Source organism: Strongylocentrotus purpuratus, unplaced genomic scaffold, assembly GCF_000002235.5.
Source record: "Strongylocentrotus purpuratus isolate Spur 01 unplaced genomic scaffold, Spur_5.0 spur5_scaffold_18, whole genome shotgun sequence".
Classification (NCBI taxonomy): domain Eukaryota; kingdom Metazoa; phylum Echinodermata; class Echinoidea; order Camarodonta; family Strongylocentrotidae; genus Strongylocentrotus; species Strongylocentrotus purpuratus.
Window position 1 is genome coordinate 20,498,558 of NW_022145603.1, and position 72,089 is coordinate 20,570,646.

The 72,089-nt window shown below is 39.5% G+C and overlaps 3 protein-coding genes across 3 annotated transcripts; all 3 read right to left on the bottom strand.

Annotated features, from left to right (window-relative positions):
• Positions 1–702: 702 nt before the first annotated feature.
• Positions 703–8,756, bottom strand: LOC764328 (proton-coupled folate transporter). The gene is made up of 7 exons (XM_001200592.4): positions 8,614–8,756; positions 7,369–7,602; positions 5,122–5,874; positions 4,158–4,292; positions 2,610–2,693; positions 1,675–1,834; positions 703–805 (listed from the first exon to the last, which is right to left on the bottom strand). Exons 2-7 carry the CDS (start codon positions 7,595–7,597, stop codon positions 715–717), a joined length of 1,452 nt encoding a protein of 483 aa, XP_001200592.1. The 5' UTR covers positions 7,598–7,602; positions 8,614–8,756; the 3' UTR covers positions 703–714.
• A 6,469-nt stretch (positions 8,757–15,225) lies between these two features.
• LOC105438173 lies at positions 15,226–27,197 on the bottom strand. The gene is made up of 10 exons (XM_030989423.1): positions 27,173–27,197; positions 25,997–26,402; positions 24,804–24,851; positions 24,099–24,310; positions 22,534–22,623; positions 22,023–22,173; positions 21,618–21,800; positions 18,889–19,188; positions 17,780–17,985; positions 15,226–15,587 (listed from the first exon to the last, which is right to left on the bottom strand). Exons 2-10 carry the CDS (start codon positions 26,367–26,369, stop codon positions 15,435–15,437), a joined length of 1,716 nt encoding a protein of 571 aa, XP_030845283.1. The 5' UTR covers positions 26,370–26,402; positions 27,173–27,197; the 3' UTR covers positions 15,226–15,434.
• An 8,031-nt stretch (positions 27,198–35,228) lies between these two features.
• On the bottom strand, positions 35,229–57,177 carry LOC115918753. The gene is made up of 9 exons (XM_030989424.1): positions 56,781–57,177; positions 54,077–54,124; positions 46,823–47,034; positions 43,795–43,884; positions 43,338–43,488; positions 42,524–42,706; positions 40,675–40,971; positions 39,396–39,598; positions 35,229–36,176 (listed from the first exon to the last, which is right to left on the bottom strand). Exons 1-9 carry the CDS (start codon positions 57,151–57,153, stop codon positions 35,928–35,930), a joined length of 1,806 nt encoding a protein of 601 aa, XP_030845284.1. The 5' UTR covers positions 57,154–57,177; the 3' UTR covers positions 35,229–35,927.
• Between the last annotated feature and the right edge of the window lie 14,912 nt (positions 57,178–72,089).

Consider the following 72,089-nt stretch of genomic DNA (forward strand, 5'->3'; position numbering starts at 1 on the left):
ATCGATTCCACAACGTTTCTTTCACAATGCAATCGCATGACCATAACTGGTCTTTACCTTTAACAATTATTACTACCTCTGCAATTGTCAGGTTCCCATTTACAACTGGGTGAAGAGTGGCAAGTGGGATTAATGTCTTGCCACAGGAAGCTATTGACAGGCTGGGATTTGAACCCTCAACCTTAGAATTAAGATTGAAGTGAATGAACCACTGTGTCTTGATAACTGGCGAAGTGGAGGTGCTAGAGGTGTGGTCCTTTATTTGGGTAGTATTGCTCTTTAGGCCAGTCAATATCACAATTCATGAAAATGTCCTTTGGCAAGACATTCATCTACTTTTACCACTCTCCACCCAGGTGAAGTAAACGGGTACCAGGGAGGGAGAGATTCCTTGAAAGCTTTGACGACTTATCTTGGTGGCTAGGCTACAACTGCGGTAATGATACTTCATATTAAGCCAAGAAGAGTATATTTGTTAATAGGAACTATGCTCTATAAATGGGCAAATATAATAAATAATAGTACTTCGTCGTGCGTGTGCTTTGTGCGTTGTGCGTGTGTGTTGTGCTTGTGCGTTGTACTTGTGCGTTGTACTTGTGCGTTGTGCTTGTGCGTTGCGCTTGCTCTTTGTGCGTTGAACTTTTGGTTTGTGCTCCTGCTTTAGGAACCATCACTTGACCTTCCTCTATTCCTGAGTGATGATTTCTCTACCTGTTAATCTTCCACCAGTGGTTTCTGTTCTTCTGTCTCTCCTTGTATCTGCATCTTCAGTCCATCATACGGCCGGCTACACACATGTAGGATCCTGACAAGAAACAACAGAGGATTACAAATCAGAACCATGTTTCACAAAACTTGTTAGCAATAGAAAGTTGCGATAACTGTTACAGTCAAACCTGCTTTAGTGACCTTCTGTCTACAAAGACCACCTGTCTACAACAAGCACATTTTTTGTTTCCCTTGAAAATGGTTTCTCAATGAAACATGTACTGTCTACAAAGACCACTTTTTGTGTTTGCCTTGGGCGGTCGCTATAGACAGGTTTGACTGTATAAGCTACTGAAATAGTTGCGTTTGATTGGCTGAGAGCAAATTTGCCATAGAGCTTTGGCTTTTGTTAAACAGGGCCCAGGTTTATGACACTTGCTCCTGTGACAAATGCTATGCACCTCCTACACTAACCAAAATCTTTACTTTACCCAGTGTAAAAAGTAATGATTTCTCTTCTCAGGAGACATTGTAAGTTGTAGGGTTTGGCCTTTGTGACATGACGAGCAACTTTTTGAAAGCTAACAGTGATTATTAAGCATTTTATTGTTTTTTGCGGGGCTCTTTTCCTGTTCACCAGGGTCCCGTCTTATAAAGAGTTGTGATTGATCCCATTCTATCGCAAGTTTTCTTAATATACATGTATGACCCTTTGATATTTGACCTCATGACCCTAAAGTCTAATCAGTTCATTGGCTCTGCAAGATGCATACATGACCAAAAGTTTGGCAGGAATCCATCTATCGATTCTTGAGATAACGGGATCACGAGAACGAGACGTACAGACGACGGACGGACAACCCAAAAACAAAATCCCTCCAGCTACCTCGTAATGGAGGCATAAAAATGAAATGATTACATTTAACTGTACTTGCATCGTGGGATGGGATTTGCTTGAGTACTTACGCTGTTAAGAGGATGGGTAACGCATAGATAGCTGCTGCGAGGTAGAAGGTGAGCTCAGGGAAGTTGAGAAGAACTGCTTTGGCGTAGACTGCGTTTAACAGGATAGGCGAGAGCACTTTACCAACAGATGCTGCGATGGACAGCAGGGCAAAAGCAGTTCCTGTCATTATCCAAGAGAATAAATAAATAAACAAATAAATAAATAAATAAACAAATGAATAAATAAACAAATCAATACTTGCTACACTACTACTTGTAATCAGGGATGCCAGTTAGAATTGATCACAGGGCCTGAAAATCACAAAAAACCTAAACTATAGTCTGAAATTAACTTGCCAGGGCCTGAAAACTGGCATCCCTGTCTAATACTTGGGGTAACAGAGAACTTAAAGCCCCACTGCATTACTTACACCTATTTGCGCCCTCTGTACAGCCAACAATGCCTAATCGGGACCTGTTGATCCCCCCATGATCCCCTTTTTCTTATTTTAATTGAGAGCTGATTTGATGATATAACCACCTGCCAGTGACCTTGCAGGGAGGTCTAATCTCCCCTTGCCAAACTAGTGTAGACGGGCTTTAATGAACTTTAAATGACTAAGTATTTGATGATGGGAGGGTTGTAAAAAAACTTATTTGCAACAATTATATTTAGGGTGCATGCATGATTGGAACTTGTCATTAGGGCAAAAATGGAAATGTCGAATTTATGATACAGAGCAAATTGGTAAGGACCTAACCTGATATCTCACAGAGTTGGCCATAATTGATTGATCATAACTTCAAAAATTCATAACTTTCTTATTTTTAATCGGATTTCGCTCAAACTTCCACTAAACTGTTCTTCTCATTTTTCTGCTTCTATTATAACCAACTTAATATCTGGGTGGACTTCCCCTTTAGAGAGGCAAGTCAGAAAAGGGTAAGATTCTCACCTCGCTCATGACTAGATACCATGTTAGAAAGGAAGAACTCGATGATAGAATCAGGAAGAGTCCGCAGAGAGCCAGCCGCTACAGCTGAAAGTAAAATATGGAGTTTGTCTTTTACAATTTAGTTTGATTTAGAACATACCTGTAACCATGGTGATAATAAAAATGATAATGTGCCCAATTCTTCTTCTTCTTCTTCAAGATAATCTGCCTCCTTTAATACAGAAGATTCTTGCAGATGCGGTATATACTCGGCCTGATTGGGGTGTGGAGGTGCACCACTACACCGGGGTTTCCCCTACTCTTATACGAATAGTGAAATGGGTTCTTAACATGCAAGGATGGTGACTCTCCTCTACACTGGACCTCCATTTAACGTCCTATCCAAGGGACGGAGTGTTTTCCACTTAACATAGCCTGCGTCTATGAAACAAGGGGAGGGGCACGTAAACACACACCACAAGCTTCAGTCATCGGTATGGGTGGGATTTGAAACCGAGATCTTTGGTCCGACAGGCAGACGCTTTACCGACTGAGCCAACTTGCCTTCTCAATTACAGTCATTATACAAATAATTCTACTGCACTTTACTACAAAGTATCATATTACAACCTATCCTGTAGCTCAGATGCCACAATAAAGCGCTAAAGCATTCAAGGTATTTCTTCCTCTAGGTACCCATTTATTTCACCTGGGTGGAGAGTGGCAAATGTAGATTAATGTCTTGAATGAATTTTCTGACACCCACATAAAATCCATATTGATAAATGTTACAATATTGCTGACGAATTGATGTACCGGTAGTTGAGATACATGTATGGTTGGTTTGTGGATCAGAGTTCGATCAAATTTCAAAATGAAATTGTATTGTGCTAACGCAACCTTTTTTCGCAGAGCAAACTAACAAGGGTCGACTAATCTTATATTTCTGTTTTTTGGATGTTGTTATTCGTTTCATGTTTTGCCAGAATTCACATCCTATTTACATACATGTATGGCCTGCAAACTGGACTAGTTATAGAGGAATCAAGAAATCGTTTCAGAAATTCAAGTGCTCTGACATATGCTCCAGTGACATTTCATGCAGGGTTTATTTTATCAATTTGATTTCAGGTTAGGTAAAAGGTTTATGGTTAAGATTAGGGTTAGGGTGAGGGTAAGGCATAGCGTTTGAGCTAGGGTTGAAATTAGTAATACAGAGGGGTGTTTCACAAAAGCTAAGATCAACTTTAAGTTGGACTTAACTATGGCAGGCTGTTCATGCCACTGTTTGCTCTCACCATTTACTGGCATTGGTCTCTCAAGGGACGTTTAAATCGTGGTCACAAATCTACAGGGTTTACGGTTTTTGATAATTTATTATTGAAGGAAAAAATATTATCTAAAGATCATAATTGAGGGAATAATAGTGAGAGGAACTAGTGGCATGAACGGCCTGCCATAGTTAATTCCAACTTAAAGTCGATCTTAGTCTTTGTGAAACACCCCCTGTAAGTGTGGGATACTGTTGATAGAGCAATGGTTCTGTCACCCGCTGGAACTGAAACTTACCTACGTAGACCAGAACATTAGTTGTCTTGGCAATGGCAGAAACAATGAGTATGGCCACGCCCGAGAGGAACCCGACCTGCATGATGAGGTAGCCGGACAAACAGAAGAGTAGGGGCTTGATCATCACCATGGCAACTAGAATAAACAAAGGCAAAAGGAATGTTACTACCATAATCACAGCAAGGAAACGAGACAACAGAACAGATCGAGAAGAAAAAAGTGACATTACCATGAAAAGTATTGGTTGGTAACTTGGTATTTAGTTGGTTTGGAGTCTGTTTGGTGGTTCGCTGAGGATACAGAGGTACTTACAAAATACTTGGAGGAGTGTTCAAGAAGTTACTCAAAGAACATTCACAAACATCAACTTAAAAATGTGCAAGCTTTAGAAGGACAATTGCACATCCTTTTTAAAGGTAGTGATAGAATGGAACTGGGCCCTGTTTCATAAAACTCATTATCAATAACAAATCATGAATTTCTATGATAAACTTGCATCTTAGCCAATCAAATGCCATGATTTCAGTAGCTTTTAACAGTTTTTGTAACATGTTATGGATAACAAGTTTTATGAAACAGGGACCTGCATTGCAAACAGTATTGGCTTGGATTGATTCTTGAATTGTTTAATGTTTATCAAGCAGTGAATAGATTGTCTAAACACAAGAAAATCTTAATGAAATGACAAATACTTGCTGAAAAGCATAAAACACTGAAGATCAAAACTCTCATCCACACATCATGAGACTGTTTGTTACGCATGGAACAATACCAAGAGCTTGATTCCTGTATATTCTACATATATGTGATTATGACTCTGGTATTATATTTTCTACTCAAAATTGTGAAAGTTTTTTGTGAAAGTGAATTAGTTATTCATCCTTAAAAATTTGATTTTGAAAGAATATATATTTATCATTACCAAAAGCAATGAAATGATTTCCATTTTACACCTAGTACGTACCAAAAGCTGGAAATGCATTCACTATGACATTGTAGATCCCAACCATGGTAGGCGACCAACAAAACGGCTGACCAAGTCCATAAATGGTAATGACGGCATAGACGGCCTCGGTGATTACATTATAGATCATGAACATGGTCAGTAGAAGGGCCAACCTTGACCGTCTCCTGTCCTTTGACACCGATAAAAGCTGGACGAAGCTCCTCAGGAGTTTCTTGACCGTCCTGACCAGCTTGAAGGAGGTGCGTTTTACGACGGTCTCTATCAAAAGCCCCGGGATTAGGACGTACAGGAAGTTGAGAAAGGCGAATATCCATGCACAACCAAATGCGAGAGTGTAGCTGTCTGTCTTCTGCAAGATGAGGTCCACAAAGATTTGACTTCCACCGAATCCAATGTAGATCATGAATGAGATGATCGTGTACTTCGTGACCCGCGACTTGCCCGTGCTCGTATCGGCGATGTACGCGAAGGAAACGCTGATGGAGACGATGGAATCGCCGCTGAGTCCCAGGATGCATTCTGCTGCCACGGCGACGATGAGCGGAAGGTGGAGCCAGGCAAGGAGAAGGAAGACAGTTGAGGCAAGAAGATGGCCGAGTGCATTGATGATCAGGATGGGTTTTCTTCCAACGATGTCAGAGGCGGCGATGAGGATTGTTCCGGTGAAGATGGGGATGAAAACAGATGTTGATTTCATGTACATGACCCATAACGATGTCTCTGATTCTATCTGTCTTCCCGTAGCATCAGCTGCAAAGGAAGTTAAATAGAATGTAGAAATTTAGTCACTGTTCGGGTAAAATCAACTTGTAGATTATCAAATTCTCTTCTAAGGCACTGTAGGCACTTGGTTAATAAAGGATAATAAAGGAGTGGGTAATTTTTTTCATCTCTGGAATTTCCTCATATAAAAAATGTATAACTTTGTAGCTACAGTTAATTTAGATGACCTCTGACTCTGGAGCTTCTTAGGACATACATGTTTACATGGATATGTAATTGTGAACACTCTCCTTCCATCCCTTTCCTTTCCTCTCCTCTCCTCTCCTCCCCTACCCCTTGCCCTACCCCCTCCTGGCCTCCTCCCCAGGGAAAAAATTACTTTAAAAATTTGGGGGACTACATTTCGAGCTTGCTTGCATGAAAATTACACTCTTTAATTTGTTCTGCATTGAGCTCTATGCAAAATTTGGGGGCTCTTGTATTACTTTCGGGGGCTCTTTTGGGCATTTCGGGGGCTAATTCACCCTGAGCCCCCGTCTATTTTTTCCCTTCTCCTCCCTACCCCCTTCTAGTCCCCCACCTTCCCCTTCCCTGCTCAGTGTAATAAAGCAGCAACTAATCACATGTGATTTTGTGTAGAATATTTTTCCACTTTATATGCGTGTGTATGTTTGTATTTGTAGGGCTTGTATGTTTTTGTTTTCTTTTTCTGTTGTTATACAAGTTTTTTGGGGGGCAAAATAAGTTTACCTGGTATGTAATTTAAAGTCTTTATTATGTTCATCACATTTTGTTTAATGACCTTTTGGGGAGATATCTCAACAAACTCATTTATTTGGGTTATTATAACTTCCCTTTTTCCATTATTGTTTAAAGGTAATACAAAGTTTTGGGAAATTTTGAAAATTGGGTGGATGTCATTCTATACAATTTTGATTTATTTGGATGCCCCTTTGGATATATTATAAGCACTAGAAAATTTAGCCCCTAAAACACTTCTGCTTTCGAGATAAATTGAATATAAAAATTTACCCGTGCTCCCGGTAAATTTTGATGAATTTCAAAAAGCGCCTACAGCCCTACAAATGGTAGCTGCGACCATGAAAATCTCAGAATATGTAGTGGTGATATATAATTTCCAAACGGGAATAGCTAATCGGTCATTTTATTTGAGAAACATTGTTTTATAGCTTAATTAATATCTTGACCTTGAGAGGGAGCTATACAACATAAAGAGTAATATTATGTTATTTTCATCACTTTAGACTCGATTTCAACCGCGACAAACAATCGCTGAATATTGTAGGATCGCATATGCTTCCAATATGTTCATTTGAACCAAATTCATGACTTCATACCAAAACTTTGTAATACCTAAATATCTTAATGTAATTATGTATATTCTAGTGAAAATTTTTGCATGTTATTTACAGTATTATTTGCAAATGTAAGTGTTCTTGTAATGTGATTTTTTTATGGAAATGAGTAAACTTAATTGAATAATCTTATATCATTTCATACCCGACTTGTTAGCAGCAGAGCAGTTCCCCGCCTCTGGAAGAGTGTAATTATTATCGGCTGCCAGACGCTCCTCAACATACTGGGTGCGTAGGTTCACCAACACCCCCTGGACCGCTAGGATCAGGAAAATAACTGGTTCCACAGAGACGACTCTAGACCTGGATCTGGGCTGCTCCTCCTCCTCTGAAGATGTCATCGAGGTCGAAGGTTCTTCTGGTATGGTTTCCATGGTAACTATCAAGATCGGGTGTCAAACAGATTTTTCAAAGCGACTAGATTAAGTCAGGGGTGCCATTCACCAATTTTGTATAACTTCTTGGCTCTTCTTAAATCAATTCTTACAATAGATCTGGTAACAATTACAATATATGATACTGAAAGAACTTCGATTCAGTCATCAGTAGAGGCGCTGGTCCAAGAATAAGGATCGTCCGCATAAACAAGGATATCTTCGTAAACGCGGACAATTCGTGTACTTACATGTATGTCTGAAACCGCGAGTTTGTGATGCATAAAACCGATTCCGTGATGATCTCCATGATGCATTTATCACTTACGCAGCACAGAAACTTTCATGTTATTTAGATAAATCCTCGGGATGACGGACAACTCGTAAAAGTAGATGGTGAACTGTGGATATTTTATTACGCAGAATCCATTTTTTGCATTGCCAGCGCACAGATAAGTAACCCTAGTCTACTCTAATACACCTGCAGAGCGCCGAATGCAGACGATCCTTATTCTTGAGGATGCGATGGGTCCTTGCTTATCTTCGTTTATGCCGACGGACATTTTCTCGAACCAGCGCCCCCACGGGCCCCAGTAGATCTAGAATCTAGGCCTACTACTGACAAGTGCCTGGGGTCTTAATCTTAGTCTTATGAATCACAGGGAAAAAAGTGTGTTTTGTCCGCTCTGTACCCACAATTTTGTTAACACAAAACAGACCTGTGCAAGTTAAAATAAATAAATCATAATTTCAGGTGAAGTGACAAGATAGAATAAACCTCTACTAGTAGTCTAGATCTATATCTTATGAGGACAAATTAGATCTAGTCTAGATCTAGATAGAACTTTAGAAGTCTTGTCTTGATGTAGACTATAGATCTAGTCCTACGCATAATCGAACTTGTCGGACTAAACTGAAGTGAAGGGTTTTCAACTTTTTTGCTTAGTTAGAATAGTTAGATGTTTATGATTATGAAGGCTGAAGCAACAAAGTACAGAAGAAATCGTACTATTTACCTGTCAGTTTAACACCACCTCTCGATGTGCATAACTAACACATGAAGATACTGCTTGTACTTTCTCGGTGATATGTTTCATAGTCATGTGATTTGGTCAGCTTTTTTTGCGCTTGGCCTCCCAAAACTGTCAACAAAATATTACGTAAATACAAAGTGCGTTGACCTCAATTGTCCTAGGTAGGCTAAGTGCGCGGGATGCGTCTTATTTTTTCGTACCATGGCCGCGCACGGGATCGGAGGCTAGGCCGAAGATCAGAGCTCATAGATCAGGCGTAAATATTCATAAATGAATGACACACGCCGCAAGACTAAAAGAACAATAACAACAAAGCTATTTGGATTGGAGGGGAATGTCGTGGTCCTCTGGTCAGATTCGAGGTGCATCAAATCAATAATTTGTGTTGCCACTAGGCATGCTTTATAGAGTCGCACGATTTCCATCTTTTATAAAGAATTATATATATTTTTTTTTTTTGGTCTCGAAATTTGGAAATTTGACATTTTGCTCAGTTGGGGGGGGGGGGGGTAAGGTCACCTTTTTTAGGTCGGCCGTGGGCATAATTTTTTTTTTTTTTTTTTTTTTTACAAAAAAAAAAAAAAAAAAAATCAAAGGGGTTTAGGTTTTTTTAGGGGGGTTTACATACATAAAATTACGCGCCTGTTGAGATATCATTCGTTCGTCTTCTACGTCAACTTTCTCTGGATGGATTCCACGAACTATACACTGTTGGTCATAATGGTGGAATAATTATTTTTACCCCAATTTATGGAATAATTTTGACACTGATTTAGATCTAGATAAGAGTATACATTCTCAGATGGTGTTGAATAATAATTTGTGAGTGTTTGTTTTGCGTGACTGCTAAAGCATGTATATGCTACTATGCTAATCAACTAGGGGACCTAAGTCCTTAAGTCATAACTAACAGTAATAAGGATTAATGCCTCATAAAAGGGCACTAATATAGCACATCGACACGGTTTTGATCCTCTATGTGGTCATGCCTTAAACCATAATGCATGGCCCTACAGAGGATTTTTTCCTGTTAGGAACCGGGGGAAAATGCAATGAATTATTGATAATTTATTGCATTTTCTTTTCTTTTTTTGTGTATATGTGGGGGCGGCGACGTACCCTATAGCACCCGCTGCGTACAGTCATGATTCAGTGGCTAAGCAATGCCCTCGTTACTGTGAGGCCCCATAATAAAAAACTGAGTCGATCAGCTATATTAGTGCCCTTTTGTGAGGCATTAATCCTCATTACTGTCAGTTATGACTTAAAGGTACTATGTCCCATTTGCAAGCCAAAAAAAATGAAAAGGTTAAATTCCAACGGCATTTGAAAGATAATACTAATTTAGAACTTCCCTGAAAAAAGGGGGCTTGAAAATGTCTTTAAGTGGGAAAATAACGACTTTGAGATGTTGAATCGACTTAAGAGCTATAGAGCCAGTAAGTAATAGTCTGATTTTCAAACCATTGTACCGAATGGTCGTACGTTTTATGCTGCGCAAAGATTCAATCAGTTTAATTTTGGCCATTACAAGAAGTGGGTTAATGATGTAAACAAATGCTCATGTACCCTTACAGCTCATTTAATGTATGTTATCACCAAAGAAGAAAATAGCCAGTCAGTCACTCAATAGTGTCTGACAGTGAAGTCTAGCAAGTAAACGGGTTTTCTTGCATGGCCTATATGGTTGACGACGTGACTTTGTCATTTAAAAAAAACTACAACATGACAATGATAAAGCTTGGTTCACATGTAAGCTAGTATATCACATTTTTCATTCATGAATAGACATGCAATCAAACTGAGAAAAAAGAAAGAAAGAAGAAAATGGCCTCCTATAACTTAAAAGGAAGACCCGCGAGAAAAAGAAGAAGAAAAATCACAAGAAGAAAAAGAAGAAAAAGAAGAAAAAGAAGAAGACCACGAGTATTAAAAAGAGAAAAGGTTGAATAAAATAAGACAAGATAATGAATGATAATTATGTAGATGAAGAATAAAAGACCAACGGTGAAGGTTCGAGAGTATGAAGATGGGAGGGAAATGACGAGAGGGAGTCGTAGGTGGAAGAGCTACAGAGACACAGAGACATAATGATACATATATATATATATACATATATATAGATAGAGAGAGAGAGAGAGAGAGAAAGAGAAAGGGAGAGACAGAAAGAAAGATAGAAGGCAGAGAGAAAGAGGGACATATAGACAGAGACAATGAGACAGAGAGAGAAAGAGAGAGGTGAGAGAGAACCACAAAGATACGATATGGATGCCGTGGGAGATGTTAATAGACGTATCTCGAATAAAGATTTGAATCTTGAATAAAGTATACAGAAATAACCATTATAGGCCTAACATTCTGAATCTCTACCACCACCCTACCTCTACCATCACACTATCTCTACCACAACCCTGTCTTTACCGTCACCCCACCTCTACTACCACCCTATATCTAGAACCACCCAACCTCTACCACCACCCTAACTCTAACACCGACCTACCTCAACCGCCACCCTACCTCTACCACCACTCTGCCTCTACCCCCACCATGCCTCTACCACGACCCTACCTCTACAACCACCCCCACCTTTACCACCACCCTACCTCTACCATAACACTACCTCTACCCCACCCTACCTCTACCACCACCCTACCGCTACCTTCACCCTACCTCTACCACAACCCTACCTCTACCACCACCCCACCTCTACCACCACCCTGCCTCTACCACCACCCTACCTCTACCCCACCCTACTTCTACCACCACTCTACCTCTACCCCACCCTACCTCTACCATCACCCTACCTCTTCAACCACCCTACCTCTACAACCACCAAACATCTACCACCACCCTACATACCACCACCCTACATCTACCGCCACCCTACCTCTACGGCCACCCTACCTCTACCACCACCCTACCTCTACCGCCACCCTACCTCTACCACCACCCTAGCTCTATACCGCCACCCTACCTCTACCACCACCCTAGCTCTACCGCCACCCTACCTCTACCGCCACCCTACCTCTACCACCACTCTACCTCTACCGCCACCCTGCCTCTACCACCACCCTACCTCTACCACCACCCTAACTCTACCACCACCCTACCTCTACCACCACCCTGCCTCTACCACCACCCTGCCTCTACCACCACCCTGCCTCTACCACGACCCTACCTCTACAACCACCCTGCCTCTACCACCACCCTGCCTCTACCACCACCCTGCCTCTACCACCACCCTGCCTCTACAACCGCCCTGCCTCTACCACCACCCTGCCTCTATCACCACCCTGCCTCTACCACCACCCTGCCTCTACCACCACCCTGCCTCTACCACCACCCTGCCTCTACCACCACCCTACCTCTACCACCACCCTGCCTCTACCACCACCCTGCCTCTATCACCACCCTGCCTCTACCACCACCCTGCCTCTACGACCACCCAACCTCTATCACCACCCTACCTCTACCACCACCCTGCCTCTACAACCACCCAACCTCTATCACCACCCTACCTCTACCACCACCCTATCTTTACCACCACCATGCCTCTACCACCACTCTAACTCTACTACAACCCTGCCTCTACAACCACCCAACCTCTATCACCACCTTACCTCTACTATCACCCTACCTCTACCGCCATCCTCCCTCCACCCTACCTCCACCTTACCCCTACAATCAAACCTCTACCTCTACCATTCTACGTCTACCACTACCCTACCTCCACCCTACCACCACCCTACCTCTACCACCCTACCCCTACCACCACCATACCTCTACCACCACCCTTCCTCTACCACATCCCTACCTCTACCGCCACCCTAACTCTACCACCACACTACCTCTACAATCAAACATCTACCATCCTTCCTCGACCACATCCCTACCTCTACCGCCACCCTAACTCTATCACCACCCGACCTCTACAATCCAACCTCAAACTCTACCATCCTACCTTTACCACCACCCTACCACCACCCTACCTCTACCCTACCTCTACCCTACCCCTACCACCACCTTACTTCTACAATCCAACCTTTAACTCTACCATCCTTCCTTTACCACCACCCTACCACCACCCTACCTCTACACTACCTCTACCCTACCCCTACAACCACCTTACCTCTACAATCCAACCTCTACCTCTACCATCCAACCTCTACAACCACCCTACCTCCACCCTACCACTATCCTACCTCTACCACCACCCTACCTCCACCCTACCTCCACCCTACCCCTACAATCAAACCTCGACCTCTACCATTCTACCTCTATCACCACCCTACCTCCACCTTACCACCACCCTACCTCTACAACCACCCTACATCTACCACAACCCTACCTCCACCCTACCTCCACCCTACGCCTACCACCACCCTTCCTCTACCACCGCGCTTCCTCTACCGCATCCCTTCCTCTACCACCACCCTACCTCCACCATCCTACCTCTACCATCACCCTACCCTAAGTCAGTAGAGCAGTGGTCTTGTAATCCGGCAACCCGGGTTCGAAACCAAAACGATGCACTAGTGCCTTTTGTTAATCCAAATAGGCTGTATCTGAGGTTCGTTGGGGGGGGGGGGGGTCGTTTTATCCAGATACCCTAAAATAGGTATACTATATGTAGGTCTACACGGATACGGTTGTATAGCCTGTATCACAGATCCCTCTTTCGAGAAATTCTCTCCCACGGGCTTTATCTCTCTTTATATATATATCTTTCTCTTCTAACTCTGTCCCATCTCTCTCTCTCTTTCTCTCTCTCTCCCTCTCCCCTTTTCTCCTCCTCTCTCCATTTCTCTATTTCTCTTTAGTTTGTTGTGATATCAACATTTTCTGAATCTACATTTCGATCTCTTTCTAATTTGGCTTTTAATCTCTCTTTCTCTCTTTCAGTCTCTCTCTTTACCCCCTCTCTTCACATTCCCTTTTATCCCATGCAGACTTTATCTCTCTCTCTCTCTCAAACACACACACACACGCGCACACGCACGCACACACACGCACACACACACACACACACGCACATACATTATCTCTATTTCTAATGTTTTTCTTTTCTCTTAACTCAACCTTTTCGACCTTTAACATTATTTCCATCTTTTCTCATTTCAATTTTCTTGTGCTCCTCAGCGACAATCATAACGCCGTAACAAGAAATGCATTAAACTCGCGAGTTCCCGTCACCTTATGCATTTATTCTACTTAAACTCATTTTCCTCTCCAAGGAATACCCATAACCCCCGCCCCCCCCCCCCCCCCCCCACTCAGGGGTCGGAATGACCGCATGCGTGTTGCCAAAATATCCGGTAAAGGGGTGCTTTTCGTGTGACAAAGTCCGGCCCGAGAATTGTAAAAAAAGGGTTGTATTTGACTTTTCACCCGGAGATTTCTTTAAAAGGGGGTGTTTTTCCTTTTTTTCTCTCATCTCTTTGGACTCCTGAGAAGTTATTCAGAATTTAGGGGGGTACATTGAGCATTTTTCCTGATTTAGGGGGGTCTCCAAGGCAGGAAAAGCCCGCGAAAAGCCCGCGAAAGGGGGGTTCGGAAATGTTGGCAGTCCTGAGATAGGGGGTGCTTTCAAAAAGAGGGAACGAGCATATGCGTACCCTAAATATCACTGAGTGGGGGGGGGGCGGGCCATAACCACAGCCGTATTCACTGCTTATTGTGTCCCGAAACAGATTAAATTTTACCGACGAAAAGAGTACACCAATGAAAACAATATATCAGTGACTTTACAGTCTCCTGCATGGCCCCGTCTTCCAAATCGCAACTATGGGCAACGATGGTAGATTGCATATTTGCGATTGATTGGAGAACTTGCGATTGATATGGATCAATTGCATCTTTTTGTAAGACGGGGGCCCTGTTTTAAATGTCCATTGCATATTTGATTCGATTTTTTTTTAGGAATTTACATACAGCAATAACATAATATATTTTGTACAATGTGTTTACATAATTATAGAAGAAGATAAACTATTGGTTGGTAAAAGGGGTCAGATAATAGTAAACATACTAGTCGAGCCTAGCCCCTTAAACAGCCTGGTAATATTAAATGGATATGATATAGGCAAGTAAGATAATTATTTGGTAACCATTTTAATTAATTTGGCCGATTATGTTAAATATAAGAACTACGTTAAACATTTTAATAACAAACAGCAAAATGAAAGGTAGAACTTTTTAAACTGATTTGAACTATGAATGGATGTCATATTTAAATTCTAAAACAAAAGCAAAGATTAATGAAAAACAGGTAAAAGCTTTGACTGATATGCTGAAATAAGTTTTCAATGATATATGTTTTTGTGAACATTGTAGACACGTGAAATAAACATCCCTGAAAGGGTTAAATAGAAGAAGAACAAAATTAAACTACAGAATAAATCAGTGACTTCCCCGATTATTTGACTTGATTTGATTTTCTTTTCTTCTGCATTCATGTAAGTATACAGTTTTTCGATAACAATAATAATATAAAGTAAAATAAGTATTCTTCTGACAATGAATCATAAATAAGCAAATACATGTATATATAGATTGTTATTTTCAAAAAAAGAAATTATAAACTGTCATAAATACTAAATTTCCTCACACATTATAAAATATTTAAACTTATTTGCGGAAGAAGAACTGTCCTCGATTATTACCAAGTGAATAAAAGTGTTTCATAGCAAACATGACTAGAAATATTCATTTATTCATTACCATTTAGTAGAATGGGACCCTTTCCACAATCTCCCTCAATCTCTGGCCTTTGTACATATACATTCGGTAGTTTCTTCACCAACCTAATTCTGGTAGTAGCAGAAGTTGAGTTTGATGTTTTTACCGTTGCTGTAGACACCTTGGTAGGGGTGTACTGGAGCCATATGGTCATTGCATTTCCCAGAGTCTTCAGTGTCCCAATGAATCCAGTCCTTCGTAACCGTCATCCCGTCTACCTATACAAGATGAAAATTATGTAACATAAGATGGAAATAAAGACGTTCTTATGTAGTAATAATAACAATGATGATACTGATAATGAAAAGGATATTATATTTGATGATGAAGATGATGATGAAAATGATAATAATGATAATGATAATAATAATCATAATCATAATGATAATACTGATCATAATCATAATCATAAGAAGAAGAAGATGAAGAATAGCAACAAAAGAATTATTATAATCATAACAAATCAATATACCAGGCGTTGCAAATTAGTACACTTTCCCTTATGGAACAACCACAGTGTTGCCACACTATGTTCACATAGTCAACTACGTGTAAACTGTGTGGACATTATGTGTTCACTTTGTTGTCACAGTGTGGAATTTCAAACCATGTGGTTTACCACATACTATCCACATAAACTGACATACTTAACACAGAGTACCACATATCTAGCACAGTGGTTTATGTATTGAACTATGTGTTATCTTTGTAATCACAGTATTTTCACAGTGTGGGGTTTCAGATCATGTGGTTTTACCACATAGTCGTACATATTTTACACAGAGCGACACATATTTACCATAGTGTGGTATGTATTTTACTAGGTGCAAAATCTGTGTTCACAGTATTGTCACATTGTTGTGTTTCAGACCATGTTTGAAACACAATACCATATAGTCGTACACATTTAACACAGTGTGACACAAATTTACCACATTGTGGTATGTATCACTATGTTAAATCCGTGCTTACAGAATATTGTCAGTGTGAGATTTAAGCTCATGTGGTTTATCACAAAGTAAAATCCACATAGTCGTATATATTTATCACAGAGTAGTGCCAGATGTTTACAACAGTGTGTCATAAGATTAAACTCTGTGTTCATATTTTTTTCATAGTTTGGTTTCTCCTATCATTTTAAACTATGTTAAAATTATGTGTTCAAAGGGTAATTTCCACAGATTGATCTTCTTTATTTACTTAATCACACAATCTCATACAGCTATACCTGTACATGTCGTCGTATGGCGACCGGTAGCTCAAAATGAAATAACCGTTTAAATCTCCAGCTGGTTCCAGTTAACTTCAATTCGATTCAATTCATTTTATTTTCACATTTTGATAACAATCACGATAAAAAACATTTACAATACAAAGTCAATTCCAACAAATAACAGAACAGAAGTATCAAAATGTGGGGGACAAAGGCTTGTCCCCGAACTATATAAATAAATAAATGTATATTAAGTGGTACAACAGGAAGACAGGAAAAAAAGGGGGGGGGAGGGAGGCAAACGTACCGCTTTACAGACTCAGAGGGTGTTTGATTTAACAAGATTAGATTTATACATTCTTTTAAAACTAGATAAGGAAGGGCGATTCTTTATTTCGGACCCAAGACTATTCCACAATTTAGGACCACTAAACTTTATTGTGGTATGGGAAAATTCATACTTATATTTTGGAATTCGAATGTGGTTGGACTGTCTAATTAAACTGGTTTCCAGATGATTATAACGGGTCCATAAAATGAACATCAAGCGGATACCTGGTGCCACTGGATTTCATTTAACTGGAAACAGTCCTTCATGACCTGTTACACCAGTTGATAACTGGTCTATGGGCATATTTCCAATCACACCAGTAAGTTGATAACTGGTCTGTGGGCATATTTCCAGTTGCACCCGTTGATAACTGGTCTGTGGGCATGTTTCCAATTGAACCAGTTGATAACTAGTCTGTGGGCGTAGTTCCAGTTGCACCAGTTGATAACTTTTTGTATACAAATTATCTGAATTTAAAGAATATTTCTTAATTACTGATGATTTAGTTATATAAGCAATTCATTTCGAAAATACTGCAATATATAAATTGCCATTTATAAGAACATTTCACTACTTTGTATACATTACATTTAATTAAACATGAATTAGGAAATATTAACTGTGAACTGAATTATATTCGGTAAAATAAAATTATATGGTACATCACTGTGTTTGACCATGTGGTACACAGTGGGGCTCACTATGTGGTAATACGGTGATTGTTCCATAAGGAAATTACCACGCCGAAAACGGTGTTTTTGTATTTTATGAATTTTTGGTGGGATGGGGGGGGGGGGGGGCTTTCTGTAGCATTCAACGAGATACATATTTGTAGGAAATCTTTTTTAAATTTGTTCAAACCCCACCTGCTGGCAATTCTCGAACTGTGAGAAGAGGTAGAAGTTATCATCGGTGGGTAGGAAGATGCCCCGATCAGTCACACCATCGCTACGACAACAGAACTTATATTCGGTGTTATCACCATAGCTTCCAGCCGGGACGGTACCGCTTTTCGAGTTATAACTTTTGCCATGATCCTCATCGTCCCAGTAAATGTAACCTTCCGTGAAGGCTGAGGAAAAAGGCGGAGAAGAGTCAGATAAAGTTTAAAGGTCTAATATCATGAAAAGATAAGTCAAAGCAAAAGATGGTCACAACAAAAAAAGATCACACGAAAGAAACGTAAACAAAATGCAGATACAGATAAAATGTCAAAGGTGAAAGAGTGATTCTCTCAGAGGCCAGGTCCCGCCGTACGAGTTCTTTTTGTCCTTGTCCTCATCGTCTCAGTATTATGTAACATTCGGCTCAGACAATTATTCAGATAGAGGCGAAACGTCTGATAAATGAAGGCTTAAGCAAACATTGAGATAGAGGTAAAAGGTCGAAGGCGATAGAGTGGTTCTTTAGCATGGCACAGCCCCGCCGTAAGGTCAGATAAAGGTGAAAGGTCGGGAAAGGTGTAATGTCAGAGGAAGGTGAAAGGTCGGATCAAGTTGAGAGGTGAGATGTTGGTGAAAGGTCAGAAAAGATGAAAGGTCAGATAGAGGCAAAAGGACAGACAACAATGAAAGCCCAATAATGATAAAAAGATTGGATAAAGGGATAGACGAGTTCAAAAGTCAATCCTGAGAATGATACAAGGTTAATGGTGTAGTCTGCTCTATACACCAATATTAAACCGACTATTATGATAACGGATCCCGATCCAAAAGCAAATCGCGGCTTTCAGATGGGGTATATAGAATATTTGATTTCCACACTCCAGTAAATACCTTTCGGCAAATCCAACAGCCTACAAAACTGTACATAAATACACATCTGTATAATCATGTGAGGGTGTGTGCTTGGGTGGGCGTGTGTGTGATGTAAACGGACTCGTGCTTTTGTCGCCCGATTTAATTAGATGAACATCAAAGTCATATACCCACATCCTAATTTACTTTAAAATGGTAAAATATCAAACGTGAATTACCTGCAGGGCAATTGTCACCGTACTTGAAGATGCAGTAGCTCCCGGGCTGCCAGGTCCATTTTGATTGCTCGTCAACGCTCGATACGGTCTTGATACAGAAGTGCAGCGTTATGTGACTTGAATAAAGCTCGGTCATGTGAATATCATTGTTCCAGTCGTTGGCGCCGCCTTGCCTATCCTCTGTATCTTGGTATCTAGATCCCTCGGTCCAGGTGAACTGCGTGTTGGGACAACCATCGGTGGGTTTGGTAAGTCCGTACTTGCCATCGGGCCAGGTCAGGGGAATCATCACATCCGGGTCTGGAAAAAGAAAGAAGATTTTTAGAGCAAGCCAGAGATGCTTATCATGTTTATACACACAGAGTTTGGCAAAATTGGTTCAGTTCGACTAAATATGACGTATATTCTTTTGTTTTGCATTATCCCAACAACTCCTACTGACGCCTTGGTAGTCCATATACTTTGTTTAATCAAGAACTGTGTTGAAGGAAATCAAGGTAGCATCTTGTGATCATTTTTGTCTCAGTCCAACCGTTTAATTGACCCACCTGCGAGGAGTGAGACTCCTATCAGTTGATCGTCACGTGGGGGCACACAGAGGGTTTAAGTAAAGGTGTCGTAGTCGAGTTTGACTTGAAATGCAAAGGTCGTGGTTTCGATCCCCGACATGGCATTTATGTTCTTTGGCAAGGCATTATTCTACATTTGCCTGTCATACCAATTAGGAGAGAAATGGGGACATGATAGGACGACGAAAGTATTTGCCCTAACGGTGACCATATGGTCAGGCCCGTAGCCAGGATCGGTTGATTTTTGTTAGACCCCTCCCCAGGACGTCGATCAATTCGTCCCTATTTTCACGAAGTGACGGTAGTGAATGGTAATCCCATACAATTTGTGTGCGGAATTTCCTCATGCACTACCGTCACTTCGTGAAAACAGGAACAAATTACATGTATGTGCCCCCCCCCCCCCCCGAACATCAAACTCTGGCTACGGCCCTGCATATGGTAGGAATACTCCACAGGGAGACTCATATTGCTCAGGTTGTCTTATTTTCGCTCGCTGGACTATTAACGTAGCTAGTTCGACGGCATTACCAAACTAGAATGTTCCACTATGTTGCAGGGTGTATGCCATTGGGTGAACCGGGTGTGCGGAAATGGTGTATTGGGGAGGGGGAGTGAGAGTGTTTGTGTGTGTGGTAATTGTATGTGTGTGAACAATTAAAGACTAATAATGACAGATGGCTAATCATACTACAATAACGAGTAAACTGTCGATCTACATCACAGTCCATAGATAAATGTGCCTTGAACGTATATAGCAGACGGCAATCGCCGGATTAGACGACACTTGGTAGTGATTTTGTATGTGAGATTGCTTTGCTAAATATAAAATACAAGAACATTTTCCATATCTTTAAACTATCATTGATATCTGATAATTAAACAGTGAGTAAAATAAACCTACCAAACTACATAATACAATGAAATACCTGACTGAAAGTTGGGGAGTTTGATGGTGCACAATCGAATAGTCCATGGTGTGTCATGAATATTCATGTTTTTGCTTACCTCGGCAAAATGTTTGCCTATACCAAATAGAAAAATTACGGTCGGGGGTTGGCTGAAATGGACATAATGAACCGATCAGAACTGATCTATGATAATTCATGCTTGTTATCCTTCGTGTGCTTGAGCTATAACCTTGCAATCGCGTGGCAAATTGCGTCCAAAGTTCGACTTGTTTCACATGTGTTATATATAATATAGGCAATGGCAAGCTAGCGACCTATTTTGACCAAATTACGGTGGGTGAACTTTCAAAAGTCAATGGGACATGAGGGTTCCAATGAAAGAGCTAGTGTCAACGTACGTCGGGTGGATGTGCTTTTCGTTTAAACAAAAAATATTTTTTTAACGATTTTGGGGGTAAAAGTCCATAGGCTAACATGTTAGGCTGCTAGACTCTGACGATAGGGTGCATTGTCCAATGAGACTATTCGGAGCCATATGCGATACGGTGCACATTGTTCGTGAATGAATCCGATGACTGGTGTTATAATTTATGTAAAGCGCTTAGAGATGGTATTTCGTATTAAGCGCTATATAAATCCAGATTATTATTATCGTTAAGTGGCAATATTGATAATGAGTGTCTGTTAAAAAGCGCGTATCACCCAGCACTGGCACTCATGTCGCTTGCTCTAAGAATTTTTTTTATAAATCCGTTGAAGTCCCGGAGTTGTAATATTTGCAAATATGAAAAACCGTATACAGTCAAATCTTAATATTCTGGGCCACTTCTGCTACCTTAATATGTAAGATGTTGAAAAAATATTTGGCTACGATAAGAAATACACTTATGCTGAAACCGCTAGAAATTTTGTCATATCGGCAGTTTTAAGAATTAAATGTAAATCTTAAAATATTCCTATCAGCGATTATCTCCTGTAAAAATCTGCATTCCCCCTTTTTATCGAGGTTTTAAATGCCGGTAGGATGCGAACACCATTTAAGTTTGAGCATGTACGCGAACGTAAAACTAATCGATGGCACTGACAACTATTCATAACATTATGGGGCGGGGTAATAACACTCTAAGCGAGTTGGTTGGTTACGTTGATTTATGACGGTAGGCCTTTATCGGTATATATGAACTGTTATTAGTATTACAAATTCCGAGTACAAAATAAAAGAAGAAGAAAAAAGGAAAAATAAACCTACTCTTGCTGTCCTGTATCTCCTTCCACTCCGCATAGCCCTTCATAGCCGTCAAGACATTCTCCGCAGCCGCCGCCCTATCCCATGATGCCGTGCAGTGCCCAGAAGCGATGTATTCCTCCGTCCGGGTCCAGTAATCATCACCAAATATCTCATGCATGTCGATGAGTGTCAAGCTGATTGGCTCTGGAAAGATTTTATTTGATTAGATTAGATTAGATTTCATTTCATTTAATTAACAGTGCTTTAGTTTGGTTTGATAAGGTTAGATTATTTTCAATTTGAATCGATTTGATTTGAAAGTTTTGATTGAATTCGGCTTGATTAGCTTTGATATATTTTATTTGAATTGATTTAATTAGAATAATTTGGTTTAATTTGATTTGATTTGATATAATTTGATCTCACCATTGAGGCTAGCGCTTCCAACCCTGTAGGAGGAGTACAGGCTACCGAAACTGGAGCCACTCTGCATTCCGGCGTTGAAGGTATCCATATCAACCGAAAGCGAGGAACTGAAGCCTATATATGACCCTCCAGCGCTGACACTACCACCGACCTGTGATTATAAATATAATCATTACTGTCATTATATCATTATCATCCTGTTACTGTTACAATCATTATTATATTACTATTATTATTAATCGTAGTACTAGTAGTAGGAGTAGTCGGAGTAGCAGCAGTATCACTAGAAACAAACGCTCGCAAAGGGCATTTTGTATATAAAATTGCTTAGTGGAATCATATGAGCCGGGTGTTTCATCCAACAGAGGAAAAATTAAGTTGATAAATGAATAAATAAAAATAAAAATATATCTCTATGAAGATGACAGTAAATATAGATAAATAAATGAAAGGAAACAAAAAGACAAGAATACAAATACTCCTATTGTTTTCTCTTGCAATGTAGTCTTACATTTGTTGAAGCATACGAGACGAAGTCCGTCCTGTGCTCCTCATAGTTCTGACCCTCCCTGGTTCCTAGATCCACCTCGGTGACGACATGCTGTCTAAACAAAGAACACTCTAATTAGTTTCCCTCGAAACTAGGGTCTTGTATTAAACATTTATGGTAAACATAAATTTAATAGAACTAGCCACTGCTTACTGAAACATGAATGTAATATCAGCATTTGTAGTGTCATCCATTATGAGATTAAGGAGTTAGTTTCCACAATAGGCTAAACAAAAATCCTCATAATTTGTAAAACAAACTTCTGATTTCTTTTTTCGATTTTATTGATTTCAACTTTTGAAAATGTATAACTTTCTTCTTTCCACTGGAATTTGCTCGAAATTTTATTTATCTGTTTCTCTCATATAACTGCCTTCATTGCAACCAACTAAATATCAGGGACGAACTTCTACTATAATAAACTAAAGATCTTTAATTGCATTTTTAAGTAATTTATTATTAACAGTATATCTTTTCAAAATGAACAAATCTATGTTCATTATTTGGTATTATACGCCCTAGTGGAAAAAGACCCTTTTATTTAGCTGAAATAATTTAATAGCGGATACCCCAGAGGAACTGCAGACACGTGTAGACAAAGTCTACAAGGCAAGCTGTGACCTTGGTCTTAAGGTGAACGTAGCAAAGACATAACTTCAAGTTATTAGCAAAATGAAGTGCAACTTCAACATTGACATTGACATTGACATAGAGAGACAACAAAAGTGGGAGATTTTGTGTACCTGGGGGGGGGGGGGGGGGACAATAGCAGAAAACTTCTCAAGTTCAAGTGACATTAAGAATCGAATCAGGAAAGCAGGGGCAGCTTTCCAAAAACTAAATAACATCTGACATCAAAAAGCATTAGTTGCCACACGAAGATGCAACTGTATGAAACACTTATCCTCTCAATACTGCTTTGTGGTGCAGAATCCTGGACAGTAAGAAAAGCAACAGGCTTCAGGTGTTTGAAATGGCATGCCTCCGTCGCATACCTGGAACGACATGACTAGACAAAATCCGAAACAACTACATCAAGGAATCCCTCAAACTTGATCAAGATATTCTGGACAAAGTCTCCACTAAAATACTTAACATTTTGGTCACGTCCCAAGAATAAAACCCTGGCCACAAGATACCCCAAAATTCCTGTTGAAGGAAACGTCACAGGAAATCGACCCAGAGGCCGTCTGTCCCAAAAATGGCTTGACTGAATCTCAGAGGACTGCAAAGCAAGATTCATAACAAGGCTGACAGATGCATCAAGGCTGGCTGCAGACAGAAATACCTGGCATATCATTACCATATAGAAGCCATCATGAGGTCCCCTGCCTGCGTGGACAGCATAAGTTAATTAATTAAATGTAAAAGTGAGCTTTGAAAACGTGTAAAAGGGTAGTGCATTTCATCTTGTCACTGTTTTGCAAATGAAAATAATGCCGAACAGATGTGAAATTTAATTTCGGTCTTTTTAACCAAAATAATAGAAAAAAATGTTCATATTGAAAAGATATTCTGTTCCTTACAGTTCCCCAGGTATCGAGGAAAGTCATGTAGTCATCCTCAGTGTAAGCCGTTGGGAGATCGCATGCGGTTGAAACGAATCCGTCGTTGAGGGTGTATTCGTCATCACCTGCAAGCTCCGTCAAGTAACGAGCGTTTCCCATATTTGATACGGTTTGGTTCGCGTAGTAAATGTAACCCTCGCTGTCCGTTCGCGCTTCGATTTCTTGATAACCTGAAAAAAGTAATAATAATGATATAATTCTGATAATAATAATAATAATAAAAAAATAATAATAATAATAAGAAGAAGAAGAAGAAGAAGAAAAGGAAAAGGATAGTGATTTCTTTTTATAGTAGCGACTATAACGCTCATGTCTGGCGTGCGTTTATGCGTGCGTATGTGCGTTTTTAAAATAAATGTTATAACTGATTTCAGTCCAATTTTATTTTCGATCATAATTTATTAATTTTATATGTATGATGATTTAATTGTATTTTGAATAATTTTTGTATTGTTTTGATATTGAATGAAACCAAAATAAGCTAAAACGGGGGGGGGGGGGGGGTGGGGGGGGGAAGTGTGTGCGATTGTCTATATCTCTTCAATATTAATGCATGGGCTACGTTTTTGCTGATGACTCTTATTGTGTGCAGCATATAACACTTTTGCGATTTATTTTACATAATTCATTACAATCTACGAACATTTTCATAAAAACACTTACGGGAGCTTCCGGCGAATTCAACACTGGCAAACAAGTTGCTATATCCACCTGAAAAGAAATAAAGGATTTTAAAAATCATGTTTTTGGTACAAATACTGATGTATTAGGTCTATTGTTATTTTTACAAGTATCACTGAATGATCAAGTGATAAAAATACTTATTGTTTAAAGGTACGTTGTCCCATTTGCAGGACCAAAAATGAAAATGTTAAATTCCAACGGCATTTGACAGATAATACTAATTTAGAACTTCCCTCAGAACAAAAGGGCTTGAAAATAGTCTGATTTTTAGACTCTTGTTCCGAATGGTCGTCCGTTTTGTGCTGTGCTATGATTCAATCAGTTCAATATTCGCCATTACAAGAAGTGGGTTATCGATGCAAACAAATGCTCATATACCATTTACAGCTCATTTACGTATGATATTACAAAGTAAAAAAGGGAAGTCAGTCAGTCACTCGATAGTGTCTGACCAGTGAAGTCTAGAAAGTAAACGGGTTTCCTTGCTAATATTATTCATAATTCCTGCAAAGTTCTACAGAATTTGATGATGGCTGCAAAATCGATTCCACATCGTTTCTTTTACAATGCAATTGCATGGCCAGAACTCAACTTTATCTTTAAGCTTTGCCATAGAGTCTAACATCCTGATTTTTACTCTTAAACTGAACTATCAAATGGATCAATCTCTTTTTATCAATGCAAAACATATCGAAATCTTGAGTTTTGAAGACAGTTTGGAATAGAGAATGGGAATCTCACGGATTTCTCGAACCATGCGACAGAAACACATTGAGGATTCACAATTAAATAGAATTCAATTCATTTTCAATTCAATTTCGATTCTTTTTATTTCCAATTCTCGTAAAAAAAATACATTCAACAATACATTAGACATATAAGCAAATATATGAACAATCGCATTTGATTAATAAATCCTATATTATCACCCTTTTAAAGTGCAAAGAGACACGTTATTGTTTTACATTATGCTCTATAAAAGCATATTTCACGTTTTATTATTATTATTATCATTGTTATTATTATTTTCATTACACTGCTTTGTCTTGGTATATACATTTAATAAATATAGTATGTGATTTAAAAAAAATCATGTTCCTAGGCCTATAGAGAAAAAAAAATGAGGAAAATATATTATTGCTAGACTTTGAATCGAAATTGAAATTACTCACCACCAACATCCACCTGAGATGAAAGCTTCTCGGCATAACTGGAAGTCCCATGAAAGGTTGTCGCTGAAGATGAGGTATAGGCGCTGTCCCGAAGGACATAGTTCACCTCGTCCGGGATCTGGTACTTTCCATCGTTAGTGATCTTACCCTCTTCGTACGTCATGACGAAGACCTTCCGACCAACCAGGAGTCCGGGGTCGACGCCCCCGGTGGCCATGTCGCCCCCTTCGGGATTACCCTCTATGATGTTATACCCGCTACCCAGGAAAGTGACGCCGCTGGGTATCGGTAGCCCTGCAGAACACTGGCGCGCATCCTGAAGGAGTAGCATCACGAAAAGGATGACTGGGGTCAACTTTTTCCCGCCAAACATCTTGGCTCTTCTGCGAAAATTATCTTGAAATAGCTGACATGGAAGAGAAAACGAAAAGTTGACATCGAGCAAGGAATTTTGTTTTCCAATCAACAGGAAAAAATGTAAAAAGGGATGAAATTGGAAGTAAAACAACTAACTGATATCGAGCAAATATTTCGGTTTTTCAATTAATAGTAAAACATGAAACTATTTGAAATGTGAAATAGAGCAACAATTGACATCGATGGAGGATTACTGTTTTGTAATCAGTAGGAAAGAATGAGATTATTTGAAATGGGAAACAAAACTTCAAGTTGAAACCGAGAAAGGTTTTATGTTTTATAATCACAACTCAGTCCTAAAGAAAGAGTTAATAGTTGATAGGTTTGCGATTGAAAGGAAAGCAGCGATCAGTCCGGCTCAATTGCATTAAGACAGAGCCTCAGCTTTTTAAGAGTGGCGATTTATTCACATCGATTGAAAAATAAATTAAGAATGATGTTAATTACAGTAATGTACATAGAAATAGGCAATTCTAACAGGGGAGTTAATTGGATACAGATCACTGAAAAAAATTTAAACAATAAGTCTTGCGTTGATTTATTAACAGAGATAAAGATATACAGATCAAGCATAATCACTAACTCAAAAAGAATTACAGATGACTTGGAGGTATAGGCCTAAAACGTTTTTGAGATCCGTAGGTAAATATCTAAATCAAGAGCAAGCTCTTATGAAGTATTGAGGTATGATAACTTGAAAAATTAACAAATCATTGGTGAAAACAAACTGATGAATTTTTAAGGTTCTAGCCGACTTACCTCTGAACTTCCTTGCGTCGCAAAGGTGCGCCCAAAGACGAATTCTGTGAGGAAAGCAACCCGTATTTATATAGGACTCGGACCGCAAAATTCGTATAAGCTCGTCATCTTCATTAACCAATCATGAGCGCATATGCGTCGACCTTGAGCCCTGAGAAAACTCTGTTACGTAACAATATACAGTTAACACTTAACAAATACATTATTCATAACCTTACCAATTTTTAAAAAACTTTTTTAAGTGTGTAAAATGATGAGAGAGAAATGCATACTGATCTATATTTATCATATCGTGTTCTTTTAGATGTGCCCTAATTTTGTCTTCTACACACTCCTCCTTCAAATATAGGCCACCAAAACATTTGGAAAATGTTACTTGCCTCTCGGTATTGTTTGTTTGTTTTAGGCATTTATCGGAGGATTTATTTCAGTACGCTAGCATAAACACATGAAATATTTCCCCGTTTCTCCGCCAGAGGTTTGCGGTATCTTGCATCCCTCGCAACATGTTTGGCTGTTTCCCCCCTTTTAAATTCATGGATCTGACCAGACAATATCAATATTTTGTATGCTCGTTTGCACAAGTTATCACAGTCATAATTTTTTTTGTTCTCACCTTTACGAACCCACTGCACCATTCGTATAAGAGTAGGATGAAAACCCCAATGTTACGGTTCACTTGCACAACCCAATATGTTATACTGGTAGGAGAGACCTGTATCTTTCTTAATAATCAACTTTTCAAAAGATCAATGCATTTGCTATAACTGAACATGTTGTTAAACTGAGACCGAAGCTTTGCTTTTCATCATTTAAAGTTTGCCCATCATCAATTTAATATGCTTAAGGTTTCGCATTCGTTTTGTTTAGACGTTTTCGCTCCTGTGTATACTTAACCGTTTCATTCAGAGGAGACGCAATGACTCATTGGTAGACCAGTGGTCTCGTAACTTGGAGGTCCCAGGTTCGGAAGTTCTCTTTGGTAAGGCATTAATCCTCTTGGAGAGGACTTACAGCTGTCGCCCCCTGTTTTTCTTCTTCAAGCATTCACATGTTTTCTTAGCAGTCATCTAAAAACAAAGCATCATCCGAGGCGATCTTTTTAAAACATTTTAGGCTTAAGAAAATGTTTTTCGGAAAAGAGATATAATGGATTCTACTTTCTTTGCAGAGATTACTTAGCGAACAAGCGAAACGAGCGAGCCAATATTCTAACCGTTTTATTCGTGATGCATTTTCATTTATTCATTTCATTTAGTAAAAGCGTTACTTGTAATAAATATAAGCGATATGAGTCTGCCCCCGTATTTGCAGTTTTAAGAAATCACGATGGTCTGCAATCCCACATTACTATATTATTTCACCTTTCACGGCCATTACATGTATCCCTTGCTGGTACTAACATGACATGCCATTCTCAGCGACTCTTACGAGTGACACTCTGATAGGCCTTGCCTACTATCAGCTGCTACTCCATCCAATAATCTTTTTTCTTTTAAATATGAAATTGGAGGCGCCTTTCAATTGCAATTAACCTTAAATATCGCATCACACATACCCCTATATTATTTTCACTTTTTCATGGCCATAACATGTATGTCTTGTTAGTACTAACATGACCTGCCATTTTCAGCGACTCTTACGAGTGACACTTTGATAGGCCTTGCCTACTCCCAGCTGGCACTCCATCCTATATATCTTTTTCCTTTAAATATGAAATTGGAGGCGCCTGTCAATTGCAATTAACCTTAAATATTGCATCCCACATCCCTATATTATTTTCAATTTTTCATGGCCATTACATGCATGTCTTGTTGGTACTAACATGACATGCCATTCTCAGCGACTCTCACGAATGACACTCTGATAAACCTTGCCTACTCCCACACTATGACCATGACGGACAAAGAAAGCGGACAAAATATACAGTTTCTCAGGTGGACAAAGGAACACCCCTTCGCTCCTATTATGTAAAAAGATGAATATGCACGTGACACCTGTTCTACACATTTGTTCATAATAGCAGTGAAGGGATGTTCCTTTGTCTACCTGAGGAACTGTATATTTTGTCCGCTTTCTTTGTCAGTCATGTTCATAGTGCCAGCTGCTACTAAATCCAATGATCTTTTCCCCTTTAGATATGAAATAGGAGTCGACAGCAATTGCAATTAACCTTAAATAAAAATCATTGATTATTGTCCAGGCTCTCATCTTGAAACAGCTGAAATTTAGTGTGTGATATAAATATAAACAACATAATGAAACAATAAGGCTAAGGTTGTTATTAGCTAGAGGTACAGAGGATAAGTCTCCTGCCTGTGAACCACATGGTACGGGGTTCGAATCCGTGTCACGACACTGACGTCCTTTAAAAAGATATTAATCTAGAACTGCCACACTCCATCCAGCTGAGGTAAATGGGTATGCCTGGCAGGAATCAATTTCTAGAGCGCCGAACAGTAGTCATGATAAGCCAGGGGTAATATCAGTGGAGCGTGCCAGATTATTCACAATTTGAACGTGGAAGAAAAGCTAAATTTAGTCATTACCACTGAAATAGACTACACGCCGTATCTAAATGCTAACTTCCACTATGTGTATCATTTATTGTTGTTGAGCCAAGTTCATCCTGAATATCTTTCGAGACGGTATCACAATTCATTCCATCTTCCTGGTTTTCCTTTTAAAATATAAACCGGTAGTGTTAAAATTGCGGTTCAAGGGTTTTGGGTGCAAAATATCCATTCAATATTGTGTATATATTGCCTTGAGAGGTTTAGATGGCAATACTGCAACCTAAATTCGCGAAAAAGCAGAAATATATGCCCAAATGTTCAATGTTGAAGTGCATTTACGATATTTATCCAGGCCGGATCGATATGATAATTTACCAAATATATATCAATTGGTAGGCGGTTTCCCGGCAAAATTTGTATCATCACGTATTAGTAAAAACGTATGCTTTGATATGATTGGTAAGAAGAGCTTCCATTTTATTTTTTGAGAGGGGGCGTTCCAAAACTGGTCTATACCTTTAAACAGGCGCGTACGCAGAATTTTTTCAAGGGGGGGGGGGGGGGTTTAACATTTATAAATCGGGCCGAAAATTTCGCAACGACTCAGCCAGCCGCTGAGCCGCGGGGGGGGGGGGGGGGTAAGGTCACCTTTTTAGGTCAGCCATGGGAATATTTTTTTTTTTTTAAATAATTAAAAAAAAAAAAAAAAATCCAAGGGGGGGGGGGGAAGGGGGGGGGGGGGGGGTTAACCCCCAACCCCCCCCCCCTGTGTACGCGCCTGCCTTTAAGTTCTACTTGGACGAACAATGTAAGGACGCAATGATTGGAAGGCGAAAATATTACATTTTTAGTCATTGGTATATACCCTAGATTGTGGTCACATTAGGCGATTTAAAAAATATAGACATGTTTAGCGTCCCCGCCCGCTTCCTTTTTGGGGGCCGCCTCCTATTTTTTTTGAATTTTTTTTTTAAAGAAAAAAAACATGAAAGACACTGCTAAAATGTATTTCTGATTTAAAAAAAAAAAAAAAAATGTTGGCCCCCATCTTGAAAAAGAGCCCGAATGTCAGGGAAAATGTACCGAGCAACCATTTTGAGCGGCCATTTTGAAAGGAAAAAAAAAAAAGGGCCTCCTCCTTCCTATTTTTCGAAAAAACAGGATGCTAAACATTTTTATTTTATTTCGCCTTATCAGGGATGATTTCAATATCTGTTTCTCTCATTACATTGCCCAAGATACTGCTTAAGCATCAGACTGTGCAGCTGGGTGTGATGGTCTGAATATTCATTTGTGAACGAGCAAATAATTTTTTTTTTTAGGTTTTTGAGGGAAAAAAAAAATTCTGGTGTGGTTTTAAGCACAATCTGATCATAATAGACTGAAAAGACTTTTAATAAGAAACATAAATTATATCAACTTAATTGCGAGCGAGCGTAGCGATGGAGCTTGGCTGAAATTAAAGAAAAAATCGTCTCTTTTTCGTTTTAAATTAGGAGCATATGTTATGGTAAGAAGAAAAGGGGGCAATTATTCAATAGGAAATTGGTTGAGCTTTGTCTGACCAAGCAACAGCAGTGGTTCTTTTATTATGCCCTGTATTGCATAATATCAGAAGCTTTTTGAAACTATAGGCAATACTGCAATAGCGATCCGGATCACTCTTAGCCTTAATAGCGATTTTAATGCTAGTATTAATTCCAAATGCCTTAGTGAATCAGTTCCTAAAATCGATATTGCTCTTAGGAGTGATATTGAGCCTAGGAGCAATTTTATTCTATTTGGTATTAATTTAAGTCGTTCGTGAATCACCCCCCCCCCCCCCCATGATTAGCCACTGGCAGACAAGTGACGTGTACCGCCATCGCGTTCTCCATCTTTTTTTTATAAATAAGAAAGATCAAGAGGGGGGGGGGGGGGGGGGAGAGAGGGGGTTGCTCCTCCCCCAGAGGGGGGAATATGAGAGAGAAAGGGGAAGAAGTCAGTGGCGAATCTAGGTTTCTCTGGTGCCTTTGAATGGCAAAAATCGACCCCCCCCAAAAAAAAAAAAAAAAAAAAATTAATTGAGAAGAAAGAGAAGGCTGGGAAGAATAGTATACTATTAGAAGAATTGAAAGAAGGGGAATAAAAAGATCCTTTTCATTCACATTTTCAAGTTGGGTATAAATTAGCTACGTGTGAACAACCAGTGCAAATTTACTGTTTATACGTAAAGATGTGCTAGATGAGGTTTGTCCTGGGAGACGTACGGCCCCGTCTAATTACCCGGCCTTGGATCAAACTGGAAATATCCACCCTCCACCCCCTCCCCCGCACCCCTGTGCCCTAATCCATTTCCTATCGTTCATCTCAATCGGAGGACGAAATGTGGAGCCTGGGTTGAATATGCTGTACATGAGGTATCGTTGGGGGGGGGGGGTAGTTTTATTAAGATAGCTTAAAGTACACGTCTACTCCAGAAATAACTTATTTTCAATAAAAGTAGAACAACCAGATAAACCAATTAAAAAAGTTTGAGCAAAATCGGATAAGTTATAAGAAAGTTATGACATTTTGAAAAAGTGTGTAAAACTATAAAACAATGGGAATCACTACACAAATTGCCAATTTGGTTTTCAGTTTGTGCCGTCAGGTCCTCACTATATATCAATTGTTTTGTATAGTTTAATCCCATTAATTTCTCTTTTTATCCCCCAAAATTTGATTTCTCCATGCCTTTGCCCAGGTTATATGATTTGTATCATATTGCGTGCATGATATGGCACACAATCTTTTATGAACTTTGAAGAATTGATACTATTTTTTGAATATTGTATATTCATATTTATTGATTTTTATCTAAATAGTTTATAAAAAGTCGCATTGTTTCATGATTTAACTGAAGAAAAAAAACTCTTTATTAGTGCATCCACACAAAAACGTATTACTATCAATCTCATTTGGATGCTGGTGTAAAGAAATAAGATTCTTAGGAGGAAAATGGGAAATTTGAATTATCAATATAAAGAAAACAATTAGTGGATAGTGAGGACATGACGTCACAGACTCATAAGTGAATTTCCAATTTGTCGTGTGATTTTCAGTGTTCCATAGTTTTACGGACTTTTTCAAAAATTCATAACTTTCTTATTAGATATTCGATTTTGCTCAAACTTTTTTTGATTGCTTTGTCTGATTTTTCTGCTTCTATTGAAAGTAAGTTATTTTTGGAGTGGACTTGGCCTTTAAAATAGGTAGACTATACGGTATATAGGCCTACACGGATACGGTTGTACAGCCTGTATCAGATATTCCTCTTTCGAGTAAATTTCCACACCCCCGGGCTTTCTCTCTCTCTTTATCTCTCTCTCTTCCTCTTTCCCCCTTCTCTCTCTTTCTCTCCCTTTCTCAATATCTCTATTTCTCTATAGTTTGCTCTGATATCAACATTTTCTATATCTACATTTCCATCTCTTTCTAATTTGGCTTTTAATCTCTCTCTCTTTTAATCTCTCTCTCTCTACCTCTCTTCACATTCCCTTTCATCCCATGCAGACTCTCCCTCTCTCTCTCTCTCAAACACGCACATACACACACACCCACACACACACACTATCTCTATTTCTAATGATTTTTCTTTTCTCTTCACTCAACCTTTTCTACCTTTAACATTATTTCCATCTCTTTCTCATTTCAATTTTTCTTGTGCTCCTTACCGACAATCATAACGCCATATTAAACAAGAAATATTAAACTCGCGAGTTCCCGTCACCTTATGCATTTATTCTGCTTAAACTCATTTTCCCCAGCAAGGAATACCCATAACCACAGCCGTATTCACTGCTTATTGTGTCCCGAAACAGATTAAATTTTACCGAAGAAAAAAGTACACCAATGAAAACAATATATCAGTGACTTTACAGTCTCCTGCATGGCCCAGTCTTACAAAGAGTTGATATCAATCGCAACTATGGACATAAGAGATGGTAGATTGCATATTTGCGATTGATTGGAGAACTTGCGATTGATAGGGATCAATTGCATCTTTTTGTAAGATGGGGACCTGTTTTAAATGTCCATTGCATATTTGATTAGATTTTTTGTTTTTGGAATTGACATACAGCAATAACATAATACATTTCGCACAATGTGTTTACATAATTATAGAAGAAGAGAAACTATTGGTTGGTAAAACGGGCCATATAATGACAAACATGCTAGTTTAGCCTAACCCCTTTAACAGCCTAACCCCCTTAAACATTGCTTTGGAAATAATTTGTCGTAACCTCAATGTTCCAATATGCATGCATAAAAGAGTTGATCTCTGCTGACTGCTAAAACTGACCTGGGCCTCGTCTTATCAAAAGTTGAAATCAATCGTAACTACGTACATAAGAGACAGGAGACTGCAAACTTGCTATTGACTGAAGGACTTACGACTGATTTGCATCCCCATGGGTCTCAGTCATGTGATATACGGTAAGCGTGACCACAGGTATTCCAGACACCCCCTAATAATCGAGGATTTCTTCGGAAGCCAAAATACCACTATAAGGATTTCGCGTGGTTTTTTCACACCCTATAACGGGTATTTCACAAAAGTGTACTCTTAAACAGTATTATTAAATTGTAACCCCTTGAGCATTTTGTAGTGCGATAGGGATTACAATTTGGGTTTTTATTCCCAATTAATGTAAAACAAATCAAATTGCGCTTCTGATTTAAAATTCACAATGTAATTTTTTTTTTCAATAGAGAAGCAATAACATCAACTTGTACACTTCCAAATGGATTTAATGCACAGCCATCATAAGTCCTTTCTTTGAAAAAAAAAATTGCATTTCAAATTTGATCTTATTTATACAAATTACGTGTAGTGTTTACAAAAAGGGCACAATATGTACAATGAACAGTTACTATTCTACTATGAATAACAAAATATTAATGTATAATAAACGTCATTAATATCACCCAATATATGCAGCCAGAGTGGCAGAAACGTGACCATATTGTTGTTGCAGAGATTAAGGGGGATCTCGACCGTGCTGATGACGTCGTCGTAGACCATTGCATTTCAAGTTATTGGAACAGGTTGGGATTTTTTAAGTAAAACATATTTTTAGTCAAGGGCATTGGAATGATGTGGATTTTATGAGTCAAAAATATAAGTTTCCAGAACTGTTGTTCCCTTTCAAATTTTCAAAGATGAAGAAAGCCTTTCTAAAATTGTTGGTTGATCAATTACTTAATGGTTTGTTTCAAACACATATCAACAGGGGATGATATTGATATTTTAAATATATATGAACGCTACACAGTTCTACTTATTATATCTGCAGAAAAAAACAAGAAGAGTCTTCTGTATACAATGCTTGGCAGCAGCAATTAGTTGCCCTCCGATTTTAATTGGAATCCGGTAGTAATGTTTAAAGGCCCACTGCACTACTGGTAGCTACTTGCGCCCTCTATATTATAAACAATGCCTAATCGGTGACCATTGGTCCCCATGATCCTCTTTTTCTTATGTTAACTGAGAGCTGAGTTGATGAGATAACCACCTGTCCAGTGACCTTGCAGAACGGTCTAATCCCTCCTGTAAACTACGGCAGATAAGCTTTAAGTTCAATACTATACGAGATACCAGCATTACGCAATTAATTTTAAACTTTTGCATATGTATTTACCGTAAAAATATTACCTATATAAAAGGAAAACAAAACATGATTATGTATGCCAAGATTGCAATACAATTGAAACATCACGGCTGATGATGCTAGAGTGATGCTAAAGATATTTGTGTTTTGGAAAATTGTATCACGTTTGATATATCATTTGTTTGGATTAGATATCAACATAAATGAGAAGACTTTAGTAATTAGATATGAGATAGGCAATTTAGATGATTACTTGGTAAACATTTTGAATAATTTTGCCGAATATGTTATTTATAAGAACTAGAAAACAAACAGCAAAATGAATGGTAGAACTCTTTTAACAGATTTGAAGTATGAATGGATGTCACATCTAAATTCTAAAACAAAAACAAAGGTTAATGAAAAACAGGTAAAAGATTTGACTGATATGCTAAGATAATGTTTCAATATTATGCTAGTGTGAACAATGTATACATGTGAAATAAAGTTCACTGAAAGAATAAAAAAGAAGAACAAAAATTAAACTACTGAATGAATCAGTTACTGTCTCGGTCACTACCAAGTGAATAAAAGTGTATCAAAGCAAATATGACTAGAAATATTTATTTATTCATTACCATTTAGTAGAATACCGGCATGACCCTTTCCACAATCTCCCCCACTCTCTGGCCTTGTACATGAAAATTCGGTACTTCCTTTACCAGCCTGCTTTTGGTAGTAGCAGAAGTTGAGGTTGATGTTTCTACCGTTGCTGGAGACGCCTGGGTGGGGATGTACTGAAGACATACTGTCTTCGGTATCATAGTCGTCAGTGTCCCAATAAATCCATTCCTTTGTCACCGTCATCCCGTCCACCTATACAAGATAAAAATTATGTAACATAGGGTGGAAATAAAGACGTTTTTAAGCTATGGTCACAAATCAGAGCAGCGACCGACCGATTAGTAGCCTGCTCGGTCGCTGCTGGAATTTAGGCATCGCCCAACGATTTTTGGAGAAGTCGAGCAGGCTGTAGAGCCCCAGCGATGCCTGGGCGGTGCCCTGTCGATTTCCCGTACGTCGCCGGTCAATTTTAGGTAAAAACTGGGCGAAATCGGGGAGCTTTTCCGGTTGGCGATGATACCCGAGCGGTCTCCCACCGGCCACCGGCTAATTTTAAGGAAATTGCCCGGCAGCCGGGGCGCCAAAATACGCTCGGTGCCCGGGCGTTCGCCGCCCGAACAGCGACCTAATCGAGCGTTCGCTGTCGAGCGATTGAGGTCAAAAATCAAAGCCGCTAGGTCAAAGGCTGCTGACCGATTTTGAACTCGCCGCCCAGTGACCGACTGGCGAGCGGGCGGCGAACGCTCAACAGCCTTTGACCTAGCGGCTTCGATTTTTGACCTAAATCGCTCGACGCCGAATGCTCGATTAGGTCGGTGCCCGGACGGCGACCGCCCGGGCACCGAGCATACTTTGGGCGGCGAGTGAAAGTGAGCAGGCGCCGCCCGAATTTTAACTCCTAAAACATCAGCAGCGACCGAGCGATGCCCTAAAAACAAGCGGTGCCCGGGCGGCCGCCGTTCATTGCCTGGGCAAGGCTACTTTTAGGTGATGTGACCATAGCTACGTTCAGACGGACAAAAGTTACCCTAGGGTAAAGGTCGTGTTAAGAGCTAGTCGAGGTAATCATGGCGGCGTATATGGCGGACCAAGCATGCCACTATTCGTACAACTATACAACTATACGACTATACGTCTATCCAGCCGGCCAATCAGAACGCAGAAAACTGTACATATATACAACTATATCAGAGGCATATTTAGGGGGGGGGCACTGGGGAAATGTGCCCCCCCCCCCCCGGTAAAAAGAAGGGGGAAGGGGGAAAAGAAAAAGGGAGAAAATGAGAAAAAGAAGGGGGAAGAAAAAGGAGGGGAAAAAGAAAAAAGGGAGGGGAAAAAGAAAGAAAAGGGAAGAGAGAAAGAAGAAGAAAAGAGGGAGGAGAGAAAAGGGGAAGAAAAGGGGGAAAGAGAGAATTTTTGTGAGTTTAAAGGAGAAAGGAAAAAAATTAAAGAGAATTAAACAACGATAAAAGAGAGGTGCGAGAGCATGAGGAGTGCATTTCTTTTAAAAGAATAATGGGATAACAACCAGGGACGTTGCTAAAGGGGGGGGGGGGGGGTGGGGTGCGACACCCCCACCTGTCGGGATATTGTCGGTAAAATTGCGCTGCTGTTTTGGAAAATGAGAAAAGAGGGAGGGGAAAAATGAGAGGCAAAGGAAAAGAAAAGAAAATAAGAAAAGGAAAAGAAAGGGAAAAGAAAGGAAAGAGAAAAGAAGAGAAGAAAGAAAGAGAATAAAGAAAAAGAGGAAGGAGAGGAAAGGAAAGGAAAAGAAAAAAAAAGGAGAAAAGGAAAAAAGGAAAAAAGGAATAAAAAATGAAAACAAAAGAAAGGGGGATGAAAGAGAGGAGAGAGAGAGAGAGAGGGAGGGGGGGGTAAAAGTCTGAGAGAAGAGGGGTGGGAGTAAGAGAGAGAGGGAGATGTTGGATGGAGTCACCACGTCTAGGGGGCAAGAAAGTTACCCATAGATAATTTTGTTGCTGTGTCGGGTCCGCTGTGTCGGTATTCTTGCTCGATCCTCGTGTACTATATCAATGCAGAAGTTTGAAGTCGGTGGGATGTATTATGTCGGTCGGCCGGCAATGTTTTCCCCCTACGAACTGTGACGTTTTACTGGACAAAGAAACATTTTTGAAAATTCTGACAAGGATCAAGAGTCGGTACAACGAATCATCCCCTTTCTCTAATAATTCAATGAATCGTTAAAGCTTCCGCGCTTTGCGCGGGAGGGGGAAAACTGAATTCACACAAGGATTAAGAGTAATAATTAAATGAAACGTCAAACTCGGGAGGGGGAACTCAATTCAGACAAAGACTAAGAGTAAACAACGGTTCAACGAATCGTCTTTTTTTCTCTAATAATTTAATGAATCGTCAAAGCTTTCGCGCTTTGTGCGTGAGGGGGAAAACTGAATTCACACAAGGATTAAGAGTAATAATTAAATGAAACGTCAAACTCGGGAGGGGGAACTCAATTCAGACAAGGATTAAGAGTAGAGAACGGTACAACGACTCTTCTTCTCCTCTAATAATTTAATGAAACTTGAAAGCTTCGACGTGGTGACTCCACCCAACATCCCCCTCTTTCTCTTACTCCCGCCCCTCTACTCTCAGGCTCTCACCCGCCTCTCTCTCTCCTTTCTTTCAGCCCCGTTTCTTTTGTTTCCCTTTTCTCTTCTATTTTTCATTTTTTCATTTTCTTTTTTCCTTCTTTCTTTTCCTTTTTTTCTTCTTTCCCCCTTTTCCCCATCTCTTGTTCTTCTAGTTTTGTTTTGTTTTGTTTTGTTTTGTTTTTTGTTTTGTTTTGTTATGTTTTGTTTTGTTTTGTTTTGTTTTTGTTTTTTTTTGGGGGGGGGGGGGGGCTACACGCCTGGCAAGAGGGGCCCCATATTATGCACATTGCAATATTGCGTGCCCCCCCCCGCCACATTCACGGTAAAAAACACCTTCTTATAGTATCATCCCCCTTTCTTTCTTTTCCATTCTCATTATTCTCCTTTTCCCCCTTTCTCTCTTTCCCGCCTTTTCTCTCCCTTCTCTCTTTCCCTTTTTTACTTTCCCCCTCCTTTTTCTCTTCTTCCCTTTTCTCTCCTCCCTCTTTTCTTCTTTCTCTCTTACCTTTTCTTTCTTTTCCCCCTCCTTTTTCTTCCCCCTCCCTTTTCTCCTTTCCTCCTTTCCTCCTTTTTTAAGGGGGGGGGGGGCACATGTCCCCTGTTCCCCCTCAATCCACAACTGGTATAGTTGTATAGATACAGTTTCATAATCATAAGGAGAAGAAGATGAAGAAGAATAATGATAACAACAACAACATAAATATTACAATAACTACACAAAAATGTACCAGGCGTTGCACTTATTTACACTTTACTACGCCATGTTTTTGTTTGTATTTTTGTAGTTTGTATGTGTATTTGTAGCATTTAAAGAGAAATAGTGTTGTAGGACATCTTTTTGAATTTGTTCAAAACCCACCTGCTGGCAATTCTCGAACTGTGAGAATAGGTAAAAGTTATCATCGGTGGGTAGGAAGATGCTCCGGTCAGTCACACCATCGCTGCGACAACAGAAGTTATATCTGGTGTTACGATCGTAGACTCCATCCGGCACGGCCCCCCCGAACGAGTTCTGGTTGGAACTGTCCTCATCATCCCAGTAAATCCAACCTTCGGTGAAGGCTGGAGAAAGAGGTGGAGAAAAGTCAGATAAAGGTTAAAGGCTAGATCAAGTGCAAATGTCAGATGTAGGTGAAAGGTCAGGACAGAGTGATCCTAAGCCGGCAAGGTGCCACCGTAAGAGTTTTTGTATCCCTGTCCTCATCGTTCCAGTAAATACAACCTTCTGCGAAGGCCGATGAGACATGTGGTAAAAAGGTCTGATATCGGTGAAAAGTCGGATAAAATTGAGAGGTTAGAACAGGTGGAAGATCAGTATGAGCAAAAGGTCGGTCGAGACAATAGATGAGATAAAAGCGAAATGTCAGAAGACAATGAAAGCTAAACAATTATTCAGATAAAGGCAAAAAGGTCTGATAAATGAAAGCTTAAAGGCAAACATTCAGATAGAGGTAAAAGGTCGAAGGCGATAGAGTGGTTCTTTAGCAATGCATAGCCCCGCCGTAAGATGCTCTTTATCATCCCAGTAAAAAATAGCCTCCCGTGAAGTCTGGTGGAAAAGTTAAGGTCAGATAAAGGTGAAAAGTCGGGAAAGGTGTAATGTCAGAGGAAGGTGAAAGGTCGGATCAAGTTTTGAGGTGAGATGACGGTGAAAGGTCAGTAAAAGTGAAAGATCAGGTAGAGGCAAAAGGTCAGACAACAATGAAAGGTCAATAAAGACAAAAAGATCGGATAAAAGGGAAAACTCAAAGGTGCAAACTCCGAGAGACGAGTTAAAAATGTCAGAGAAAATAATGCAAAAAAGGTGATCATAATGAGATACAGGTTAATGGTGTAGTCTGTCCTATACACTATTAAACCGACTATGATGGATCTCGATGAAAAAGCAATTCGCGGCTTTCAGATGGGGGATATAGCAGATATGATTTCCACACTCCAGTAAACACCTTTCTGCAAATCCAACAACCTACACAAATACACATAAAAATAGTATTGTGAGGGTGTGTGCTTGGGTCGGCGCGTGTGTGTGACGTATACGGACTAGTGCTTTTATCGCCCGATTGAATTAGATGAACATCAAAGTCATAAACCGATAACGTAATTTACTTTAAAACTGTGAAAAATGAAACGTGAACTACCTGGAGGGCACTTGTCACCGTACTTGAAGATGCAGTAGCTCCCGGGCTGCCAGGTCCATTTCGATCGCTCATCAACGTTGGATACGGTCTTGATACAGAAGTTTAGCGTTAGGTAACTGGCAGAAAGCCTTATCATGTGAATAGGATCGCTCCAGGCGTTGCTGCTGTCACTATCCTCTGTATCTTGGTATCTCCATCCCTCATTCCAGGTGAACTCCGTGTTGGGACAACCATCGGTGGGTTTGGCAAGTCCGTACTTGCCATCGGGCCAGGTCAGGGGAATCATCACATTCTTGTCTGGAAGAAATGTAGAACCGATCGAATTCTCTAATATTCATTGAAATGGATTTTTAGAGCAAGCTAGAGATGCTTATCATGTTTATACACACAGAGTTTGGCTAAGTTAGTTTCAGTTGTACTGAATATGGCGTATACTCTTTTGTTTTGCATGGTCCCAACAACTCCCACTTGACGCCTTTGTATAGTCGATCCTTTGTTTTAACAAGAATTGTGTTCAAGGAAATCAAGGCAGCATCTTGTGATCATTTTTGTCTCAGGCCAACCGTTTAATTGACCCGCCTGTCCGGCCTGTCAAACAGAAGGTTTAAGTAGAGGTGTCATAGTCTATTGGTCTAAGCAGTTGATTTGAAATGCAAAGTTCGTGGGTTCGATCCTCGACACGGCATTTATGTTCTTTGGCAAGGCTTTAAAGTTACGATGACACATTTCCAGTCAAAAAATGAAAATGTTACATTTCAACGGCATGTGGAAGATAATACTAATCGAGAACTTCCCTAAAACGGGCTTGAAAATGGCTCTTAGTGGGAAAATAACGACTATTAGTTGTCTAATGCCTGGATTACATTTTTCCCGGGCGCCGTACGATAAATTAGTCTACGATTTTCCGTAGACATCGTAGGAGGCTACGGGCTACGATGTTTGTCTTTACGTTATCTACGAGCATCGTGCCATTTATTGGATTGGCCCTCGGGGGCAGGCCGGGGCAAATCCTTACAGAGACTGCTCGGAGATTGTACGGAAATCTTGCAATTTGAATGCAGTAGCCGTGCAGTCTCCGCAGCCTCCGCACGGACATCGTACGAAGCCCGTGTAGCTTCTGTGCAAAGGTTGCGCGGAGAAGGCGCGGTGACCGTAAAGCCGCCGTACCCTCATGTTCACCGAAAAATCGTACGTTTGCTGCACAATCAGAGCGAGGCTTCGGGCAATGCCCGTGCGGGGATCGTGCAATGCCGCCTACGACATGTCTACGGGCTACGGGCTTACGATTTTTCAAATTTGTATAACTTCTAACGAAACAAATTCACAGAGGTCGCAGGGCCGTGAATCCGTACGAATATCTCACTGCCGCCTCCTGCCTCCGCACGAAGGCCGCACGGAAAAGGGGATACGGGCAGGATACGGGCTCCGTAGACTAATCGCAGGCCAAATGTAATCCAGGCATTAGCAAACTTTAAAGCTCTTCATTTAAGACAAATAGAAGCACCCGAGTGGTAGGGTGTTACCGGAAATAACAAACAACAATAACAAGTCGACGCAACAAGGTGGCGCTATAGCTCAATAACTACCAGATCAATATACACATATGGTTTGGCCAACTTAGTTTCAGCTGTTTACAACACATTGTTTTGTTTTGTGTCTGCCCAACAAAGCAACAAAGTAGGCCTACTCGCCATATTGTGCCCAACTCGAACCGAGTTAACTAAACTCTCCTAATCGATGGCACTGACAACTATTCATAACAGTATGGGGCGGGGTAATAACACACTAATCCATTTGGTTGGTTACTTTGATTTAGTATTACAAATTTCGAGTGCAAAAAAAAACTTACTCATGCTGTCCTGTATCTTCTTCCACTCCGCATAGCCCTTCATAGCCGTCAAGACATTCTCCGCAGCCGCCGCCCTATCCCATGATGCCGTGCAGTGCTCAGAAGCGATGTAATCCTGCATCCGGGTCCAGTAATCATCACGAAATAACTCATGCATGTCGACGAGTGTCAAGCTGATTGGCTCTGGAAAGATTTGATTATTAGATTTGATATGATTTCATTTAATTAGTTGTGCTTTATTTAGGTTCGATAAGAAGATTTTGTTTAATTTGAAATAATTTTATATACATATTTTGATTTGGTTCGGCTTGGTTTGATTTGACTAGATGTGAGTTGGTTAGGTTTGATTTTTGTTTAATTTGAATTGAATTGATTTGTTTCGGCTTGGTTAGTTTTTATTTTATTTTATTTAGTTAAATGAGATTTCGTTTGAATGATAAGTTTTACATTAGATTAAATTAGATTGTATTTGTTTGAATAAAGTGATTTGATTGATTTGATTTGATTTAATATTTTGATTTTGATGTTCATCTAATCAATTGTTAATCATGTTAATTCATATATTAAGAATTATGTATACAAAAAATAAAAACATGCGTAATGAAAAACGAAAGGCCAACAGAAAAGAGGAAAATCAAAAAGAAATAAAGAAATAAAGGAGGAAAAAATAAAAGGTTTGCCTGAGAGAAGTAAGAAGATCATGGATAGCACATAAATGGCCTGTTAAAAATAATCCTCACAAAATATACAAAATAACATTAACATTGGTATATAATTTGAATAAAATCAATACATTTAAGATTCTATTTCTCACCATTGAGGCTAGCGCTTCCAACCCTGTAGGAGGAGAACAAGCTACCGAAACTGGAGCCACTCTGCATTCCGGCGTTGAAGGTATCCATATCAACCGAAAGCGAGGAGCTGAAGCCCAAATATGACCCTCCAGAGCTTACACTACTGCCGACCTGTAATCATGAAGATAACCATTATTGTCAGTATTTCATTATAACCCTGTTACTATTATATTATCATCATTATTATATCATTATTATTCATAATACTTGTCGTAGAATTAGTAGTAGTAACTGTATTAGTAGTTTCACTATGAACAAACGCCCACAAAGGACATATTTGTCTATAAACTCTATAAACCACTTTCTTAATTTTTTCTTACATGAGCCGGGTGTTTCATCCAACAGTGGAACAATCAAATCGATCAATCAATAAATATAAATATAAACATAAATATAGATATTAATGTTTTCTCTTACATTTGATGAAGCATACGAGACGAATTCCGTCCTTTGCTCCTCATAGTTATTCCCCTCCCTGGTTCCTAGATCCACCTCGGTGACGACATGCTGTCAAAACAAAGAATACTAAAATTAGTTTCCCTCGAAACTAGGGTCTTTTATTAAACATTTATGAAAAATATACGAGTATACGTGATATTTTCACACATTTTACAAAAGTAGCCACTGCTCACTGCACCATGAATGTAATATCAGCATTTGTAGAGTCATCCATTATTAGATTAAGGAGTTAGTTTTCACAACAGGCTAACAATTTCTCATAAATTTCAAAACAAACTTCCGATTTCTTTTTTCGATTTTATTAATTACAACTTATGAGAATTCATAAATTTCTTATTTTCATTGGATTATATATATATGCTTAAACTTCCATTTATCTGTTTCTCTTAATTAACTGCCTTCATTAATCTAAATTTGCCACTCTTCACCCAGGTGTTAAATTGTACCGGTAGGAGGGAATTCCTTGAGTGCTGTGAGCGCCGAGATCGGCAGCCAAGCAGAGCCGGGTAATATTCGGAGCGCTTTGAGCACCTTGCATGGCAGATATGTTATTGAAACCATGGACCTACTACAAATGGACACTGATCGGTACGATAATATATTCATGCACCTGACTCTGTCAAAAGTATCTTAATGACATTCCAAACATGCTTCCAAGCTCTGATCTCATCACGACCGCCGACAGTCAGCCATTACAACAACAAAAATGTGCCTTGAAGAATCTACAAAATACCTGCGCAAAAGAAACTGAATCGCTTAAAACCACGGAAATGCACGTGCAGTTGTGGAGTACATATGAATATTGACATATATGAAGTTTTCAATGAGAAAAAAGAAGTAGTTTACAAAAGAAACCTGACAATTTGGCTGTAATACAATAATATTAAACTTCATTTTTAACTTATCCTATCCATTTCCAAGGAATAGAAGGTAATAGGACAGTAAAGAATATGTATTTTTCAAAGTTTGGCACGGTCCAGATGTATGTCCACCAGTGTCCACGTCGTAGTCGAGTGGTTTAAGGCGCTTGACTAGAGATGCGAAGGTCGAGGGTTCGAATCCCGATACGGCACTAATATCCTTTGGCAAGATATTAACCTGCACTTGCTACTCTCCACCCAGGTGTCAAATGGGTACCCGGTAGGATGCGGCCGTCATTGTTGGTCAAACAGCTTGTGAGCGTCAAGTAACGCCCGGCTGGAATGCTCCCCAGGGAGTGATTGTGCACACAGTGTGTGCGGGCAAGCACTGAATCCAATGACCGGGGTAATAGTATATCTGTAAAGCGCTTAGAGACATTTGTATTAAGCGCTATATACAAATTAAATATTATTATTATTATTATTTAATAATCAATCTAATATCACACAAATTGTCACAATAATTTGGGTTTCACTGCTTCTCTAAATTGAGTTAAGATACTTTTTCTGAAATTCCACTCGGGGTCCTGGTCCAGCAAAAAAAGGAATCTGAAGAGATGTAAAAGTTCTTTTGTCTGTAATAATGCGTGTTTACATAATCAACATTTTCGCGTCAAAATGAATGTCCTCATCAACATACAAATTATCAAGTGACGGTGGTCACGATGTGATCAAAGGAAGACTCTCATTATTAGTCCAGCTGTAGTAGGGTCCATAATGAAACCAACTAAATATCGGGGGCGAACTTTTTCTATAATAAACTCTATGAAGTTTAATGGCATTTAAAATTTTAAGTAATTTGATCATAACAGCATATCATTTCGAAATGAACAAATCTTTATTCATTATTTGGTATGCGCCCGGGTGACAGATTAAAGAAAACCTGTATCCGGACACCTACCCCTGGACATCCACCCCAGGATAACCACCCCAGTCAACTACCCCCCTAGGACCAAGCGCGGATCCACGGGCCGATTTTACTGGCCAGGCCCCCCATATGGAAACGCTGTATTATCCAGCTTTGGGGTGCCCGGAAGGCACTCGGGTTACCTTTCAAAAAGTACAAAATGAAAAAATAATGTGCAATTTCTCTGTACTGTTGTCGGAAAAACATACAAATCCAGCACAATGTCGTCTATTTTTGCATTGGAGAAGAGCCTGCTATTAGTCGTTGTACTCCATTTGCCAGCCCCCCAAACGGTAAAAAATAGGATAGTAACGTAAATTTTACCTTTTTTGAAACAGAAAAATAAAAAATATTTGTATAACATGTTGCCCCCCCAACAAAATAAGTTGCCCCCCCCCTCTCCACGAACCCCCCCCCCCCCGTTTATTCACCGGCTGGATGACTTGCTGCTAAATATTTGCTCATGAATTGGGCCAAAAAGAAGAAAGAAAAGGTGCTCTCACCCTCCCTGGCTGAGTCGGCGCAAACATTTTCCTTAAAAAAAACTGGACCCCCCCCAAAAAAAAACAACATGTGCTCTTACCCCCCCCCCCCCCTTCCCCCGCTTATTTACCGGCCGGCTTAGACGGCGCAAACAATTCTAAAGATTTGGGCCCCCTCCCCTCTTGCCGCCGACTGGATCCGCCCCTGCCTAGGACAACTACCCGCTAGGACAGCTACCCCCTAGGGCAACAACCCCTAGGACGACTTCCCCTAGGAAAACTACCCCCTGACAACTACCCCCGGACAACTACCCCCTAGGACAACTACCCCTGTGACAACTACCCCCGGACAACTACCTCCAGACGACTCACCCCTAGGATAGTTTTCCAGGAGTAGTTGTCCTAGATGATGGTTGTCGTAGGGGGTAGTTGTCCGTGGGTAGTCGTCCTAGAGGGTGGTTGCCCTAGGGGGTAGTTGTCCCAGGGGGTAGTTGACTGGGGGTTGTTATCCGGGAGTGGATGTCCTGGGAGTAGGTGTCCTAGAACCGTACAAAGGGTATTAAGTTGTTTTGCAAATGAAAATAATGTCGAACAGACGTGATATTTAATATCGGTCTTTAAAACCACAAGAACGAGAAAAACAAATATTCATTTCGAAAACATATGATGTTCCTTACAGTTCCCCAGGTATCGAGGAAAGTCATGTAGTCATCCTCAGCGTAAGCCGTTGGTAGACGGCATACGGTAGAAACGAATCCATTGTTGAGGGTGTATTTGTCAGGACCGGCGAGCTCCGTCATGTAACGAGCGTTTCCCATGTTCGATACGGTTTGGTTCGCGTAATAAATGTAACCTTGGCTGTCCGTTCGCGCTTCGATTTCTTGATAACCTTCAGAAAGTAATGATAAAAAACTTATTATGATAATTATAATAATCATTGGACATAAATATACCCTTTTTGTAACTGATTGCCATTTTTTGTCAACTATATGGTTACCTTATATGTTAAATTGCGTATCAGGACAATTCCCCCTGGGCCATTACCCCAGGAAAATTACCCAAGAAAAACACCCCCCCCCCGGAAAATTGCCCCGAGAACAATTAACCCCCGAGGGCAACCACATTTCGGGAATATAGTGCCCATTCCTTATTGGTACTATGTCCCATTTGCAGGCCAACAAAATGAAAAGGTTAAATTCCAACAGCATTTGAAAGATAATATTAATATGCCGGGGGTGATTGCTAAGGCGGTAATTGTCCTTAAACCGTTAAATTGTATTTTCAATTCGAGGAACAGGTTTATTGGAGACATACTAATTTTACAGGAAACGCAAAGTACTGTTCAATGTGAAAACCAATGTCAACATGAATGGGGCGGTAAAATTTCGTTTTCTTATCACTTTGAACATGTCGGACACAACGACTTAAAATGATCTTGCCAATGGCTTAAATTCCAGCGGAATATCTATTTTGGATCGCGGACAAACGGTTTTATATATTTTGGTCTGAAGGCATTTTGTGAATAACATCACTAAAAGACTAGTTTTAGGCTGTTCGTATACTGCGTGGGCCTATTACCAAATTATGATCGTTTTCATGATTTCTGTCAAGAATGTTGGTAAAATTGTTTAATATATATAAAGAAAAAAGGAAAACTTCGAACGCTAAGTCGGTTCTCTGCATGCGGAAGATAGTGTCATGTCAAGACGTCGATTACTTTGACTTGAGAAAATGGAGTACAACCTTTCTAAACATTGTCGTTCATTTGCGATGTACAGAATAAAATGAGCGAACAGTAATACGAATGCATTTATTTCAAATTGTATAGTGTATTTTCATACACTGATACCATAACGTTGGAATAATTTTGTTACACTGACCAATGTCAAAGAAAATTGAAAAAAAAACAAAAAACATTATCATATTATTGATTCGGTACCCTACTTTTTACTGAGCCTAAATACATGAGGTAATTGATCATTTAAGTTTTGAGAAAATATACACTTTGTCTGTCAAGAATATCAAAGACTTTATGAACAACAGAATATTTATTGAATCGTTTTCTTGAATGGCCCAGCGGTCATGTCCATCACCTATCTTATATGGCACTCAGTCGGATTATGATACCCGAGCGTCAAAGAAAACAGAAAGTAATCATGTAAAGTTATGCACACTTCTACTAGGAAGAAGGGGGAAGGAGAAAAGTAATTTCAGCGATATCGGTTATTATTTTCGCTATGATCGAGGCACACACAACACACATTATATACTCCGTGGTAAGAAGGAAGGAAGCAAGGAAACGGAAGACAATGAGTGAATGACACAAGAGAGAGAGAGAGAGAGAGAGAGTGAGAGAAAGAGATAGGGAAAGAATGACCCGGGTTCAAATTAAGCATTCGTTAACTTTTGAAACCCGTTGCTGATGATAATTTATTTGCCATGTGATTGTAATGTGACGTCATATAACAATATAGTACCAAGAGGTCATTTATTGTCGAGAAATAGTTAAAGATAAACTTGAGATCCGGTAAAAAAAGAAAATGAATTCTCACAGAATCTAACAAAACCTACACTGAATGTTCAAGATTACAAATAAATGTCATGTGCCAAACAATTTTGGAAGAAAATGTATACTGGCTGAGTAATGAGCATAGAAAGATAAGGAAATCAGGGTAGTACTAGCCCCGACACCATGTGTGTTGTCCCATATGCATATTTCTGTGTAAGTGAGTGTTATTTTACCAAGACTCTGCCAAATTTATGATATTTGTGATGACTCCAGAACCTTGCATTACAAACCATTACTTCCCAATAAACAGAACACTAAAAAGTAACCTCTTTTGGGAGTGTATTTTAAGTGATTTTAAAGTATAGTGCCTTTTGAACTAGATTTAAACGTTATCGACACGTGCCTTCATTTAAACAAAAAAGGTACTCCTGTTCACGTTTTCATCTAACCTAAAAACCACCAATTTATCACGCGACTGGAGTAACGTGATTCCACTTACCTCTGTAAATCAAGTGTTTATGACCAAATAACCACTTGACCAAGCAACGAGTTTTTTGTCCGTTAACCGATGGTGGTGATAAATACGTAATTATTTGGTCTTGTAAGAAACTTTATCGATTGGTTTCACATGTTATCCAATGTTGATGGTAATAATCACGTTACTTACACCGGCTAATCGTCTTATTGTTCTGTCCGTGAATCTCTGGTTATATTAAATTAGTAATTCTGAGGTGTCATACACACCTCTTTAAATGGTTTCAAAGTTACCATAAATTTCTTGGTTATGATCACGTGGCTCAAGCTGATTACTAATCTAAGCTGTGAATACGTGATATTTAGGGGTGAAAATTAGTAATTATTAGGTGTCTTAAAACACCTTTTTAAATGGAAGTCAAAGTTGCCATAAGTTCCGCGGTGATGATCTCGTGACTCAAACGGATTATTAAACTAAGCTGGGCATACGTGACTTTTAGGTGTGAAAAATTAGTCATTATTAGGTGTCTTAAAACACCTATTTAAATGGTAGTCAAAGTTGCCAGCAGTTCCGCGGTGATGATCTCGTGACTCAAACGGATTATTAATCTAAGCTGGGCATACGTGACTTTTAGGTGTGAAAAATTAGTCATTATTAGGTGTCTTAAAACACCTATTTAAATGGTAGTCAAAGTTGCCATAAGTTCCGCGGTGATGATCTCGTGACTCAAACGGATTATTAATCTAAGCTGGGCATAAGTGACTTTTAGGTGTGAAAAATTAGTAATTATTAGGTGTCTTAAAACACCTTTTAAAATGGTTTTAAAGTTACCAAAACTTTCTTGGTGATGATCACGTAGTTAAAACTGATTACTAATCTAAGCTGTGAATCCGTGAGATTTAGGTGTGAAAAATGAGTAATTATTAGGTGTCTTAAAACACCTATTTAAATGGTAGTCAAAGTTGCCAGCAGTTCCGCGGTGATGATCTCGTGACTCAAACGGATTATTAATATAAGCTGGGTATTCCGTGTTTTCCAGGTGTGAAAATGAGTTATTCTTGGGTGTCTTGATGGTTTCACAGTTACCATTTAAGTTCCGTGGTGATAATCCCGTGACTGTTGGCATATTTCTATGTTCACCAGTTGATAACTGGAGTGTGCATATTTCCAGTTGCACCAGCTGATGACTGGCTGTGGGCATATTTCCGGTTGAACCAGCTGACACCAATTAATTTGCATATTGAATATGGGGTGCGTGCAGATCTATGTTTTTTAACAATTTATCTGAATTTACAGCATATTTCTTAATTACTGATGATTTAGTTATATGCAATTCATTTCGAAAATACTACAAATATAAATTACCAGTTATTAGGACATTTCGCTACTTCGTTTACATTACATTTAGTTAAACATGAATAAGGGAAACATTAACTATGAACTAAAATAATGTCAATAAAATACAAGTATATGAAAAAATTCGATTAATTAAATTATGTAAGTCTACTTCTTACCGATGCCTTTACATTGGAAATACAGACGTACCAGTATTGAAGTGTTGTTGCTGTTCAACTGGTTGGAAGTTTTACCAAATGGTTCTAATGGCTCAGCTAGACCAGTTGAATTCTAACTGGCCTGGATCAACTGGATCATTTAGCCCATTTCAATTTCCAGGGTTACCAGTTGGCATTAACTGGTTCATCAACTGGACCAGTTGCAACTAGCTTTCTCTTCTGGGATGTTTGCACCCCCCCACCCCCCTCTAATCCCAAACTGCTTCCGGTGCGCCTGGACGTAATTATGGAAGATCCAAGACACGATGTTCAGAAACGGGATGAGAACGTCATTATTTTGGTTCATTTATTGTGTAACCTTTGCGTAATTATTGGGTTAAACGCGGGTTACAGTAACATATTTCCTCATCGACGTAAATTTCACGTGAATGAAGAACATGATTCATCTCAAGTCAGCCTCGTAATATTCACGTGAATTTCACGCAGATATTTTGACTAAAACTATCACTAACGCTTCACGTGTTTCTGTGACGCGATAATTTCGTTTATGAAGATGTAATTTCATAACCAAACAAGCACGGGAGTATTAGGTTTACAAACCATGATCTCCATGGTAGGGATAATCACGTTATTATAATGGTGATATTGCAGTGACAATTGCGTGATTTAGTGTACGTGTGTTTTAAGTTACCTAGTGCAATAAACGTATTAACACATTTACGTAAATGTCAGGTGTTTGAAGAACGCAACTCTCCTTAAGTCGATACCTTGATATTGACGTGATTTTCACGTGATTTTGTTTATTGGGTTACATGCTATATGATCAACTTTTCTGATCCATTCCACACCTTTTCTTTCACAATGCAATCGCATTACCAGAACTCAAGTTTATCTTTAAATTCGAATCAAAGAGGCGATAAAAAAAAATAATAATAAAAATGTTGTTGCACTGAGGAAAATTCCCTTTTATCTCTCGCCGCCAAATAATCCGAACAATAGAATCAACCAAAAGGAATCAACCGTTAAACGATTTTTTCACGAGTCCTGAAAATGAACAACAATTGAAACGTCTCCCATTCATGTGGTATTTGACTGGAATGATTGATGTCCATAAAGTTCAATAGTGCTTTATTCTCTTCTCTGATCACATCATCTCAACATAATAGGCCCATGTTTACATCAGGGAGGTGAGGCAGGTGTGGCACTGGGTAGTATTGAATGACACAGCTTGATGTAGCTGGTGTTTGTATACACATTGATTAACGAGGATTAAGGGTCTAGACACTGACAATAGAACCAACGAAGAGGAATCAACCGTTAAACGAACTGTTCACGAGTCCTGAAAATTAACAATTGAAACTTTTCCCACTCAAATACAGGTATATGACTCGAATAATTGGTGTGTATAAGGTGCAAGAGTGCTTTATTTTCTTCTCTGATCACATCATTTCAACCTTGTAGGTCCCTGGTTGCATCAGGGAGGCATGCAGGGGCGGATCTAGCTTTTTGCCAGGGGGTGGGGGAGGGGGTTCGACCCAGTGGCGGATCCAGGATTTTCCAAAAATCGCACATTTTTACTGTTTACTTCCCCCCTTCCCCCCCCCTTTTTTCACTTGGCCGCTTGGGGGGGGGGGGGGGGGGGGGGTTGAAGCGCCGAACCCCTCCCTGGGAGGTGAGACAAGTGTGTCACTGGGTAGTATTGAAGAACACAGCAGGATATATATAGCTAGTGTTCGTGTACATATGGATTAATGGGGATTAAGGGTCTAGACACTGACCGTGGGAACGTTAAGTTGATAGCACAATGCATTGTTCAAGTTCAAGTTCAGTATTTATTCAATTCCATAATATAATATATTTCATAGAAATTTTATCGACAAACATGATACTGTCTTGAAAACAGTCAGAAAAAACTACGGACCCTATGAGAGGCACGAGTCATTGGAAATTTAACAATACCTATCTTGATGATCCCAATTATGTGAAAGCAATGAGCACTGATTTACAAACTTGGATTGGTGATACATGTATGTAAGATATCCAAGTAACTACGGGAGTGGATAAAATACCAAGCGAGGAAATTAAATATAAAAAATATGCCAATAAACAAACTCAAAACAAATGGGAGAGAGTATCCGAGTTAACAAGTTCATTAAATAAATTGGAGAGAGTATCCGAGTTAACAAGTTCATTAAATAAATTGGAGAAAAATCTTGCTAAGGATCCGTCAGACACTACTCTTGATGAGATTCATGTTGTAAGAAGTGCCCTAGAAGAGTTAGATGATAGACCAGTAGATGGATTAATTGTGCGTTCATAAATTAGATGGGCCGAAAAGGGTGAAAAGAGTAATGCCTTGAGAAGGAATACTCTCGGAAGAAGCAGTGTAAACAGTTGATAACAGATGATGGCACCCAAATTGCTATTTCAGAACAAATATTGTCTATTCAGGGTGCATATTATCAAAATGCGTACAGGTCAATAATTGATAAGAATACTCAAGATTATTCTACATAATCTTTCCCCTTTCTAGAAAAAGGCGACATTGTAAAGTGTGAAACCAATCTTTCCATTAGTGAATGGTTAATGCCCTCAGTAAAATGGCCAAAACAAGAGCCCAGGTAACGATTGTTTCTCGTGTAAATGGTATTTAACATTTTGAAATGTTATAGGAAAATTGGTTGTTCAGGTCTTGAATAAGGGTTTAAGTAGTGGAGAAATATCAACATATCAAATACAAGCAGTGATGACTGTGATTGAAAAAGAAGGCAAAGATAGATGTCAAATCCATAATTGGAGACCCATTGCATCCAAAGCTTTATCATTGATTATTCCAAGACTAATTTATCCCGATCAAACTGGTTTTGTTAAAGGAAGGTAGGGGGTGGGGAGTTTGTGCGAACGATTTCAGATATTATGGATTATACCGAACTTTAGAAAACATCGGGTATTTTAGCTTTTTCTGGATTTTGAAAGGGTATTGATTCACTAAAGTGGAAGTGTTTCCAGTTTGGACCAAATTGTATAAGTTACGTCACAACTTTTTACACAAACATAAGTGGTAATTTTTGTATAATGAATAATGAAAAAAACATCTGCGTATTTTCTGATTTGGAGAGGGGTTCGACATGGTTATCCATAATGTTCTCATTTACTTATATCATCAGTTGAAACATCATCCTGGTCTATTCGAGATAACGATATTATAAAAGGTGTATGTGTTAATGATGTCGAGGACCCGAGGATGAAATTGAATGAAATCGAGACAAAAAATTACAGGGAAAAACTGTGTGTAATTGTCCATATCCCTTCAATAATGTAGGGACTACGCTTTTGCTGATGATGTGTGCAGCATTTAATAATTTTGCGATATATTTTGCATAATTGCATTACAATCTACGAACATTATTATGATAATTTGTGAATTACTTACGGGAGCTTGAGGCGAATTCAACACTAGCAAACAAGTTGCTATATCCACCTGAAAAGAAATGAAGGATTGCAAAAAATCATGTTACTGTTCATGAAGGATACAGATACTGGTGTGTTAGGCCTATTGTTAGTTTTACAAGTGTCACTGAATAGTTATGGTTTGATATTCCGAATTTGAACCATTCGGTTTATTTTTGTAAACAATGTTATACATGTAAATATATCATGTAATAGATCTTAAAGTAGATATTCATTGATTTTAAAAACTAACTTAATTTCATTATTGCAAAGTTGAAACTTTGATTCGACAAGGTTATCAAAATTCAATGCTTGGAAACATTCGAAGTAATTATTATTATAAATTATAAAACGCTTAAATACAGCCCGGCATAGCACATGAAGAGCTATCCGAACGCAGCTGAGATTTGTGAGATCACAGTATGGACACGATTTGCACAAGCAGACGATGTCCCATGACATCTCACACATTTTCAGTGCCTGTGTTTTCATCTATTCTTGAGTTCTTTCTTTTACTTCACTATCGTCAGGCTAAATGTATACCCTACTGCCTCACTCCAAACCCCGCACATGATTTTATTTTGATGACAAAATAATGCAGCGATACAAAAATAAAGGAATCTGTCGCTTGTAAACAAAATAAGACGCCATTGAATATTCAGCTGTACACACCGCGGTGTGTTCGGCGTTCAAGAGGGAACAAATGCCGTCCTTAATATCATTCGGGGGGGGGGGGGGGGGGGTTCAATTCGAAAGTCGTGTTTCTTTGATTGTTAATTAACCCCTATCCTGTGTACTTACAAGCAAAATATTTTAGTTATCGGAATCGGGTCACATCCCTTTTTGAATGGTTTGACATTCCATCACATTTATATACACTAAACTCATTATAATTTGACAAATAAAAGCTTTGCAATTATGTTAATTCTTTATGGGATGTCGTCTGCTTGGGCAGTATTGGTCCATGCAGGTGGTTGTATTTGTATTTTTATAAATCACCCGATATGTAGTTGACGTAAAACTTGTACGATGGCCATCTGTTAGCTTACCAGTTTCTAGTCATACATTAGTTGACATATTTGTGATTTTCTTTGAATTTCACCTTTAATAGAATTTAAGCTTTGCCTGAGCTCTGAAATCCTGACTTTTACTGTTATACAGAACTATCAATAAGATCACCCTCATGTTATCTATGCAAAAATATTCTGTTTTTGAAGACAGTTTCGAATAAAGAATGGGGATTGGTTACTTATTTCTCGACTCATGCGACAGAAATACATTGAAGATCATTTAGGATCGAAGTTGAATAAAACAGTTGCATCTTCGACCCAGAAATGATGATTTTGTGGTTCGGATAACTAATTAGGAAGTTATGAATTTTCCAGAAATTATGAAAAACTATGGAACTTAGAAAAATAACTACACAAATTGCCCATTGATTATCAGTTTGTGTCGTAATTGCCACACTATTTATCAATTGCTTTATATATTTTTATCACATTAATTCCCCTTTGTATCCCCCCAAATTGATTAACCATGCTTTTGCCCATGTTATGTGATTTGTATCATATTGCGTGCATGACATTTCACAAAATCTTTTATGAACTTTGAAGAAATTATTCTATTTTCTGAACATTGCATATTCATAATCATTGATTTTTATACAAATAATTTCTCAAAATTCACATTTAACATGATTTAACCTAATTTTAAAAACCTTATATCAGTGCATCCACACAACAACATATTAATATCAATATAACTTGAATGATGGTGTGAGGGAATAAGATTTTAAGGGGGAAAATTGGAAATTTATATTATTAACATAAAGAAGACAATTACTGGATAGTGGGGCAATGACGTCACAGACTCGTGAGTGAGTTGCCAATTTGTCGTGTGATTTTCAAAGTTGTTCATGTCATTCAAAATTCATAACTTTCTTATTAGTCATCAGATTTTGCTTAAGTTTTTTAAAATTTGTTTGTCTGAATTTTCTGCTTCTATTGAAAGTAAATAATTTTTGGAGTGGATTTGCCCTTTAAGGGATTCGATGCTTTTGGTACAGAGTACGCACTGCGTTCAATTCCAACCTCTCTATAATATAAAATCCTTTTCAATTTCCTTCATATACTTTCTCTTCCGAAATTTATATATGTATATTGTATTGTCTTACATCTAGGCATAGACATTATGTTATGCTTGGTTACCCGTTAAAGGGATTTCCTTGTATTGTGTTAATGTGCTCTTAAGAAATCATTCATAATTTATGTGTTTGAAAAATTTATAAAAATGTTCTTCTTTTATTCTTGAATGTTTCCTGTACTTGACGTATTTTAAAGATTATTTCGAATTGGATTAATTATCAGCTAGAACGATACACGTTTTTTTTTTCATTTTACGGTACAAAACCATAATTTTATTCTTATTATTATCACTATTATTATAATTATCGTTATTATAATGATAACCATTGTTATTTTTTTTATTATCATCATCATTATTTTCATTATCATTATTGTAAGAACTATTATTATCTTTACTATAACTATACTGCTTTCTCTTGTTACATTCAACAAAATAATGTAGTATGTGATTTAATCATGTACACTAATAATAAGAACAAATGAAGAAAAAGAGGAAAATATATAAATGTTATACTTTGAATTGAAATTGAAATGAATACTCACCACCAACATCCACCTGAGATGAAAGCTTCTCGGCATAACTGGAAGTACTATGAAAGGTTGTCGCCGAAGATGAGGTATAGGAGCTGTCTCGAAGTACATACTTAACTTCGTCTGGGATCTGGTACTTTCCATCGTTAGTGATCTTACCCTCTTCGTACGTCATGACGAAGACCGACCGACTCACCAGGAGTCCGGGGTCGACGCCCCCGGTGGCCATGTCGCCCCCCTCAGGGTTTCCCTCGATGATGTTATACCCGATACCCAGGAAAGCGACGCCGCTGGGTAACGGTAGCTGCGCAAAACACCGGTGCGCATCCTGAAGGAGTAGCATCACGAGAAGGACTACTGGGGCGGACCTTTTCCCGCCAAACATCTTGGTTCTTCTGCAGAATTTGTCTTGAAATAGCTGACATGGGAGAGAAAACGAAAAGTTGACATCAGCAAGGATTTTTTTTCTTCAAGCAATAGGAAATAATTTTAACAGTGGTTAAATGGGAAATAAAACAACAGATTGACATTGGGCAAATGTTTAAGAAAGGAAATTATTTGAAATGGGAAATAAAGGAAAAAGTAAGCCGGAGACAGGTCACTGAAAAAAAGTATTTACCAATCACGTTGATTTATTTACAGAGATAAAGATACACTAATCCAGCATAATAACTAGAAAGAAGTCAAAATGACTTGAAGGCATATGCCTATAAAGTTTTTGAGATCCATAGGCAAATATCTGAACCAAGAGCAAGGTCTTATGAAGTGTCGAGGAATGATAACCTGAAAATTACCAAATCATTGGTGAAAAAAAACTGATGAATTTTTAAGGTTCTAGCCGACTTACCTTTGAACTTCCTTGCGTCGCAATGGTGCGCCCAAAGATGATTTCTGTCAGGAAAGGAAACCCCTATTTATAAAGGACTCGGACCGCAAAATTGGCCTGGGCCGTTCAACCAGATAAGCTCGTCAAATCTATGAACCAATCATAGCCGCCGATACGTCGACCTTGAACCATATACAATAAAGTAGTATCAGGGGCGGATCAGGACGGCGGCAGAGGAGGGGGCCCAATTCGTGAGAAAATATTTAGCGGCGAAACAGCAGGCCGATAATTCGCTCAGTGGGGGGGGGGGGGGGGGGGGGGGTATTGAGCATTTTTTTGTTGAAAAATCGCACGTGCCCCCCCCCCCCCCCACTTAGCGCCAGGGGGGAGGGGCTATCTCCAAAAAAAGGTAAAATTAACGTGTTTCTACACGTTTTTTTTACCCGGGGGGGGGGGGGGGGTTGGCCCCCCTTGGATCCGCCACTGAATAGTATAGACGACAAGGTAGCACACGATTGCCTCGTTTGCCTCGTTTGCATATAAGCTCAAGCGTCACCATTCACGCTAAGCGTATTTGGCTCCGCCCCTTTTGGGACAATTCATCGCTCCCGAAGCCCCAGATCTCAAAGTATCGGGAGAAATCGATTTCAATCTCATGCATTATTAATTTTTGCCTTGTACTCAAATAATATGAAGCTTTGATTGGACTGCACCTCCAATGCGTCGACCTTGAACCATATACAATAAAGTAGTATCAGGGGCGGATCCAGTCGGCGGCAGGGGAGGGGGCCCGATTCGTGAGAAAATATTTAGCGGCGAAACAGCCGGCCGATAATTCGCTCATTTGGGGGGGGGGGGGATGGTAGTAGGCACTATTTTTTTGTTTTTTTTTGTTCCCGAAAATTTAAAAATCGCGCCGGCCGATAATTCGCTCAGTAGTGTGGAAGGGGGGGGGGGGGGGGGGGGGGGGTAGTGAGCACTTGTTTTTGTTTTTGAAAAATCGGACCCGCCCCATCGCTTGGCAAACTGAGTCCAAAGTTCGACTTGTTTCGCATGTGTTATATAGTCAATGGCGAGCTTGCAACCTATTTTGTTCAAATTACGGTGGATGAACTTTCAAAAGTCAATGGGACATGAGGGTTCCAATGAAAGAGCTAGTGATAACGTACGTTGGGGTGGATGTGCTTTTCGTTTAAACAAAAAATGAATTTTTAACGGTTTTTTTGGTAAAATTCCATAGGCTAACATGTTAGGCTGCTGACTCTGACGATAGGAGGCGTCGTCAAATGAGACTAAACGGAGCTATATGGCTCAAGCGTCACCATTCACGGTATAAAGCGTATTTGGCTCCGCCCCTTTTGGGACATTTCGTCGCTCCCGAAGCCCCAGATTTCAAAGTATCAGGAGAAATCAATTCCAATCTCATGCATTATTCATTTTTGCTTTGCGTACTCAAATAATATGAAGCTTTGATTGGACTCTACCTATAATATCAAAAGTGTTATACATTGGCCTATTGTATCGATAATGTATCGATAAGAATTTGACTTTTTCATCACTTTCGCTGTATTTTTAAAGAGTATTATGACGTCACCCCCACAGAGTAAGAGTTCTACTTTGAAAGTTTGCTGGTTAGTGCAGTTGTATTTACGCTTAAATTTCGTAAATTGAATCAGATTCATGAAAAGATCTGCTGATATTATGAATCTGCAGATGCGTCCGTACATTATGGATTCATTTAAAATGGTTTGTCTGATGAATTTAGAAGCAATTAATCTACACTCAAAATTTGAGTCCATTTACATCGTCATACGCTGATATTTCAGCTCGATTTCCAGCCATCGCCACCTAATTACTCCTGACAGCTTGGTCCAGACTTTCGGGCAGACTTTAGGCCAAAAAACAAAAATGATTTTTTTTCTCGTTCCCGTCGGCATCCTTTTTCTTTTACTATTTACTATTTAATTTAAAAAGCAAAAAAAAAAAAAAGCTCCCCCCCCCCAAAAAAAAAAAAGAAAAGAAAAGAAAGAAAGAAAAAAAAAAATCATCAGTATACTCGCATAGCACAATATCTGTGAATAAATAGGCTTGGCCAGCTATAAGCATGGCAGCCATCTTAGAAGAAGAAAAAAAACTAAAAATTGTAAAATAGTAAATAGTTATGCCCTGCCTCCTCCTTTTAAAGTACGGACGAGAAACACGTTATTTTCTTTCAGATTTGGGTCAGACGAAAATTAAAACCTAACACATAGTAGCCTATCTAATAACTTCTGGCCCCTGTTGCACAAAGTTTACCATTGATGGTAACTTTGCCATCAATGATAACTACCATGGAAACCTTGATTTTGATTCGCTGTTGAGCCTTGTTACCATGGTAGATGCCATTGATAGCAAAGCTACCATCAATGGTAAGTTTTGTGCAACAGGGGCCAGATGTCTGCTTGATTATCATAATCAAGCAGACATTAAGCAATCATAATGATTACAATTTAAAACATTTTAGGTAAGAAAATAAGGCCTTTGCCATATACAAACAGATTGTTAAAGAAGTTGTTATCTTTGAACCCAGCCCCCTCCAAAAAAGGAAAAGAAACGTACTTAATCAATTCAAAGAACGTTAGAAAATATATATTTTAAAATAAAGAAAACAAGGAAGAATAAATAAGGAGAGAATGCAATCGTAATAATAGATGTCATGAATTGTTGCCTTTAAGTTTACCCTCATTTGCACCAGATTCGAGTTTTGCTTAGTTATTGGGTATTGGAGGATTAACATGGACAACATTAACTTGTTTACATAATCGTATTATTCATTCTAGTTCTAATGTTTTTTGGACTGTTTTCAAGACAATATCCTGTGGAAAAGCGTGGAAAATTTTGAATTTTGAGAAAAAAATAATCAATGTTTCAAAAATGTTTTTCAAAAATATAGAGGAAAAAGGATCGATAACTGAACAGGATAGAAAAATTAACAGTTTTTCTTCGAGTGTATTTTGTTCGTCTTTAAAAAAAAAGCAGATTCTAAAGCTATTTCAATAAGCGAAAAGACCAGCAAGAGAACAGGAACTATGTCGAGAATACAAGTGAGTGATTTAAAAGGAAAATACGAAATATTAATAATCATCTGGTCAGCGCGCGTCTTGATTCTTAGTCGGGGGTAGTTGTCCTAGGGGGCAGGCGCGGATCCAGGAGGGGGGGGGGGAGGGGGACGAGCGGGACCTCGAGCTTCCCCTCCAACTTTTTTTGAAAAAGTATATGAAAGAGAAATAGAAAGAAAGAAAGAAAGAATAGTGACCTGCCAGTGTCACAATATAATGAGGTATCAAAATATGCTCATCTGACCGTGATTAAATGCCGAAAATCTCTGAGCTTCCGAGTGCTCTACCCCCTTGATTCCACATAGGGCCCTAAAGCGGGCCCCCGGATGCTCGTGTGACGGTAATTTGATACCTAGAACCCCTGAGCTTCTGGGGGCTCCGCCCCATGAACCCCACTGTCCTGCCAGTGTCACAAATTAGGTATCAACATATGCTCATCTGACAGTAATTAAATGCCCAAATCCAGGGGCGGATCAACGGGGAGGGAGGGGGGGGGGGAAATTAGGGGTTTAAACCCCCCTCCCTTGGGCTGCCAAGTGAAAATGTAATGTGCATACAAAAACGCCATATTGTGAGAAGATATTCAACTCATCTGGTAACTTAACCAAACACATGATAACTCTGGATATTACTGTGTATTAAACTGTTACTTGATTTAAAAAGACGTTATCATACACTGATTTTTATGGTCTCCATTGTGTTAGTAGATGCCAGGAAAACATCACTTACGGGGTCAAAAAGAGCACCAAAAATCGCCTCGTCGCTATGCGGCTCGTCATTGGGTCCAACAAAAAATTGCCTCGCCGCTACGCGGCTCTAGGACGATGCTCTGCATCGTCATTGGGTCAACCAGTGGCGGATCCAGGCAGCAAAAGAAGGGGGAAAGAAGGGAAAAAAAGAAGGAAAAAAAGGGGATTTTTTTTTGTTTTTTTGTTTTTTGTGCTAAAGAAAGCAACAACAAAAAGTAATTTTCACTTAGGGCCCACAGTCAGGCACCTGGATGCTGATCTGACGATAATTTAATGTATCAAACCCCTGAGCTTCCGGGGGCTCCACCTAACACCAATTTGTATTCTGCCAGTGCCACAAATAAGGTATCGAAATATGCTCACCTGACCGTAATGTATTGCCAAAAAACCCTAAGCTTCCGGTGGCTTCGCCCCTGGACCCCACGTCAATTCGTGATCTGCCAGTGTCACAAATAAGGTATCATCTGACGGTAATTTAATTATCAAATCCCTGAGCTTCTGGGGGCTCCGCCCCCTAGAACCCACTCCAATTTGTGTCCTGCCAGTGTCACAAATAAGGTATCAACATATGCTCATCTGACAGTAATTAAATGCCTATACCCCCTGAGCTTTTGGAGGCTCCACCCCTTGACCCCCGCCGAGAAACGTTCAGCGGGGTCTGCATGTAAAAAAAATCCTGGATCCGCGCCTGGGGTCAACAACAAAAAATATCGCCGCTTTGTCATTGGGTCAACCCCCCTTAGCAAAAAGCTAGATCCGCCCCTGAAACCCTGGACCACACCAGGGGGCCTAAGGCAGCCCCTGAATGTTTATTTGACCGTTATAAAATGCCTCAAATCCCTGAATTTTACGGGGCTTAGCCCCCTGGACCCCAAGCCAATTAATGACCTGCCAGTGCCATGAATATAAGGTATCAAAATATGCTCATCTGACCTTAATTAAATGCCCATATCGCCTGAGCTTGCGGGGGCTCCGCACCTTGACCCCCCCCCCCGGCGGGCATTTGCCCCTAGAACCCACGCCAATTTACGCTAGGATCTACCTGATCATAAATATTTTAGTCTCCCTCACCCACTTTGAAAAGCGTTCACCCGGGCCTGCATGTAAGAATGGGGGTGATGCGGATTTTTTTTGTCAGCCCCCCCCCCCACGTTTTTGCCCTTTACGTCAATGCCGGTCACCATTACATACCAGTATTTGGCTCGCATAATGTCAAGTTTGGGCCCCCTAAGAAATCCTGGATCCGCGCCTGCTAGGGGGTAGTTGTCTGGGGGGGGGGGGGGGGGGGGTGGGGCGGGTAGTTGTCCGGGGGTACTTGTCCCGGGGGGTTGTCGTCCTAGAGGGTGGTTGCCTTAGGGGGTAGTTGTCCTAGGGGGTAGTTAAATGGGGGTGGTTATCCGAGGGTGGATGTCCAGGGGGTAGGTGTCCGGATACGCTCTTCAGTCTTTCATGATAATTTTTTTTTTCATAAGATGTAATCTTTCACACTGCGACCTCACAAATCTTTTTTGTTTGTCCCTCCCCCCCCCCCCACTTTGAAAGACGTTCTGTCGCCCCTGACCCCTCCCGCCCCATCTCTCTGTTTCTCTCTCACGTACGCCCTCCCTCCCCTCCCCTCCCCTCCCCCCATGTCTCTCTCTCGCTCTCTCGCTCTCTCACATTCTCTGACTTTCCATTCAATTTATACATTTAGAGCCATAGGGCTCCCTGCGGGGAATTCCCACTACGATTTCGAGTCTGCATATACAGACCCCTTGTCATCCATGATTTGAGACTTAGGGGCTGAATCATGGTATGTTTAGACCTTCTTGAATATGACTTTTGCTGTTGACCCTCTTACGATGGATTTTAATACAGTTATGACCAATTCATATTTATTAAGGTCTATATTTTACTCAAGATATACTTGCAAATATCAAGGAGTGTGTGTTTGTAGACCAAGCGACGCCATTTCTGGAAATGGATATTAATATTTCGGTTATTGTAAACTGTGGATATTATCGAACTGAGTATGGTGAACAAAATGAATTAGCGACTCGTCGCCATTTTAGCTAACTGAAGTCGGACTTGAGCGTACATTGTTTCACTCATGTATAATTATGTGAGTATACAGTATATATCGCTTCACAAGTAAGAGTATGTAACTTGTTAATTTTGCTAAAACTAGAGAATTATAATGTTATTCTTGGATATAAACATAATATGTTCATTTGTACGAGTCTCAGTGAAGAAGAATTCGCTAAGCCTAATTTGGCTGGAATTATGGGAGACTATTCTCTATAAAATATGTACAAGGTTGATATTGGAGACTTTTGTCAAGATATTTGGTAGCCTGTATTTTGGATGCAGTGTATCTGTCTCCCATTTACGAGTGCATTATAGTGAATATGCACTGCACGCAGGTTCATGGACGAGGGTTCATTGTCCGTCTCATTGTGACTTAACCAAGTGCAGTGCATGATTCATTTCGACGGTTCTCTTGAACCCATTTTATAACAAAGAATAACGGATGTGCATTGATAGTATCGGTTTGCTTTGCATTTAATAAATATAGCGATTGTTATATCGCCATGAGCACCGAAAGGAGGACCTGTGCGCTATACAAGTAGGCACTATTATTGTCCTGCATCGATCGTCAATTCATTGGTTGAAAGCTCTTTACGTCAACAGAAATATTTCAACCATTTTAAGGTTGCTCTGCAAAAAGTTCAGCGAGCGTACGTGATTTCAAATGTCTCCTGCGGTTAACTTTCGCCGCAGTGTCACGTCGCTCACGCCGTACAATCTACGCTGATTTGTAGTCTAATTAGCTGTCTAATGAAGTGTCTCTGCTTGATCAGAGGCGGCCCTCCCGGGGGGCAGGGGGGCACAATGCCCCACCCCACTTTTTCAGATACCCCCAAAATGCCCCTTTTATTTTGTAAGAAGTGCCCCTTTTACATAGGAAAGGTGCCCCTTTTACTTTGACAAGTGCCCCTATTACTTAGTAAAAGTGCCCCTTCCCCTTTTTACCTCTGACGAGTGCCCTTTTTATTTTTGACACGTGCCCCTTTTCCTTCGACATGTTCCCATTTTCCTTTGCAATAAATGTTCATTTTCCTTTCTTATGAATCTTGAAATTATCTTGAATAAGTGCCCTTTTTAATCTCTAGTAAGTGCCTCTTTTCAGGTACGAGAAGTGCCCCTTTTCACTTTTAATAAGTGCCCCCTTCACCTCTGATGATTGCCCTATTCAAAACTGAGAGGTGCTCTTTTTACTTTGACAACTTCCCCTTTTTTCCTATGTAAGAAGTGCCCCTTCTCCTTTTAATAACTACCCCTTTTTTAAACTCGGATGAGCGCACCTTTCATTTTTAACATGTGCCCCTCTTATTTTCTAATAAGTGCCCCTTTTCCTTATGATAAGTGCCCCCATTAAAAAGAGAGAGCTCCTTCCCCTTCTCATAACTTCCCCTTTCCCTTTCTAATAAGTACCCCTTTTCCTTATGATAAGTGCCCCCATTAAAAAGAGAGAGCTCCTTCCCCTTCTCATAACTTCCCCTTCCCCTTCTCATAACTGCCCCTTTTAAACATCTGAACGGTGCCCCCTTTTCATTCAACAAATGCACATTTTCCTTTATTATAAGTGCCCCTTTTACATTTTCATCAGTGCCCCTTTTCATATCTGGTCAGTGCCCCTTTGCAACTCTGATAATTCCCCTTTTAATAATGATACGTGCCCCTTTTCCTTTCTAATAAGGGACCTATCCCCTTTTCACCTCTTATAAATGACCCTATTAAAATCTGATGGGTGCCCCTTTTCCGTCAACAAATGCCTATTTCCCATTTTCGTAAACGCCTCCTTTTCATCACTGGTGAGTGCCTCTTTTCAAGTGAAAAAATGCCTCATTTTCACCTCTTATAATTATCCTTTGTACTTATACACGTGCTCCTTTTCTTTTCTAATAAGTGTCTTATCCCTTTCGATAATTGTCCCCTTTTCATGTAATCATTAAACGTGCCCCTTATTTAAAGCGACTAAGAGCAGTTTCCCCCAAAGTTCGCTCGCTGCGCTCGCTCGCATTTAAAGATTATATAATTATGTTACTTATCAAAGGTCTTTTCAGTCTTCCGTTATGAGAATGTGCTTATAACCCCATCACGATTGGCTTTTTCCCTCTTTATAAGATGTAATTTTTCGCACTGCAACCTCACAGATCTTTAAAAATTTTCTCGCTCGCTTCGCTCGCTCGTAAATGCATATTCAGACATCACACCCAACTGTAAAGTTTGATGCTTAAGCGATATCTTGTATGATGTATGAAGAGAAACAAATATTGAAATCATCCCTGATAATGTAATCACAAAGTAGGGGTATATACCAATGTCTAAAAATTGTATATTTTCGCTTTGAGATTTCCCACTGTAGGTGCCCTTTTTTTTTTCCAGAAAGTGCCCTTTTTTGTTGGTGCCCCCCCCCCACTTTGAAAGTCGCTCGGCCGCCTCTGTGCTTGATTATACATTTTTGATGAAGGGTAAAAAAATAAATTACCCTGCCTTCTTTACTGGTTGAAACTATAGGCCTCGGTGACTCTAATTTAGTACTAATTGCAGAGGGGCCGGAATCAAAAATACTATTGGAATAACGCGTTGCCCATAGTTTTAACAAGAACTTCTTAAGAGGTTTTGATTTGTATACCATGTTTCTAATGGGCTAAATGTTACTAATATTCACAACAGTATAGGGCAAACTACATGTAAATAATGTTTTTTCATCACGAGAATGAAGACAAAATATTATTCCAAGAAACGCATTTTAGTAAAGAAGGGGTTTGATTTTTTTTAATTTTGCACGTAAACTTAAAAAAAATATATATTTTCATGTATTTTTCAATTCTGAATACATAAGGAAATAAGTATGTATTAAACATACATGAAGAAAATGAATCTATTTTAAACAGGAATGGCCAGGGCTCCAACATAAGCAGAGCTTGATGACTTGTGAGCACTGACAATTAAAGTACCATCATGTACAAGCAAAATACATAAGTTAGGGGGTTCCTGGTGATGCGTAGTACATCAAAGAGAAGAGAAGAATGGTAGGTAGAGAATGAAGAGATGGAGAGAGAGAGGGAGAGAGAGAGAGAGAGAGGGGCGGTTAACTAATAATGAGTTTTAGATGTTTGCACATGTCATTGCTAATAAAGCACTAAACGCAGACATATCCAATACTAATTAAATAATAAATTGGGAGAGTTACGGCATTCTTTTTCACTGCTACTTAAATGCAAACTCTGAGTGAATATTCATTTGATCCAAAGGCAGGGAAATCCATATGTCCGGGCCACTATGTATCTATGTGCCGTTGTGGTTTTGAGACTGGATAGCGTAAATTTATTTGACTATTTTGTTGGATGAAAATGTAGGTAACCTCTCTATTTTTCTTTAAAAGGGCAGTTAGAGCAGGAAGCAATTGGCCGTGGTCAAGACGAAACATAAATTTGTGCAGGAAACTATCATGTCATATTGTTAACAAAAAACGATGATGTAAAATGGAACAATAGATATCTTAAAAATGAGGTTTTGTATTTACATGAAGACGTATATATTGGAATACATGAATATACTTTTGTAGAAAAGCCCTTGTCGATACCGTAATGAGACGATTCGGAAAGATGTAAAGAGGGAATGCCACTTTTTTTTCTTCTGAAATGATAACAGGCTTAAACAAGATGTGATTTCCGTAATGACATGCTTTCCAAAATAAAATGTCGCACCTACGTACATAATATTTGTTTATTTTAACATTTTAAATAGGGCATGGGTTTTATACATTATTTAAATTTAGTACATAACTAGGCCTATATGGACCGGTATGACAAAAGACATTGTAGGTCTTAAAACATACCTCGAAATTGGTTTGACTGTATAGTCGATGGATTAATTAACAAACAGAAAGATGGAAGGGCAAGCCATAAACAAACAACAATAACTGTACAGCAAAACCCTGAATATATATATTTTTAATTCTTTCGTCTCTTTTTCTTGTTTCCCTTTATTTTTGTCAATTTGTTTTTGGTCGTATGACTTTTTTTTTAAAAAGAGGGAGGCCAGGTAGGGGGACATCATCCCTCCCCCCCCCCCAGTACGCAAAGTGCCTGGGACAAAGACGTAATACCCCCGCGCATCAGTATGACCCCACTGGAGTCGTATGAGACTCACAAGCTGACAGGAGCTGTCGCGGCATATGTCCTAGCGTATCCGGACACCTACCCCGGGACATATCCACCCCGGATAACCACTCCTAGCCAACTACTTCCTACGACAACTACCCTACCCCTAGGACATTACCCCCTAGGGCAACCACCTTCTAGGACGACTAACCCCCCGGGACATCTACCCCAGACAACTACCCCTAGACAACTAACCCCTAGATGATACTTGATACGGTAGTTGTCCGGGGGTAGTTGCCGGTGGTTATTGTCCTAGGGGTAGTTTTCCGGGGGTAGTTGTCCTAGGGGGTAGTTGTCCGGGGGTAGTTGTTTCGGGGGGTAGTCGTCCTAGAGGGGGGTTGCCCTCAGGGGTAGTTGTCCTAGGGGGTAGTTGTCGCCGGCGTACTTGACTGGGGGTGGTTATCCGGGGGTGGATGTCCGGGGTAGGTGTCCTAGAACCCTCCTAGTCCTATAGATCTCACTCAGTCGCAGACGAGTCGAACCGTAGCGCGGTGGGCTAGTCTTATGTGTGTGTTGACTCAAGTATTGACGCAATACAGTCAAATGTTTTTTTTAAATCGATTTCACACTGCATTGTGTTATCTTTCCCACGGTCATGATATGGTGATTGAAATGTAAGTGTCCTATCAAACAATTTTTTATTTACAAATTCTTTATTCATGTTAAGGCCACTTCTTTTCCCCCTTCTGTATTTCTTTTTAACTAGATAACCGTAGTAACAGAATGGATCACAAACATCTATATCTAGAAAGCTGTCAGAGGCCTACATCACTCAATGTGACCACATTGGATGAAGACTTGTAAGTTTGTATTTTCGAACATTTGAAATGTCGGGTGACATCTAAATATAAGTTGATTCCTGTTGATGTGCAGAGCTGCATACATGTACAACCCATATTTTGTTATTCAAACATCTAGATAAATGTCATAGATTTAAATATTTTTGAAAATAATTTCTCAAATCTGCTAAGCTCCACCCTAAAAAAAATGCTTTAGATCTCATTCATCTTGTGACATCACCTGTCAATCATTAGTGAGCTAACATGAGACAGTGGTATGTAGCTTCACCGGAGCTGACTACCTGTTTACAATAGACCATACAATTCCAACATAGCAGGCACAGCGGAGCACCCCAATTACCGTGCGATCGACTCTCGTCCAGTAAACATCATTTGCATAAAATCAACAATTGTGTACCGATCGATGCGAAAAAAAGTAAACAAATTTCGAAGACAAATTCTTCATTAATGTGATGAATATCAGCAATCAAAGCTACTAAATCGAGTATTTAATAAATTTGCAAGACCCTCATGTGTATAAAAAGAGTTATTGATGCACAGAAAATGTGAAATTTAAGGGATAGTTTTGACGAACAAAAACGAAAAAAATGAGATACAAAATCACCGTAAAATTCACCATTTCTTTTAGAGCGAGAAAGAATTGCCTCGTATGAACAGAAAGAAAATTTAATAATCTCAATCCTTGTGAAATATCTCTTTTCATAGTTGCTTGATAGGGTCGTCTCAGAGAAAAACAAACCCCAATGTCCGAATCTCATCGAACAAAAATAATCCTTCGTTGTCGCAAAATTGTTTGACCAGTCCCATACATTCAAATGTGTGTCATGTCTGAACCTCGCGTGTGCGTTGGCTATACATGTCTTGCCAGCCGACTGCACACGTGCACGCTAATGGCTCAGCTGTTTCGATCTGGCATGCACTGGGCCTAAGACGCATGCGCAGTACATCGCTGAGATCGATGACGTCATGTTCAATGAGTTCGCTGACTACAACTTTTAAAAATGAAGCCCCATGAAAAAGAATGTTATAACCAAAAAAAATACAGCGGAGAAGCGAAAATTTCGCCCATGTATGGATTTAACCCTAATGAATATTCATCCCAAGTCTCTACTTCGTGCATTGCTTGATAGGGTCATCACATTATAAAGTAGACGTCGTGTTTTTCGAGGGGCGAAGCTCAAAACACATTAATATCTCGAGTTTTGTTCCATGGAATTTCGTATTTATTTCACGGACATAAAATTCATAATAATTTTAGTTAGTATGGAAAGTTTCATAGCGATATTGGCAGTAATAAAGGCGCAACGCGAATTTTAAGATTTGACATTCTAGCACACACATGTTCGGATTCACGCAGATGTCCGTTGGTTATTCAAATAGAACGGGCCGCTAATGATATGCAAATTGGGGTGCTCCGCTGTGCCTGATAGGAGTTGCTATGTCAGACATGCTGTAGCATCACCAGGAAAAGAAAGATAATGTGGAGGTATTGTATGAAAGAATGCAATTCTTTTGTAAGCATGTGCTGACCCGGGGGAAGAAACGTACCACTGTCTCTTGTTAGTTAACTAATGATGGACAGATGATGTCACAAGATGAATGAGATCTGGAGCACTTTATTTAGGGTAGAGCTTAGCAGGTCTTAGGAAATTAAAAAAAATATATTAAAGAAAATGATGAGTTCTGGTCATCCGATTGCATTTTGAAAGAAAGGTGTGGAATGGATCAGAAAAGTTGATCATGTAGCATGTAAGTACTGGTGTGTACTGCAAAGTTCTGGATTCATCAAAATCATACTAAATTTGGCCGAGTCTTGGTAAAGTAACAAGCATTGTACACAGAAAGATGTATATGGGACTACACAAATGGTGTCGGGGCTACCGACCTTGATTTCCTAATCTTTCTATGCTCATTACTCAGCCAGTATACATTTTCTACCAAAATTGTTTGACACATGACATTTATTTATAATCTTGAACATTCAGTGTAAGTTTCGTTTGATTCTGTGAGAATTCCTTTTTTTTTTTTTTTTTTTTTACCAGAACTCACCTTTTTCTTTAAGATGTTTGAATTAAAAAAAGGTTGTTTGCAGCCCTGCAAATCAACAGGAATCAACTTATATTTGGATGTCACCCAACCTTGAACCTTTGATTACAAATGTACGTTACTGCGCACCAAATATAATCAGCTTCAGAAGGATACTCACGTTATCTATCTGATCCAATTTACAGAAGAGTTATTGCATAATTTTATTTGCTATTTTTCTTTCTCTCATATTTGTAGAAATTATGCCTTTCCTGGCAGTGAAAGGCTCGACAATTCCGATATTCCTACTCAAACGATAAATGGCGCTGTATCTGGCCAGGTCATCCCGAAAACGTCAACTCCAGCCAAGAAAAGTGCTGCAGAAACAGGTGTTTATGACAGTTAAATTTGGAAAAGGATTTTTTGAGCAATACATTTTATATCATATCCTAAGAGCCAGAGCTCCATATATGGCCACGGGGGCTAGTACCCTCTAATCGAATCATGAAAAGAGAGCTAGGTCAGAATGGGCCGAAGACTACGGGCAGGTTGTATGACACTATAAAACTACTACAATTGCTCCGAGGTGAATTTTTAAGCTATTTCTTTTTCTCTTCTTACTCTGAACCTAAAACTATAGGGCCTCCCTTGGCTCCCTACCTCTAACCCAATCGTTGAAGCTACAAGCCAATGGCAACCCTAACCCAGGCCCATACCTTTGCTGAAATAAAGCCCGGTCAGAGCAGTTTTTTGCAGGAGCGAATTTCGGGTGATCCTTAGGGGATCAAGGCAACATTAAAAGAAGGCGATGTGGTTTCTTTCCTCACAACTTTAAAGTGACTTGGTAACATTGTTGAAGGTTGATGACAAAAATTGCTTAATTTTTGTATAAAATGTTACTTACTATATTCCTTCTACTGTACTACCATCTGACAGGCAAAAAACCCTGAAAAAATTCTCAAACCACGAAGATATCTATGGTTTTCTTTGAAGGCGTCGATGTGAGGCACCCTCTAACAGTGATTAACAGTAAATTCTCCCAACCATTTTTGAATTTTCCCAACCGTTTTCCATGAAAAAAAGAGATAAAACAGGCTATAAAAATCTGTCAACACTTAAATGTCTGGAATGGAATGTAGAGCCATTTTATTGCTTTGTGAGATTTCCATTCAGCTAAAATGTAACTAAATTGTCCTATAGATCTAGATCTAGACCTAGTTGGGAGAATTAAGGAATCGATCAGATCAGTTTTTCCCAATTTGTACCATGAATAATGGTCCGTTTTCACTCAAATTTTCAGATTATCTTTAATTGTACATCTAGCATTGAAGTCACTACCTTAGAACCACTATCTCTCATCTGAACAATGTTACCCAGTCTCTTTAATCTATACAGCCTTGTTCCTTTGCATTTCATGAATGTAATATTTCCGCGATGCCTCTTCAATTATGGCTTTACCCCTGCTATAAGCCACTGCAGGCCCAACTCTTATTCTTAAACCTGTCTTGAATGTTCTCTTTCTGTCTTTCCATCCCACTCACATACCCTCAACCACCTTTCTATTTCGGTAAAAAGTGATCCATTTCGGTCTCTCCGACCTTCATCTCTTCT

Coding starts and splice junctions, on each gene's coding strand:
- LOC764328 (XM_001200592.4), bottom strand. CDS start 7,597: ATGGAAACCATACCAGAAGAACCTTCGACCTCGATGACATCTTCAGAG. Junction 5,875..7,368: donor CTCTGCTGCTAACAAGTCGG/GTATGAAATGAT, acceptor CTTCCTTTGCAG/CTGATGCTACGGGAAGACAG. Junction 1,835..2,609: donor GGTATCTAGTCATGAGCGAG/GTGAGAATCTTA, acceptor GGATAATGACAG/GAACTGCTTTTGCCCTGCTG.
- LOC105438173 (XM_030989423.1), bottom strand. CDS start 26,369: ATGTTTGGCGGGAAAAAGTTGACCCCAGTCATCCTTTTCGTGATGCTA. Junction 24,311..24,803: donor TGAATTCGCCGGAAGCTCCC/GTAAGTGTTTTT, acceptor TACTTTTTTCAG/GTTATCAAGAAATCGAAGCG. Junction 19,189..21,617: donor GGAGATACAGGACAGCAAGA/GTAGGTTTATTT, acceptor TTCTTTTTCCAG/ACCCGGATGTGATGATTCCC.
- LOC115918753 (XM_030989424.1), bottom strand. CDS start 57,153: ATGTTTGGCGGGAAAAGGTCCGCCCCAGTAGTCCTTCTCGTGATGCTA. Junction 47,035..54,076: donor TGAATTCGCCTCAAGCTCCC/GTAAGTAATTCA, acceptor TACTTTCTGAAG/GTTATCAAGAAATCGAAGCG. Junction 42,707..43,337: donor TGGAAGCGCTAGCCTCAATG/GTGAGAAATAGA, acceptor AAATCTTTCCAG/AGCCAATCAGCTTGACACTC.